The sequence below is a fragment of the Diospyros lotus genome, chromosome 15 (genome assembly GCF_014633365.1).
Source record: "Diospyros lotus cultivar Yz01 chromosome 15, ASM1463336v1, whole genome shotgun sequence".
Taxonomy (NCBI): Eukaryota; Viridiplantae; Streptophyta; class Magnoliopsida; order Ericales; family Ebenaceae; genus Diospyros; species Diospyros lotus.
Genome location: NC_068352.1, coordinates 26,702,710 through 26,763,657, shown reverse-complemented (window position 1 = coordinate 26,763,657; position 60,948 = coordinate 26,702,710). Strand labels below are relative to the sequence as shown.

The window sequence follows — 60,948 nt, the reverse complement described above, 5'->3', positions numbered from 1 at the left end:
TTGAATAATGAGAATAATCTGTATTAATTTCTGAGAATGGATTGCAAAGCCTAGTATGACTCAAAATCCAAAATTTAGGTCTACGACAAAACAGAGTCCAACAAATACATGGTTCATCTCTTGATTCTCTATCATCGTCTCTAATCTTAAGCAGATCTATAAATGGTATTCTAGACCATCTAATAGATTTCATTATTCAACTATCACATTGCCTTATTTAGACTACTTTTGTAGTACATGACAACTTGTATAAAAATACAGAGTCTAATGAATGAGATACTAATTTATTATACTCTAATTATATTATTACTATATCATTTTCAAGTAATAATTATCTTGAATACCGAAGAATATACTAGAAAAATGATATTCCACCATTCTTTTTTTTTTTTTTTCACAGGATTTTTGTGACATGTTTAGGGCTAAGAAATGCGAACGAGTAAAATCGAGGGGGGTAGGGGACTTTGCAAGCAACAAAACAGGCAAATTAGGAATTGGGTGATAATTAACTTTCTAATCCCATCAATATCAAACTTGATTATATTTTCTTTAATCTGTTTGAAAAAATTAAACAAAAATTATAAACAACCTAGTTTATAAGTTAAATGAGAAAATATCCACTATTAATTTTTTTATCCACTATTAATATTAAGGGAAATTCTATTCCTAGCTCACACATTTGGTCTTCACAGCTCACATCTTGTCAAATTTCATAATAATTTTAAAATTTCTATTTTACCCCTCTCATAGCCTATATCCCACAACCCACTTTCTCCTCCGATTGCTAGTCTCCGTCTCGCCTCTCTCTTTCTCTCTTGCACCATATATACACATACACATACATATATATATATATACACATACATGCGGTCCCCATGGTAGACCCAACCCATTGCTAGGTCGGCACACACACTTTCTTTCTGTATGTGTGGGCCGCGAGATGGGTCGGCGATGGCGGCCACTCACGCCAAAATTCTTTCTCTGTCTCACTCTCTTATACCCATCTCTTCTTCTTTCTTTCCCGAATACACCACACAAACACACACACACATATATATATATCCACACACTCACACACACATATATATATAGAGAGAGGGTTCGGCCATGGTGGCTGACCCAGCAATGGGTTGGGTCAGTTATAACAACTGCATGTGTGTGTATATATATATATGTATGTATTTGTGTATATATAGTGTGTGAGAGAAAGAGAGAGGCGAGGCGAAGGCTGGTGGTTGGAGTAGAAGTGAGATGCGGGTGGGGAAAATAGAAATTTGGCAGGGAATTTGGCGGGTTGTGGCTGTGAAGAGTAAATGTGTAGGCTGTAAATAGAAATTTGTTTTTATTAATTGAGAAAATATAGAATGGTAAAATGACATGGCGGTGACGACAGGCACCACGTGTTTGATGCCACGTTTTGGGGGGATGAAGGCAGCAACGGGTCGGATAGCGGTTGGGGCTGAATTAACTTTTACTTTGAGAAGCGAGGAAACATGTTTCCATCCGTGTCCGTTGCCGAAGACTCGCAGTCGACTATTTTCTCTCGATTTCACTTCTATCGAAGAAGCCGCCATTTGTCAGTGTCGCTTTGCCTCGAAGCCACCTTCTTCCTCGTCGCCCTGAAAGATGGTAATTGGCAGAGTCCTGAGAAGCCCGACTCGCCTCAAGGACCTCTGCCTAATCCTCTCCTCTCTTTTCATCTTCTACCTCCTCCTCCACCACCACCCCCCTCCGCCGCCGCCCACCACCCTCCCCTACTCCGCCACCACCTCCCCAACCTCTCTCCGCCACCTCCTCTTCTCCATCGCCGCCTCCTCCCGCTCGTTCCCCGCCCGCTGCCCCTACCTCCGCCTCTGGCACCGCCCGAACTCCACCCGTACCGTCGTCTTCCTCGACCGCCCAATCTCGCTCTCCCCCTCCCCGTCCGACACCCCCGTCCTCCTCTCCGCCCCCTTCCCCGGCGGCCCCGCCGCCCGCATCGCCCGTGTCGTCAAGGAGACCGTCCTCCTCAACCAGTCCGACGTCCGCTGGTTCGTCTTCGGCGACGACGACACTGTGTTTTTCACCGCTAATTTGGTCCGGACGCTCTCCAGATACGATCACGATCAGTGGTATTGTCAATATTAGACTCTGATTAAACTTGAATTGGGTTTAAATTTTGAAACAGCCTCTTGCAAATGAAGAGTAAACCCTAAACCCTAAACCTTTATAAGAACCTGCAATGCGGGAGTCTCGTGCACCGGGTTCACTAACTCTTTTTCTATAGATAGCTCTGGACGATGGACGACACTCGTTTAATTAATCTAAAGTAATACCGACTTTATTGTTTTGAATTCCGTGTTTCTTGGTTCTAATTACAGGTACTATGTGGGGAGTTGGTCGGAGAGTTATGGCCAGAACTTGAGGCACTCGTTTGAGATGGCGTATGGGGGCGGAGGCTTCGCCATCAGCCACTCTCTGGCTAGGGTTTTGGCCGGAGTTTTGGACTCGTGTCTGATTAGATACGCCCATTTGTACGGAAGCGATGCTAGGGTTTTCTCTTGCTTGGCGGAGCTTGGCGTGGGTTTGACTCATGAACCTGGCTTTCATCAGGTAAACTGAATGGTTCCTCTGTTTTGGGCTGATAAAAATTAAATCTTGCCATCAAAGTTGCGTATTTGATTTAAGTTCATTTGTCTTCTAATATTTACGTATTCAATCTTTTGACCAAATCATCATCCAATTTCACTGAAGAGAAGAAAATATGTACTTATTTCAGATGACACATATTGTCTCATCCAGAAATTTACCTCTTCACTGTTGTGCCAAAACGAACATTTACTTTTTAGTGTATTTCTTTTTTGGTTTGTGCCGTACACTTTATTGATTGATGATCTTCATATTAAGGTACTGATTTTCATTTTGGTTTTAAATCTAGAATTTGGAGATAAGCAAACTATGGCCGCCACATTGAGATAAATTGACAAAGGGTTATACTTCCCATTAAGTTTGTGAAATAATAAACGGCATTCCTTGTTCCATGACATTCAGATGCTCATTTTCCTTTAGTTTCTATTCAAACAGTCCATTTAACACCAGTAAAGTAAACCGCCTGTATAACCAGAAAACCAACTTTTACCTTGTGGGTGTTATGCTTCATTGCCTAACCCTCACTGACCTTCCAAGGCCCATCTTTGATGGCCATGAGGCCATTATTGTTAACCATCCACCACATTGATGCGCATACTAAATAACCCGAAAACACACACTATAACACTCATACAAAAAATCTATACGTGATCATATGGAATGCCTGCATATCTCATAGAGATTGTGGAAACTTTAACTTGGAAGTATAAAAACCATATGGGAGTCCAGTGTAGCAAATAGGTAAGGTAAAGAGGCTGAATATGGGTTGTTTGGTTTTGGGGTGAAAGCATAATTGTCAAGAGATATTGTAACATTATCTATTTCCATTATTCTTAGTTATGTTGTTCTACTTGTCTCTTCCAAGTTCCATCCAAATGACTTGCTTATAATTTACATGCCAGCAATCACCTTAAGTAACTATAAGTGCCAGTCTTATGGGGTTATGTGTGAGCCAGCGACATGCATTCATAATTTTTCCCTCTAGTGACTTGTTCGTAGGAAGATCCATTATTTTGACGGACCCTTTTTTAACAATTTAAGTTTTTAGACTAGTGGTGTCTTTGTAGATATTAAAGCTCTTGTTCTGAGATGTTCTGGTCATGCATTGTTACATATGTTTGTTTTCTATTTAGATGCATATTGATCACACTTTTTTTTTTGTGTGGCTATTAATCATCTTTGTTTTTTTAATAGGTTAAGTATTTTTGTAGTAAAGTTAGCTTAATAGAATTGAATTTGAATTAAGGCATGGTAAAGCTTTTACTGCAATACCTGCAAGCCATCACTATAAAGAAGCTCATGTCATCTTCTTTGCTCAGCTGATGGAATTCGTTGCTATGACCATCTAGAAGAACTCTTATGTTACCTCATTAATCATCTAGAAGAATGCTTAAGATATCTCATTAGCTCTATTCATGGACCTGTTTGTTTGAGGTCTTCTCCATGAAGCATATAAGGGTTGCTAGTGCGCAAGCTGCTCTAAGTACTTGGCCTTAATGTGGAGCCCTACACTTAGGATTTGAAAGCATGAGCTCCACAATCTTCAAATATTGGAGACTTAACCAACTATATTGACAAAGGTCTATGAATTTCCTTCTATGTGGGGCCTGCAGGACTTGTGGGTTGGCAATTAAAGTTAAGGGATTCCTTGGAGGCACTCAACTCTCCTCCATCAAGGGGAGAGAGAGATTGTCAATTGGTAGAAAGATATGTGGTTTGTCCCTAAACCCTAAACCCATACTAAAGATCAGATCTTCATATTTGGGCATGATAAGTGATATAGTCTTCTATCATGAATAGCAGAGACTTCAAATCATCATTTTCTCCTTTAGTAGTGGCAGTGACTCTCTCTTCATTGCCATGTTCTCTCTCTGTCTTGATTACTTTAGTTTCTAACTTTTCATCTTCAAAGGTCTGTTGCAACCTTATTAAGAACCTTTACCTCCCAGAGGGCCTACACTAGCCTGCTTACACTTAGACGATCCACGTTTGAATCCTAGTATCAACAACTATACTAGAAAGGATGCCAATTTAGGATTTTAAAACTTGAGGGTACTGTTTTCTGTTGTTAATTATGTCAGGACTTAGGAGAGGGAGGTGTGTGATATACCTTCATTCAGTCTTATGAACAAGAGTTATGATTTGAATGCGGTCTTTTTTAGTGACTATGCATGTTACTGAAAGATAACATGAGTTTGTTGTAAATGGTGAATTAACAAAGTTGCACTCTCTTCACTTCATTAATCTCTTGTATTCTGCACTAAATATCTTTATCTGGAAAATACCCTTAAAGGACACAAAATACACGATTGAATTCATTGATAATACCTCTGCCCTCTCTCTGTAGCAAAAAATTTTTGGACTGCAATTAGAGCATAAAATTCAGTGTTGAGCTTTTTTGGTTGGCAGCTTCCAGACCACATTAGCATGATAATCCATTGTTTGAAATATGCCATATGTACTACTTTGAGATGGCTTAGAAGTTTTCTTCTCATGATGCAATAATTGCGAGTATTCCATACTCCAAAAGCTTGTGAATTTTTCCTTTTAATCTTCAATGGACTTCAACTAGTAAATTAATTTAGTTCTTCATTTCCAAGACTCCAAAGAAACATACTTCTCCTCATCTTTGTGTAGAGGCATTAAAACTTCAGAATTGAATGTTGAACCTTTTACTTGGTTGAAGTATTTTTGATGCTTTTATTCGCATACAATTCTTTAGTCAGTGTTGGCCTAAACCTTTTGAATGGAATATTTATCATGTTGAACCAACTTTGGCTAGTCATTGAAGCCAAAATTCTTTCCCTGTTTTTTTCTTTTTTCATTTAACTAATTTTTCTATATATTATTTGCTATACTGGGGCAAATACTTATGTTAAACAACTACTGAGCCTTGATCCCACTTAAGAATGCTTATATTAACTTTTTCTTTTTGTTTTTGATTTAATACTACAGGTTGATATTCGAGGAGATATTTTTGGACTGCTTTCAGCACATCCACTTTCACCTTTGTTGTCTCTACATCATTTTGAAGCCCTGGAGCCAATCTTTCCTAACATGACCAGGAATCAAGCTTTTGAGCATCTCTTCAAAGCTGTGAATGTTGATCCTGGTAGAATATTGCAGCAAACTGTCTGTTATGACCCTTTAAACATTTTAACTGTTTCAGTTGCTTGGGGTTATGCCATTCAGGTCTTTGAAGGCAATTATCTCCTTCCAGAACTTCTTCAGTTGCAGAACACTTTTAGGCCATGGAGAAGAAAGAGGGATATTATCTCAAACCTTTATATGTTTAATTCAAGAGAGTACCCAAATGACCCGTGCAAAAGACCTCTTGTGTTTTTTATGGAAACTGTTGCTTCTGATTCTAAAAAAGTCTGGACTGACTACACCAGGCACATAATTGGAAATTGTTCAAGATCCCCGGAACTGCTTAATTTGGAAAATATCAAAGTGTTCTCACAAAAACCAGATTTTGAATATGGAGAGGTACTATTTCAGTGGTTTGGACATGTTTATATCTAAATTCTCAATCTAGTCCTTGTTTTCTTGTTTGAATGATGTCTTACCCTCTTGGTTTCAGGTAAAGGTTCTCCGTCGTCAATGCTGTGATATTTTACCATCTTTTAGTCGAACGATGGTAATTAGTATCAGACAATGTGGAGTTGGTGAACTGATTTCAATGCAGACATAGAAACTCCTGGAACTGCTGTTTCCAAGATTGTTATACAAGTTTATATGGAACTTGGAGTCGGTTGCATTTTAGTCTCTTGACAGATATTCTCTAACATGAGTTATTTGGTAACTGTTCACTTCTTTTGTTTGTTATTATTATAGTTGTGAAAGGTGTGCAGTGCGCAAGGGTCGCCAGCCCCTGCTCCTTAGATCCCCCAAGGCAAGGTGGCCTTAAAGAGGTGCATGCCTATCTGTTGAGGTGCACACCTCAACATAGGTGAGAGGCGCGTGTATCTTTAATATATTTTTTTAAAAAAGTAAAAAAAGGTGAAAAAACCCAACCACTCGAAGACAGACCCAACGACCTAGAAACCTCTCTTCCTTCTTGTGAGACCAGAGAGCCTCTCTTCCTTCTTGTGAGACCAGACAGCAGTTTACACTTCTCCTTCCAATAAGATTGGTGACAGAAAAGGACTAGATACCACTGAAATGGATATTTTTTTTCTTTTTCTCTCTCATCTCATCCTGCTTTCTTTTTTTCTTCTATTTCAGTTCGGAGAAAGATATGATTTTGAAGAAGAATATGAAGAAGAGGAAGACTTTGAAAGTGACCAGTATAATTTAGACGATGATGATCCAGAAAATCATCTTATGATTGATGATGATGGATATTGGATGTTATTATTGTCGTGTCTATTTTCTTGATTTTTTTTTGTTTGATTATGAATTGTTTATGTTTGAATTTGATGATGAATACTTGTTAATTTATTATATTTTGTTTTTATCCTTTTAATTTGCCTATATTTTATTAAATTATATTTTTTCTTCGGTGCCTCTCGCCTTTTTCGGGCACGTGCCTTGCCTCGCGTCTCGTGCCTCGGGCTCTAGGACCCTTTTGTGCCTTAGTGTACCTTGCGTCTTTAATAACTATGCTTATTATACTATTTTTTATTTGTTTTGCCTCTTTTTTTTATTTGGTTTATTGGTGGCACAAGGGTAATTTGATTTAAGTTTCTTAGCACAAGCGGAGTGCCAAAACATGATAAATCATCCTGTAGAGTTTATTCAAATATGAAAATTAAAAATCATGATATCATACCACATTTGTTGGCCATTTTAATACAAAAATTTGCCCTATCAGTGATCAAATTGAACTCTTTATTATTCCCTATAATTTTTTTTTCTTCTCTGAATTTGTGGTTTTTCTATTTGATTCTATTTATCAGGTTGTTATCAAGACTTTGGTCCTTACTAATGTTTTCTTTGAAGGTAGAATTGGAATTGAGGGAGAAAACTGACAGAAATGTGGGAGAATAGACCCAATAATAGGGAGAATAGACAGAAATGAGGAAGGAATTTGAAAGAAAGAAATAGAGAGAAATTGGGGGGGGGGGGGGGGGGGAATAGAGAGAATTGAGGGAGAACAGAGAGACTTAAGTAACCTTCTTGATAATTCATACATAAATTTGGTAGTGTGGGTTTAGCTTTATATATAAGCTATTCTCAGATTTTACAAGACAATTACTATTCTTCCATCCACTACTAGTAATTGCTCTTAAATCACCTTCGCTACTCTATTTTTGTTACTTAACTGTTCTTAGAATATAATTGTAAATAATGAATTAAATAAAGATATAATAATTGAAATAAAAAATAACTTTCTAATTTTAGGAGCCGTGACATTCCATCTCCCTTGAAAGATTTCTTGTCCCCAAGAAATCTTAGCATCTGGCCTCAATTCTTCATCCAATCCCTCTTTTCATTATATGATTCATCTTCTTAGACTGTAGGGTGCAAAATTCTTGACCTTCATGTAGTAATCATGCTAGTTAGTTTTAGCAGTGAATATTCTGGCATCAACCTTCTCTGCCAAAACTAGCACTAGAAACTGGTCTACACCATTTGAAATGATTGCAAAACTGTCATATTGTTCATGATAAAAAACGTTCAAAACAACAGTAAGATATTCTCCTGCTGGAATTATCTTAACTTGTTTGATGCTTGCTTTAACCAAAGCTATGGACTCCACAACCTTCTTTGGAGCCAAAGGCAAAGAAACAATATCTTAGAACCTTCTTTCTCAGAACCATTCCTCCCAAGATTCCGTTCTTGGACATTAGCTGGTCCTTCAGACATTCTTCCTTTGTCAATCCATTGAACAATTTCTCATTGTTCTCCTGCAATTTCTCAATAGTCATATCATGATTTATTAGTTGTTCTTTGGATTTCTTGGCAACTGCAACATAATTCTTTTCAACACTGTTTGAATTGATTGAGTCAATTTCTCATTGCAAAAGATTGGATCAATTTCAATTTCAAAAGAATCATTTCTCTTTTTCAATCTCAAGAACTTATTTGTTAACATGTTCAAATCTTGATGATTGATTGTCTGAATCAATCATCTCATGATCCGAACTTCTTAGATAGTTGTCTTGAGCATCTCCTTTTGAAACTTCTCTTTTTAAGGAATCAGAATATTCCTTAGAAAATAATACTGTTGGAATACTAACCTGATATCTTTTGGCTATCATGATCATGAGTTCGTGTAGCCTTTTATTGAATTTTGCCTTCAATACTTTCTCTAGCGATTGCATTGTCTCAAGAGTTCCTTTGGCCATCTGCACAGTTCAAATTCTTCAAAATACACTTTGGATCATTGCTACAATAAGCACCTTGTTTTGATCGAAATCTAGTGCTATGAACCCTAAATTATAGTCGAGAAATCACTACTCTGATACCAAATGTCAGGATCCTAGTCCTAATTAATGTTTTCTTTGAAGGTAGAATTGGAATTGAAGGAGAAAACTGATAGAAATGTGGGACAACAGACAAAATAATAGGGAGTGCATACAAAAATGAGGGAGGAATCTAATAGAAAGTAGGGAGAAACAGAGAGAAATGGGGGGAGAAAATAAACAGAATTGAGAAAGAACAAAGAGACTTCAATAATCTTCTTGATAATTTATACCTAATCTCGATAGTGTGGGTTTAGTTTTATATATAAAGCATCCTCAGATTTTACAAGACAATTACTACTTTTCCACTACCAGTAACTACTTCTAAATCACATCCGCTACCTCCATTTACAACCCACAGGGATTTTTCCTAATGGTAATTCTGTGATTTCCCAAGTCTCATTCTTTTCCAAGGCTTGAATTTCTTCAAGAACTATCTTTTTCCATGTTGGTTGTTTAAGGGCTTCCTGTATGTAATTTGGCACCTACACCTCATCCAAATTTGAAACAAAGGCACTAAAAACAGGTGAAAGACCCTTATACAAGATATAGTTTTTAATTGGGTGTTGTGTGCATGATCTAACACTCTTTCTCAATGCTATGAGCTGGCTGAGATCATCATCAATAGACTTATCTTGGGAATTACCTTCACTTATCCTCGGATTCAGGTCAGATTCTCGATCAGTTTCAAGACATGTTCGTTGTTCAATCTCGTCTTGATTGAATTTCCTCCGAGAGTAGACTTGAAGTTCATTGTTTGTTATTGGCTATTTGGTGAAAGGATGGGAAGGATGTTGACTGGTGGATGGATTTGACTAGGGTTGCTGTTGTTGTGGACTAGAAGTGGATGGATTTGACTCCGGTTGTTGCTGCTGTGGACTAGAAGTGGATGGAATGTTCCAAAAATGATATTCTTGAGTGTCATTTAGAGTTTCCTCTCCGTGAATATCAGTTGTGGAATAATAGGGTTGATTTTCAAAGAAGGTTACATCCATTGAAATATAGAATGACTTATGTTCTGGAGAATAACACTTGTAACCCTTTTGATGAGGAGAATAGCTAAGAAATATGCATTTGATGGATTTAGGATAAAGTTTACCTTGGAATTGGTGATGAACATGGACAAAAATAGAACAACCAAAGACTTTTAGGTGAATGTTTGAGAGAACCCGAGCGTGTGGAAAAGATTGGAGAAGAATTTGACTTGGTGTTTGATGATTGAGAGTTCGTGAGGGCATTCTATTGATTAGGTAGGTTGTCGTAAGAATGGCTTCCCCCTAGAAGTATTTAGGAACATTTGAGGAGAACAAAAGTGATCTTGCAACCTTCAGAAGATGCCTGTTTTTATGTTCAACAACCTCGTTTTGTTGGGGTTTATCAACACACAAAACTTTGATGAATTATGCCTTGACTTAAAAGATAGTTACCAAGGATAGAGTTAAAGTACTCACTTTTGAGGAGAACAAAAGTGATCTTGCAACCTTCAGAAGATGCCTGTTTTTATGTTCAACAACCTCGTTTTGTTGGGGTGTATCAACACATGAACTTTGATGAATTATGCCTTGACTTAAAAGATAGTCACCAAGGATAGAGTTAAAGTACTCATTTGCATTATCAATTCTCAAGGTTTGAATTTTGGTGTGAAACTGGTTTTGGATCATAGAATTGAAGTTTTGAAAAATTTGACTTGAAAAAAGATTTTTTTTTTCATAAGAAATACCCAAGTTAATCATGTATGATCATCAATAAATGATATAAACCAACAAGAGTCAGTGGCATTTTTTACTCTAGAAGGCTCCCCCACATCACTATGAATCATAGAAAGGGATGAGATGTTTTGTAAGGTTGACTAGGATAACTGTTTCGAATATGTTTAGAATATTGACAAATTTCTTATTGAAACGATTGTTGATCTTTATTCTTGAACAATGAAGGAAACAATTTGTTAAGATAAACAAAATTTGGATGAGCTAACCTGTAGTGTCATAACATGATTGCACTATTATTATTAGAAGGAAAAATAGAGGAATAAACAGAACTTTTAGAGGTTAAGCAGCTGGTGTGATGAACTTGTTTGCTCTGGAGGTCATTCTTCTTGAGGAGATATAGTCTCAAGCATATCTCAGCACTGCCAATTGTCCTTCCCAAATTCAAGTCTTGCAATTCACACAAATTTTTTGAGAACTTAGCAACACAATTTTGATCATTGGTAAATTTACTAATTGATGATAGATTGCAGTCCAAGTTAGGGACCAAGAGAACAGAATTTAGTGTGAGATCCTTTGAGAGAGCTATAGAACCTGTCTCTACTATCTTTGATAGGGATCCATTGGCAATCTCGACTGTCCAGTTCTCATAACAGGTATCAAACTTTGTCAATAACTTAATGTCTCCCAGTCATGTGATCTATGCTTTTGAGTCAACAATCCACACATTTGATTGTTCACGTGAAAGCACTTAGGAAATTACCTTTATGGGCTATGGATCCGGAGGCAACAACTGAAGGTTATGTCTGTCCAAACATTTTCTTCAGCAGTTCCAGTTGTTCCTTGCTGAAGAGATTTGATTTTGAAGCTATAGAAGTCTCCTCCATAGAAGCTATATTGCCTGACTTTTCCTCTCACGAGCAGGTTTCCAATCAGCGGGTTTACCATGCATCTCCTAGCAAGTGTCCCTTGTGTGACTCGCTTTATGGCAGTGATCACACCAAGGACGCCTTTTTTTTGTTTATTGGGTTGCTGGTTCCCTCGAGAGTTAGGGCTGAAGTTTCCAGATTTGGAGAGGCACTTTTCAGCATTATTTTCATCCCGCTCTCCTCTCTATGGACTTCGGAGAATGCTATCTTAACGCTTGGATGAGGTTTCGTGCCCATAATTCTCCCTCTCACTCCATCTGAGTTTTTATTTAAATTTATAAGAAACTTGTGTAGGCTCTTTTTATTTCCATCCTGCTCTCCTCTTTACGGACTTCAGAGAATGCTATCATACTTATCCAGTTGAAGTCAGTACTGAGTATTGAAGTACTGGGTAACACTGGAATCTGCTTGCCGCAGATCATCAAGCAGCTTCCCCGATCTCATGTGCCATATTATGCCATAAAAAATTCTCACCAATTTCTTTAGTCATGGAGTTAATAAACTAGGACATGACCATGTCGTTCTCAAATTTCCACATCTGGAACTTTGGTTCTTCCTCCATTGGTTGGCTTGTAACTCTGGTGAGGTAGTCATCCTTCCCTTTTTTGCAGATGAATATCATTACGGATTGAGACCATTGTAGGTAGTTTTCCCCGCTTAACTTGTGGCCGGTGATGGCAAACATGTTGTTATCTATGGCTCCCATGTTGTTTGTCGGACATGGGATGATCTCCGAAGATAAGTTACTTTTTTTGGCTATGTTGTGATTTATTGGTGTTTAGGGTTTTGGTTAGGGTGGCTCTGATACCATGCAAAAAGGTTTAGGAAGAAGAAATAATTTTATTCATCAATTTAATCAGAATATATACAGAATACATCCTTGCTAGTTTCCTATTATGTACACTTAATTAGAAAATTACGTCTACACTAGTTTAGAAACTTACAGCTAGTTTTGAGGGTGATTTATTCTCTACTCAAACTAAAGTTGACTCTACAAAATAAGGAAACTAAGAAATTAGGAAACAGATTAATTAACCAGCTAACAAAGCTAATTAGTCAGCTAACGACTTAATTAGTTGACTAACTAATTAGTTAGCTTACTGGTTAATTAGTCGACTAACAAGTTTTTTAGCCAGCTAATGCCGAGACAGCTAATGCTTGAAATCTCCACAAAATGAACCCCTCTCCAAATTGCCTTTTTACTGTATAGATAGATGCTAAGGAATGTTAAGTTGAGCATGGCAGTTACAATGGTTTGTTTGTCACTGTAAACAGGCGGTGCCTGCTTCACATGGTTAGTGTTCATTGTGTAACGGTTGTTTCACATTTTCCTCTTTTTCCTCCTCTTATTTATTCTTTTACTTCTCTTTTTTTTTTCCTGGGATTAAGGGGATGGGCAACAGCCCAGCAGATTGCTTTGGTATATAACCTGGACTGGATGGTTTTATCTTTTATCCTTGTAGGAATGGTTGAATAGAGGAAATGCCGTGGCTTTTGATCTTTATCACATACATATACTTCCTGTTTAATTGTAGACTGATGAACTTTAAATAGAAACAAGCCTCTGGTTTGTCAAGATGGTCTAATGGCTTCTTCTAAATCCTTCCAGGTGAGCTTGATTGGCATGGATGAAGATAGTTAAGAATCGATGGGATGAAGGATCCAGAGAACTTCTCTTGCAGTTGTTTCTCGATCAGCAGAAGTGGGTTTTTTTCTTTGATCACAGTTCCAAAAGCCTTACTATCTCTTTATTCCATTGATGAATTCAAAGAATGTTGTTATTGTCGTTGATTGATTGAGGAATTTGAAGTATGGATAAACACAAAAAGCTTCGATCCCATCTCAGCAAGCAGCCGATAACTTCTAACACAAAGTACAAAGGATTTGGTGTCGAGTGTAAACAGTTTGTGGCGGCATGCACTCATTTTCTCTTAGATTTAAATTTTTTTAGAACAGATGCTGAGCTGAATAACCTTGTAAATTTAGTCTGTAATGATAAACAAGGACCGGTTTTGCTGCAGGATTCTTAAGTCAACATGGATTCTCAATGTGTTGCTTCCATGTCTCTTGCTGTAAGATTTTCAAAGAAATACATGGATTGGCCGGAGTATGCCTTTATGCTTGTATGCTGCTCCTTGAAGTTCAATTTTGGTTATTGCCAGGTCAGATTCTCTGCAAATATTCACTTGTTTATTACTACTACTACCACTACATTGTCGAATGCTTTCGTGACTTCCCACCAGCTTACCATCTTATGAATAAATACACTGTTGACGCGGGCAAAGTTTTGGCGGTGACCCACATGAGGTGTTGGTTTCTTTGATCAGAGGCACATGAACTGTTGACGCGGGCAAAGTTTTGGTGGTGTCCCACATGGGGTGTTGTTTTCTCTGATCAGAGGCACAAGATAGAGGTCTGCATACTTTACCATAATATAATTATATATATATATATCATTTTATTTAATTATATATTATAATTTATATATTCATAATAAAACTCAAATAAGACATATTCTCACAAATTTAAAACCAAACTTAATTATAATTTCTCTCGTCTCTCACCCTTGTTATCGATAAGGTGGTATTTTTTTATTACTTAATATATTGAAACAATTTTAAATATTACAGTCATTGTCTGTTAGTTTTTTGCTTACACTAATGTTAGATTCTTTTGTTATCAAATTGTTATGAAGCTATTTAAATTGTAAATATAATTTTTTTTTATAATTATATATATCGAGTATATAAGTACTATTGGGTATTTTTTATTTTCCAAATAGAATGATGTGAAAAGCAAAGTATTCTAAAATATTATAGATTTAGGGACAAGAATAAGGATGTGAGCAAAAGAATGCAATCCCTAAGTCTCACGTGCGCATTGCGTGTGATCTATTTCATTAAAAACTGTTACTAATTTTCACAAGAATCGGTTATTATTTCTCAATAAATAAATGGATCTTTAAAAAGGCAACCCATATATCATTCATTCCAATAAATACACGAGCGTTTCCAAAGCATCTGGCATGGGCTGTTGATGATATTGAATTCCCAATTCTGCTCTAGTCTAAAGAAATCGTGTCCAAATCTGCCAATAAACCACGCATGAGTTTGATGGGATTCAGGCCAATTGCTCTTGGTTGAGTCTTGAAAAGGAAGGAATCCACGATCTTCTTCGTCTTCTTATTGGTCAACCAGACCGTGCACCTGGCCGAATAGACATTTTCCACCCTTAGCTTTTCTTGGTCGTCATCTCCACGGCTCATTGTAATCCCCGCTACCCCATTGACCAAAAACCAAGATTAAGAAAATATCTCAAAGCTGCCGCCCTGATTCTTCTCCACCTGTACACCAATTCTAAGGCCCAGATTGTTCGGATTCTTTCATGTTGTCCAATGGGAGATGTACCTAAAACCTCAAAAGTGTCAAAGTTTGGCACTTTGCTTTCGCCTAAGATTGCGCCTAATGAACTTAAAAGTGCCTCCTCCGATAAACTAAATACTACAGAAGCCTTGTGTTTTGAGTCTTCCAGCCATTGAATAATTCCAGTGGAAAGGGATGCAGCTTCCTCATCAAAGCTCTTCTTCTTCTTCTAGACTAATAAACTTGATTTTGATCTCATCTTCTCTCTGCATTGTCTACTTCTTCCTTTCTCTCGTCTTCCTCCATGGCTCCAACTCCAAGTTTGAAGATTCATCGTCGCCGGAGGCCGTGCTGCCTTCAACTTCCATCGAGCATGTCGTCTTCGGCATAGCTTCCAACCGGAATTCTTGGCATAAGAGGAAGGACTATGTCAAGCTCTGGTGGAGGCCGGACCAAATGCGGGGCTGCGTGTTCCTGGAAGGCATGGCTCCATCCGATAACGACACCGGACTGCTCCCCCCGGTGTGCGTGTCCGAGGACACGAGCCGGTTCCGGTACACGTATCGGGGCGGCCTCCGGTCGGCGATCCGGGTGGCTCGGGTGGTGGCGGAGACGGTGGCGCTCAACCACTCGAACGTCCGGTGGTTCGTTTTCGGCGACGACGACACATTCTTCTTCCCGGAGAACTTGGTGAAGACACTGTCCAAGTATGATCATGAGCTTTGGCACTACGTCGGGACCAATTCGGAGATCATCATGCAGAACAAGTTCTTCTCTTACGACATGGCGTTTGGAGGGGCTGGCTTTGCTCTAAGCTACCCGCTGGCCAAGGTTCTGGCCAAGGTCTTTGATTCGTGCTTGGACAGATACCCACATCTCTATGGAAGTGATGGCAGAGTCCATGCCTGCATTTCAGAGCTTGGCATTGGATTAAAACACGAGCCTGGTTTCCATCAGGTATCCAAGTTACTTCAATCTTTGGATTTTACCTCCAATTTAGGGATTTTAGAAGAAATGCAATAATCTTTCCTTAATCCTCGTCTATTGCATCGGAAATGTCTTATAGACTCTTCAATCTACTGTATAATCCACTCATAAATTTGAAGTTATGTCGTACACATGTACTGATTTTCTCACTGTTAGTATTGGAGACAGACCCTTTTGACTCTCTGTTACACTCTTCAACCTTTTGCATAAGATATTATTTTCTTTAGTTCAAAAGGTGCTTGTATTGTATAATGTTGTCTTTAAAAAAAATAATTAGGATAAGGGAAGTGATTCTCTTAATTATGACCCTACATCTTATAATCCAACACAATCATAAATTGAACCTCATAAAGACCCTTTAGGCTTTAGAGAGTGTCCACTTTCCTCCTTGATTTGTACCCCCCTTATTCGAATAAGTACCTGTGAATTGTTCGTTATTTCTTTGCGAGTTCGTTACTTTCTTTACAAATTTATTTGAACCGAACTCCATCTGCTTCTTCCTCTGTTCTCTTTTCATGGCTACTTGGAATCTGATCAGATGGACGTTCGAGGAAACATCTTTGGCTTGCTGGCGGCTCATCCGAACGCTCCACTGGTCTCTCTGCACCACTTAGATCACACCCATCCAATCTTCCCCAAGAAGACAACCGCCGAAGCTTTGGAGCACCTTCAAGAAGCTTCAATGGCGGATCCTCACAGGCTCTTACAGCAAACAGTCTGCTACGACCAGTGGTTCTCGTGGACGGTCTCCGTCTCGTGGGGCTACGCAGTCCAAGTCTACGACCGTCACATGTTCCTGCCGGACATTCTCCGCGCCGAGCAGACGTTCAGCTCGTGGAAGCGCGGCCAGGTCCTGGCTCAATCGTTCGCGTTCGACATCAGGGAGCCTCACCCGGACCCTTGCCGAAGGGCCACGGTCTTCTTCTTCGAGAAGGCGGATTCCGGCCGAGATGGAATACGGAGTAGTTACAGAAGGATGGTTTCCGACAACTGCACATTCGACATGACTTCGCCCAAGAGGCTTGAGGAAATCCGAGTGTTCTCGCATAGGCTGCATCTCGATATCAAACAGGTACTCTTCAATTGCTCATGCTTTGGGGTAGAATGAAATTCGAATCGAACTAACCCAATTGACTCAATTTGGTTGGAAGATTTTCTAGTTTGGTTGAGTTCTAGTTCAATTTTTCATCAAAATTTGATTGAATTGGGTTTAACTTACATAATTGGGTCTACTTGATTCGATATTTAAGGTAATCCAAATTCATTTTAGGACCCTAGTTCCCAGCATATATATACAAAGATGATTGTCATGTTGTTTCGTTTGGGCCCTTTTTGGGGAATGCAGTTGCAGGCACCGAGGCGGCATTGTTGCAACGTGCTGCCATCTTCAGCAGGGAAAGTGATGGAAATTAGCATCAGAGAGTGCGCAGAAGAGGAGCTCATTCACATGCATCCATAGCCACCCACCTCCATCTCCATCTCCATCTTCATCTGCTTCACAATTAGGTAGGAAGGAGAGAATGACACGCATTTGTGATCGTGAAGCCATATTTGATATTTGCGTAGAGATCATGATGAGGAGGATAGGAAGGATTCTCATCCTCGTACCAAACTATACCAACCAAATTAAACCAACCCAACCCCTTTGTAGAGCGTTAATGTAGATTGACAGATGCAACAAATATAGATGTAATCCATTTAATTGAAATTCACTATATGAGTAATCTTAGTTATAAAACGGATGGGAGCTTCTCTTTGGCTTCAGGTGCCTTGTTCTTGCAGATTGATCTGTGATCCAATCTTAAAAAGAACGATCATTGTATCGTTTGAGTCTTGTTTAATCCCTGACATGGATGTGTGATATGAGTTTAAGAGAAGGAAGAACTTACAATATTGTCATTGAAGCTTAATAGATGGTTTGACCAATCTCTTAGATGATATTTATATGGTAAGTTGAGCCATGGTGGTGTATTATAGGAATGTGTAAATTAACTTTTAAGAGTCATCATTGAACTAGTTCAAATTACCATAAAAAATGTCTCTTTAAATTGACCGTATCCTTATTTATCTAGCAAAAAGTAAATAAATAAATTATTTTACTACTCCCAACCTAAAATTCCAGTTCATCCTATCTCATCAATTTCATTTAAATTTATAATTTGTAAACCACACACTAATTAATGTCTTAGGGTTGCAAATAAGCTAAGTCATTCATGAACGGTTCAGTATTCGATAAAGACTCGTTTGAGTTCGTTTGTTAAGGTAAACAAGTTAAGTTTGAGCCTAAGTTTGAAACTTAATTTGTAAACGAGTTGAATTTGAACTCAATAAATCTCAGTTTGTTAAACTCGCAGCTTGGCTCTATTAAAAGATTGCGACCAAGCTCAATTAGAAATTTGTAAATAACTCGTAAATTGATTTGTTTATAAATATATTAATAAATTTATTCATAATTTTATAAATATATTATTTTATAGTTAGATAATATATGAATATATTAAATATATGTTTTATAAATATATTATTTAAGATAAATACATATCATTATATCAAGGTATCTATAGATTTAATGGGGGCAGGAGAGATCCAAGGAAACCCTAGCAGTCGCCTTTGCCTATTCCTCTCTACCTTTCATCTTTGCCTTTGCATTCACATGTTTCTCTTTTTCTCTAGACAGTAATCATCATTGGCTTCACCTTTGTCTTTGCCTTTTCCTCTCATGTTCTTCTCTTTTTGACACTACTAGGGATGAGAGTTAGATTTAGTGGGGGTGGGAGAGAAGCTAGTGATGATTGCCATTGTCCATCTTCTTCGACGACAGTGTGCAACTTCGTGCCTACGACCGTCTGCCTTCTTTGGTGAAGGTGACTGCTTGAGGTTGCGACCATTTGCTTTCTCCAATCGATTTGCCTTCTCTGATTGAAATGATACCTGTAACCATTCACCTTCTTCGCCATATGCGACCGCCTGCAACCATTCTTTGAGCCTAGTGAGCTTCCTGATGAGTTGAGCCCAAATTGAGCTTGAGCTCGAACCCATACATTGACTCAACGAAGCTTAGCTCAGCTTGACTTGGTTTGATTGCAACCCTATTTGCTATAGATATGCGATAAAACATTAATTAGTGTGCTCATATATATATATATATATAAATATGCAACAAGGTATTAATTATTGATCAATTTAGAGAGTGGTATATGTCTATGAATTTGTGAAATTATTGTGTATTAAGGTGACGATGGTTGAGGAAGTTGATCTTGATTAAGACTACACATGTCGACAATATTGATGACATTGACATACAAGGTCCCATATCATATAGTCAAAGGCCATGTCACTCTGTCAAGAGTGGTCAAGCAAATGTTGATGATAAATTGTGAAAAACTCAAATTAGGATAAATTCTATCAAAAATTAGGGTTACAAGAGCCAAATTATTCATGAGTGGTTTGGTTTTTGGCTTAATAAAATGTCGTTCATTTATTAAGGCAAACGAGCCGAGCTTGGTGTTCAACAAGTGACGACTGTGATGATCTTCTTTGATGATAGTGTGACTCCATGCTTGTGATTTTTCGCCTTCTTCGATGAGGGCGACCACTTTCGGCTGCGACCATTCACCTTCTTCATTCACCTGCAACCATTCATCTTCTTTGTTGCCTGCAACCATTTGCCTTCTTTGTTGTCTGCGATCACCTACAACCATTTGCCGAGCTCATGCCAAACTTTCAACAAGTTGAGCCCAAGTCGAGCTCAAGTTGGTTAGCATAAACTGAGCTCGAGTTTGAGCCGGGCTTTAAGGCTCGAGCTGAGCTTGAGCCTAGATATTAACTAACTTAATTGAGTCGAACCTGAGCTTAGTGAAATTCGGCTCGATTGCAATCTTATCGAGAATCCATTTATAAGCATCTATGAAAACTCCATCTAAGTTGAGGATAAGTGGGACTCCAAGCAACGAAGAAAGACAAGATAAGAGTTTCATCAATTTAACTAATTCCAGTAGATTACAACTAAAATATATTTATCTTAATGATTGGTGAAGCCGAGTTGATAGTAATGATCGACTTCACGATCCATGTCCCTCGGACTTTGCAAGATAAAAAACAAGAGGAATGATGATTGACATTCACGAAGAGGGGACGCAGGCCAACACGCCACTGCACCATAAAACAAATGTCGAGGGCGAGGACAAGGGCATGCAGGCTAAAGGCCCATACAATACAATTCTTTTAGCGCTCTTTTAACTTTTCAGTTCAATTCCTATATGTTCTCAATTAACTTAAACATCAGAGTGGCAATCCCAACAGGTCCCAGGCATCCCTCATTGTATTTTCGTTCACATAAGACATTTCATCTCACTCCAAATGCTAGCGACTGGACTCTTAAATCATCATAAAGTTTTAAAGTTTGAAAGTGAAAAATTTTATTCTCTTTATTTCTTATCACCAATAATTGAATTATATGAATTGAATATATATACAAATTTTATTGAGTTTATAATTGTTGTTGTCTGGATATAATAATAAATTTATTTGACTGAAAACGTCGTCGTCAAGTTAGCTAAATCTGTAAAAATAAGAAAATAATCAGAGGGCGTAGGGAAATCCTTGCACAAACACTCCGATGCTTAAATTAGACACTAAAGGTGTGTTTGATTGCATTAACTAGAATTAATATTGCTTAGAAAATAAAAACCATCATACCTCATTAGAAAATGAATTCCATGGAAAGAAACTTTAAATAGTTGTACCATACATATTTTTTCATGGAAAAATTAAGAGTGTTTGATTGTTTTTCATAGAAATTACATATTTTCCATAGAAAATGCGTGCAATCAAACATATTCTAAATATGATGAAAAAATTGTATTGAAACTAATATAAAAAACGTCATTGTAGTACATTTTTAGGAATGAGTGCCTGTTTAGAGAAATATGAAGTATTGTAAAGTATAATAGAATTAAAATTCTTGTAGATAACATTTATCTTGATTAATTATAGTTTGGCTGATACTATAATTATTATATATGACATCTATCTTTTATAGATAATATTTATTTTGATTAATTTTAATTTGACTGAGACTAAAATTGTTATGCATGACGTTTATCATTATATTTCAAAATTATTTTAGAATTAGAATTCTTTATGCATAATTGATTATCTTTTTAGAGAAGTTTTTGCATATCAAAGTTATCTAATTTATGCGTTTGTGTGAGATCTCGTATATGAAAAATATGGAAAGATATTTTAAACTTTTAGGCTTTTTAATAGGCCTTTAATTATGATACAACAATAATATTAAATCAACTAAATTTAAATTCAAACAGCACCTGAACCGCCGTGATTCTCGCTTGTTGGGTTGCTCAAGAAGACTATAATTCAAGCCAGAGGAATGCAAGTTTCAGAACATGAGAGGCTTTGAATCTGACAGGTAGAAAGAGGAAGAAGAAAAACTTGAATAAGCATTCATCTCTTTCTCTCTCTCTCTCTTTATATATATATATATATATATGTATATGTAAGATATAGAATATTATTGCTCCCACGAGTATAACTTGACGGTTGAGATCATACACGCATTAGTCCTAAGAAACCTTGAATTTAGTCGTTATATAGTCAATGTTAGTCTCGTGCTCGAATTTTGTCACTAAATTTTATGATTTAATTCTCCTAAAAAATATTGAGACTGAGCTGCTTGTGCCCTCGGTGAAAAATTTGACTTTTGGTCACAAGAATATTGTTTAATTATATCCAGAAACTTTTGACTAAATCAAGCAAAGTTTGGACGAAAGGCCCTCACATGGATCTTTTATCAGGTCTCATTTTTCATTGAATTTATAATATAAAAATTGCCAAACAGCAGTTAGGCCCTACCTAGCCTCTACCTTGTACCTACTCCAAACAAAGGTTGGATGTTTATGGATTTCTATACCACCTACCACACACCTTCTTGAATTAATTGATATCTACCTGTTAAGGACTTTTTTTTGTCTTTAATTAGTTGAACGGAGTTGAAATTATCTTGAAGTTGTCAAGATTCTACGAAAAAGAAGCCAATTAAAGGGCATAGAGTATTCCATCCACAAACGCTTTGATACTTAAATTAAACTCGTAGTTTAGTGTAATATTTTGTGTGTATATGAAAAAGAATGACCATCTCCTGTTTATAGAGGTGATGGATGATAGGTGGTAAGGCCTTTTGTAATATCAAAATTGTCTGTTCTCACTATCAAACAGAAGATTTTAAGCAATAGTTTATGTTTAATATCAGAGAATTGCCCTACAAAAAATTTCTTAAGAGAGTTTTTCAAGACCTCATTCGTGGATCTGTTAAAGGGGTCGATCTCACTAGCGCCTTTGTTCCCCGAGGGTCTCCCAAGTTCGTTTGTCGACAAACATGTTCATTTTTTGTTTTTAAACTTGGGTTCTTTCGAAAATGTGCCTCTTAGCCGATGTACACATAAAAAATATCTCAAAATATTTTAAAATTAAAATGGAAACTTAGAAACTTGAAGCAAGATGTTTTTTTTTTTCTTTTTTGTTATCTAAAAAATAATAAAAATATAAATACACTAAAAGGCATTAAAATATTCAAATGAACACATGAACCAGTCTTGTGTAGAAACATAATATTGTTTTGCTATGTCATTGAATATGTAACCCAAAACTAAATTGGCTAATACTAATAGGCAGCGCTGGGCCGACTTGGAGATTATTTTATATGGGCTTTTAGTGTTATTACAACTTTAGAAAATGGGTTGGGTTTTGTATTTGAAGAATGGTTTATACTTTTAAAATAAAAAAATTTGAGTTTTTCTATAAAATTTTAGCCCAAAAAAAATTAAGTAAAAAATTTATACCAAATAAGTCCCAAATAAATAAAGCTCAGACTGGTAAAAGGGCTTACATGTATACCAATTTGCAAATTGTAAATAAGCTAAAATTAGTATAATAAATAGTAAAAAGTATTATTAAAAAATTAATAATAATAATAATAATATAACTATTAACATTTTAATATTATCCTAGCTAGTACTTTTATTTGTTAATGTGCCAAAGCCAGCAGCGATGAAGCCCAGTATTTATTGTTCTAGAAACGTTTTACCTTTCTCTGGAATTGGAATAATTAAGTTTCAAACCAGCTAAGTATATTCAAAGTTGGTCAAGGCATGGGTGCTATCCACTATTTTTTTTTTTTAATTTTTTAATTGAAGTGAAGAAGGATAAGAACCAACTAAATTAAAAATTTGTTACCTTTTTGCACGACACGTAATTTTATTAATAATGTAATAGAACAAGTCAATTTAGTGATTTTATATTAAAATCATGAGGTGACATTAATTAGTGCAAGATTGCCTAATGTACTAGTACTAGTGCCACCAATTTAGTGTTGATGCATTAAGGAATTGTAATTATGATTAATAATATCTTTTTTTTGTTGTTGTAAAACATAATTAATTTTTCCTTCAATTTGTGCTAAAAGCATTGAATCATCTTCAGTTTTGCAAATGGTATTGTGGAACAAAATGAGAGAATGACTTCAATTTGATAGTGTCTTCCCTTTGAAACTAATTGGGATTCCACTCACTTAATGAATTTTGTTCTATTGTTTGTGTCGGGCAACACTTATGTTATTTGATGCAGACTTAATAAGGAGAGGGTGCCATGGCGAATGCATGTGGGATCTATACACCATTTCCTCCCTTAAAATTTATGTCGGGCAATATAAGAGTTAACCGACACGAATAACATAACAGAGCCTTTCATTCAACATTAGTTATTTCTTTACGGAATATGGTACAAAATTAAGACTAGAGCTCTAGAACCTTATTAGCAAAGAGCTCTAGAACCTTATTAGCAATAAGTTGATACACAAATTATTTTGTATTTTTCAGAAAAGTATTACACTCACATTTATTTGACAAATTCAGATTAATACGCAATTTTTAAGGGTAAAAAGTTTAAAATGTGTACTAAATGATTTTTTTTAAAAATTCGACTAAAAAATTTATTTAGGAAACCCAACTATCCTCATTCCATACAAAAAAAGCACAAAAACTTTTCATTTACCCTCTTTAAAGTCTGAACCGTGAGTCTCATTCCATTGAACAATAACATAATCTTTTCATTTTCTCTTTTTTTTTTATTTGCTTATTTATTATAAATTATACATATATATATATATATACATATCAAATTTATTCAGTTAAAACGTATTAAATATAAATTAATTCTAAGAATTTGAATATTTTTCATATAGCAAATGTTTGATCATATTTAAAATATATCAAGTAAAATTAGCAAATGTTTGAACGCGCCACTAAAACCAAAACAAAAACGTTAAATGCAAATAAGAGGGGGCAAAAAGAAAACAATGGGATGAAACTACAAGTTGTTAGACATTTGACAATTTCACTTATATGTAGCGCAGCCTAAACCATACAACCCCAAAAGAAGAAAAGTCAGCCTTTTGAACTTTAGCTTTCTCATCATCCAAATGCATATGATTTTCACACTCGCTCTCTCCCTAATCCCTATATAAACCCTGCAATATTCTGCCATGGACTTCATCCATCTCTCCCCATTACTTGCTCATTCATCACCATGTCTTCTTCTTCAACCTCTTCCTCTGCTCTCCTTCTCCTCTCCTTCTCTCTCCTCCTCCAAATCGCCATTGGAGCCTCCCCCCTCTTCCACATCTGCTCCACCTCTGAAACTTTCACTGCAGCCAGCACTTATGCCTCAAACCTGAACAAACTCATTGGCTCCCTCACCTTCAGAGCTCCATTTACTGGGTTCGGAGCCGCCTCTGTCGGGTTCAAGCACGACCGAGCCAACGGTATCGCTCTCTGTCGAGGTGACGCCAATGCCACCACTTGCAAAACCTGCGTCGCCGAGGCAGGCGGCGAGATTCGCCAGCGCTGCGCGCAGCAAAAACAGGCGATCATATGGTACGTACTGTTTGAAAAGAACACGAGGCTAGAAACGACGAATATTTTGTTTCGATCCATCTTTTAAAATAACAGAACAAATAATGTTGCATTATTTTTAGTGATTTATAGGTAATTATGGTAGTAGAGTTATAAATAAACTTAAATTTTGATTATCTAATCTTAACAGGTACGACAACTGTCTCTTGAAGTACTCGAACACAGATTTCTTCAGAAAGATTGACGAGCAAAACAAGTTCTACATGTGGAACTTGAGAAATGTGAGCCATCCAGCTTCGTTTAATCGGAAGGTTAAAGATCTGCTGGTTGAACTAGCGGAGAAAGCTCATGTTGAGCGGAGAATGTACGCTGCCGGGGATTCACAGCTCGGCGGGTCAAAGAAGCTGTACGGACTGGTTCAGTGCACTAGAGACCTTTCCTCCATTGATTGCAAGAAGTGTCTGGATGGCGCCATTGATGAGCTTCCCAGCTGCTGCAACGGGAAAGAAGGAGGGAGAGTTGTTGGTGGAAGCTGCAACATCCGCTATGAGATTTATCCGTTCGTCTCTAGTGCTTAGAATAATCATAAGTAATTAAGTTCTTCTTATATGGGGATCATATATAGTTAGTAGTAGTAAAGATTATGCATAAATAAGTGTTGGATATGAGCCACGTGGAAATGGATCCACTAATCTGTTACTTTGTCCAAGAAAAAGTATTTATATATAGTTTGTATGGTCCAATTAGTAATATCAAAATTTCTACAAGAAATTGGTATGTATGTATGTGTGTGTGTTTTATGTAGAATTTTGTTATAATTCTAACCCTAATATAGCCATATATAGATGCAAAATAAGTGCTAGTTTGGTATTCCGGTGAAATTTTTGTTTTTGAAAAGTAAGATACTTTTATAAGAGTCAATTTTAAGAAAAAAATAATTTAGTGTTAGATCACATCATCTAAGAAATATGCTTTGGTTTCATTTATTTTGTTAGTAATTGAAAAAATGTTTTTTAATTTTGGTCAAATACTTAAAAAGTCCTCGTGCCAAATCTTTTGTGTAATTTGTTTTCACTTCTCATCACATGGTCAAACATATTCTAAATTGATGATAGATATTTTTAAGATTTACAAAATTCGAACTCACCAAAATTACAAGTTATTTCATTAATAATTTGTTTTAAGATTAATTTTCTCAATTTATTTCATTAATATCGAGCCTGAAAAGTTATGATATATACGATATATAATTAAACTAGAGAATTCAGAAATCTAATAAACTAGAGACCTGAGAAATCTAACATGGTTAAATTTAGAGTCAAATACTGTTTTAGAAAATTGAGGTTTTTGAAATTACAAGAAAAATTAAAGGAACACAAACCTTAATTACTAGAAAGGCCAATATTTGAGTTTTGCTAAAACAAGAAAGACAAGTCCAATATCACTTGGGCTCATAGTAAGAGAAATAGATAATTTAAAATTTCTTAAATAATTGTATGAGCGATTAGTGAGGTTGTAAAAATGACTCAAACTTGCAGGAATCATCCTCTTCTAGAGATTGTTTAATTAAGATTCAGTTGAATTCGATAAATCTCTAATTAATATACAATATATATTAATGAATGGGATGACCACCAATATATATGTAACTAAGTGGAGATCGGTTCAACCCCACTGAGTCACATAAAGCTAGCTCCACTTGTATTTAGAAATTAAAATAGCCTCATTAGGTGGACCTGATCAAATTAAGAAACCTAGCTATATGTATTCTTTATGAGTTTTGCAGCCCCCATATGTGAGTTGTTGGGTCCACCATCTGTATAGGATTGGTTACATGTATATTTTCACTGCAAGAAATTCGATATTTAGTAATGAAAATTTTCATCGCTGTTTTGCGATGGTATTGAGACGGATTGCGAATTTTTTTTTTTTTTAAGGATTAGCAATCAAATTTAGTGATGAAAAAAAATTCCTTTGCTAAAAAATAAAAAAGAATATTTTTTTAGAGACAGAAAAAATAATAAATTAGCAACAAAAAAAAAATACATCACTAAATTTTAATAATTAAGAAATAAAAATTAAAATTTTATATAGCGATGAAATTTATTTTCTGTTGCTAATTTTAGCAACGAAATTTATATTTCGTTGCAAATATTTGCGACAGAATATAAATTCCATGGCTAAATTTTAAAATAAAAAAATTAATTTTAATATTAGTTTAAATAATAAAAAAATAAAATAAAACATTAGTTTTAGCAACAAGTTTAATATTTTGTAGCTAAAAAATAAAATTTTAATTTTAACTTTTTTATTATTAAAATCTAATGACGGAAATAATCCGTCGCTGACGTAGAGACGGAATATCCAATCCATTGCTAACTTTAATTTTTTTATTTTTTTATTTAATTAATTTATAAATATTTAAATTTAGGATGAATATTTAAATTTTAAAAAATTAAATATACATTTAAATATGAGATGAATATAAAAAATTAATTTATAAAATTTAAATAAATATATTAAATTTAAAAATCATAATATTATTAAATTCTGAATACATCAATTAATATATTTCATGTGCATAAAAATAAAAATAAAAATAAAATAATATCGAAAGATTACATTATATAAAAAGGAGTTTAGAAACTATCTTGTCAATCTCTTTCTCTTTATAAGTAGGAAAATTATATAGAAATAAAATAATTAAATGTACAATTAAGTCATTCATAATAAATAACTAGAGAAGTGACATATATTATTCTTGTTAAAAAATAAATAAATATATAAATAAATATTTATTTAATATATTTAGGTAAAGTTTGTTAAAATGAGTAGAATAAGAGAGTATTAAGATAAGTTCGAAATGCTTTTCGGACGAAAATATGGAATGGTTTTTCTCCTTAATAGTTATACTATAAAAAAATTATAAGGGTTAATTTTTATTTTTAAAGTTTTAAGTGTTATGTATAAAACACTAATGTTGACTAAGAAAAAAATAAATATATTTTATATAAATTTAAAAATTCTAAACCAGATCTCTCCCTCTTCTTTGCTAGTATTTGTTAGTCACTAACTATTATTTATTAACAACCAATTATCAATCACTTATCACCATCGCCATTATCTCTTTCCTCGAACCATTAGTTTGTGTCGCAACAAATTATCTCGTGTTATCATCTCTTTATTATTTGTCCTATCTTTTTTTCTCTTAGAGTTATAGATGAAATTCAGCAATCTGGAACCCACACTGTGTTGATCAGATGGGTTCTGCCATTAACTACGATATTTTCTCAATCAACAATGAAATCCATTAGTATTGTTCTACTTTGTAATTGGGAATCCAAAGTGCGGTGGAAGTTTTGAATTTTTATTTTTTAAAGTTTTTTTGTGAAACTCGAGATTTACCCTAGTAATTTGTAGATGTTTTGTAGGTTTCGTTTAATATAATTTTTATTTATAGAAAAAAATTAATTATTTGAGATAAAAATTTATTAATAAATAATTCAATATATCAAACTAATTTATTATAATTATTAAATTTATAATATAATTATACTTTTAAATAAATATTAATTTGAAATACAATAATTTAAATGATTATAATAAGATTTTATTTAAATTATATTATTTTTATCAATTAAATAATTATCAATATTATTTTTATAAATTATATTATTTTTATTTAGTTATTAAATATTAAAAAAATAAATAAATTCAAGAGCCAAGAACTCTTTCCTGGCCAAATCCTCCCCTCCCCCTTTTCTTCCTCCAAAAAATCGTTAAGTCCCCAAACCTCCCCCAAATCCCTAAGTCCCCATTCTTTGGCTCTCTTGCTCTCTCTGGCTTTCTCGCCCTCGCTTTCGCATCTCGCTCTCTGCCTCGCCCTTACTCTCACTCGCTGCCTTGCCCTCGCCTTCGTTGTCTCGCTCTCGCTCGCTGCTCGCCCTCGCCCTCGCTTTCTCGCCTTTATTTTTTTGGCTATATTTAAAGTTTAAAGTTTAAATATTTAAGTATTAATTAATTATCTTTTTTTAATAATTTTATGTTTGTTAGGATTGTAGTGTTCTTTTTTTATAATGTAGCTAAAATATTTTTTATTTTTTAATTATTTTTAATTTATTATTATTTATTATTTTTTTATTTTAATTTTTTTAATATGTTTTAGCGACAATATTTTCGTTGCTAAATAATTTTTTATTTTTTAATTTGTTTTATCGACGAAATATTCTAATCGCTAAATAATGTTTTTAATTTTTTATTTTTAATATATTTTAGCGATAAATTTTTTATTAAAAAATAAAAATATAAAAAAATTTAAAAAATAGCGATAAAATATTTCGTCACTAAAATATATATATATATTTTTATAATTTTTTTTAAAAAAATAGCGATGAAAACTTTTGTGCCTAAATTTAAAAAAAATACATTTAGCGATGAAAAATTTTCGTCACTAATTCGTCGCTAAATTGGCGATGGATTCGTCGCAAAAAAAAAAAATAGCGATGATGACTTCAATAACGGAAAAAGTCCGTCACTAATTCGTTGTTAAATTTATTTAGCGATGAAATATTTCCGTCGCTAAAACCCAAAATTCTTATAGTATTTGTTTCCCTCTATATTAAGGAGCTTGAGTTGCTTTGAAATGCCCAAAATGTAAGAACTAACAATCATAATACCGACACCCATATTCCATTCTTCCATCCAAGTATGTATTATTTCTCACCAAACGCATTCTTGATCATCCCCTTCTTTTTCCCCACTACTTTTGTTGTTTCTGCAGGCCCTCTCTTCCATTTTTGCTTTGGTAAAAACTTTACACGCCCCACTTATGAATCCAAATTTTCTCGTTACTCTTCACACTTGTGGCTAAAATTATGCCACTTGTCCTCTTAATGACCACATGTTTGGTCATTGGTTTCTATAAATACGCCCTCATCTCCTAGAGTTCAAGACAAACCAAAAATCTCTTCCTCCCTAGTTTTCAAAATAGAGACGTTTTGAGAGATCCAAGTGAGAGTGTATTTGGGTGTAATAGAGTTTTGGGTATTGAGTGATACTTTGACTGAGGTTGTAAAGATTCCTTCACTCATAGTGGAAATTTTCTTACTGCTCTTTAGTTGTGTACATAGGCAAAATTATCAAATCACGTTATATCTTAGTGTCATTTATTTTTCTTACTATATTATTTTTCTCAACATCGATATTTTCGGCAGAACAATGTGTATATACTGTCGATGAAGATTAGAATATGATCAAATCAGAATTGGGTTTATCTTCCTTCAGAAACTTGAGTTAAGCTCTTGATTATGTTATGTTGCCCCCCCCCTAAAAGGTACGATAACTGCCTCTAAACCTTGAATTCACTTGATTTAAAAACATTAGTCCAAACCCACATCTGTACATGTCCAACATGTGGAGTTTTCTCTTTTCCTCTCTAAACGTTGAATTCACTTTAATTTAAACACACACACACACACGCACAATGTGTCAATTGCCTAAATATAAAGCCAACAATTGAAGATTAAAGACCGTTAGACTCTGTATATTTTCAAGCATTATTGCATTAACTTAGAAATACATTAGTAAAAGTTATTTTTTCAAAGCATTAAACTTTTGGTTAATAATATTATTATTTGAAATATGATGTTGCTATAGAGTGAGACCCACATCAAAATCAACCGATTTTTTGAAATTTTGGGACCTTTTTTTTTCATTACACGTTTTGACGATTAAGTTAATTAATACTTAATTTATAGAAAACGTGCAGATTGACAAGTAAATTGAGTTAATGCATATTTGCACTAGCAGAGCTAAGAGCTTTTATGGTTCACTCTGGCATAACCAAATGCATGATTTTTTAGGCGCCCCCTCTGAGATGTAACCAAACGTGGGCTCAAGGACTTAGGTCATTTCCACTGAACCGTGTTATAATTTATTAATTGCATGCAAAGACAGTTGTGTTTGCCACGTGACGAGTCCAAAGATACTGCAAGTGGTGATTATGCCTTTCGATTGGTTTCCTTCCACTTGTTTGAGTCCAAAGACACTGCAAGTGGTGATTATGCCTTTCGATTGGTTTCATTCCACTTGTTTTCCATCTAGTGGTCCGTCTTTCTTGCTCACTTAAAGCCATGTGGTACCTTAGGGTTGACTAGAAAGGTTAATTATTTATTTCCCTTACACCACCATATCTATGATGGCCCAGACTTTCCCATGATTGATCTCATTACCTTCATGATGGATGATGACCCAAGGAATTTACCTGCTGTCACACCAAAAGCACATTTTGTTGAGTTTAGCATCATATTTATTTTTTGTTTTAGAACTCATGAGCCTAAGGCCCTATTTTTTTTGCTGTTTTTAATTTTTTAGAATAGTAAAAATGTGTTTATTTATTTATTTTTAAAAATAACTTTTTTAAAACACAAAAAAAATTATACACAAAACTAAAAATAAGAAAATCTCGTTTTGGCTATTTTTATCACAAACATGTTCAAAATCTCCAAAACGCGAAAAACGCTACAAACTCTAGGCTTCGCAATGGCAACCTCACGCCATAACTTCATGATATTTTACTCTTGTATTGGTTTTGATAATAAAAAATGAATGGTTTATATCTTAAATCAAATATATAGTTTTCATATTTTCAAACAAAAAATCAATTTCAAGTACTTTTGTAAAAATGAAAACCAAATGAATTATATGTATGGAGATTTGCAAAAACAAGTATTAAGATTTAAAAGAATATCCTAAATAATTTTCACAAATTAGTTTTGAATCATTGAATAAATGAAACTAAAATTTTTAAAGACAAAAGAGTTTTCTACCGACTAATCATAAATGATCTATCAACTGATTGCTTGAAAAAGGTTGATCTATCGATTAAATGCTTTCAATCTATTGACTAACTCATTTCATCTGTCGACTAACCCCTGCATCTGTCAGCTAATGCCTTCAATAATATGTCAACTAACAAAATCCTTAAACTTAATTTGTCGACCCATTTAAGTCATATGTCGATTGATTAATTTGTAGAAAACTTTCAATAGCTAGTTTTTCAAATTCTAACATCTTAAAATGGCTAGTTTTCATTTGAAACTTGTGGGATACCTATAAATACAAATCAAGAATGATCTTGAAGAAGGATGATGGATGGAAATGAGTTGATCAAAGATTGCAAATCATTGTAAGGCTCTGTGCTTACAAAAGTTTGTGGTTTAATTTCTTTTAAGGCTCTGTGCTTAATTTATTTCATTTGATTCCAAACATTGTATTTGATTTTAAGAGATACTGTAATTAAGAATGTCTACTCTTAGAACCTCTCATTTGTATCATTCTTGTATTTCCTAATTTGTAGCTAGAGGGTTTGTTTGTTTAAGTAAGAGATTTGTATTGCCTAGCTTGTTGCTAAAGAGTCTATCTGGAGAGATATGATATTTTTAGTGAATTGATTGAAAAGTTCTTAGTGAGGAGATAAGATAGTGGATTTGATTTGGTTTAAGCCTAACCACTATAAGTTATTTATGTTCTTTATCTTTTTTCTTTTTATCATTTAAGCATTGCATTTGACATTCTATACATATTTTATGTTTTAACTCATTAAAACCTTATTTGTATAAAAAGATTTTAAGTTCTATCATATTTTTTAAATTACCCAATTCACTCCCTTCTTGGGTGTGTGCCATAGCATTTTAAACTTATCATTTCCTTTTTATCCTCTAATCTTGAGCGGAAATCTCGCAACATCTCTATGGCAGTAACGTCTCTCTTCTCGTGGGTTTATATCTTCTACTATCTCGCACTCTCTCTCTCTCTCTCTCGCAATCCCTCACCAATTCTGCTATCTCTTTCTCACTCTCTTTCATTCTTTCTCAAGAACACCTTTGTAAATCACTTATTTTGTAAAATCCAACCGCTTGATCTTGGATCTGACCAAATTTTTATTGTAAAAGTGGTCTTGGTCTAAAAAGAGGTAATGTTTTTAGTCTTATTAGCAATTATTTTCAATGCAAATCCATGATATATATGTACGCATGATTTGTGTCTAGTCAAAGGTTTAAGCTTAGATCTACGAAGATTTGATGGTTAGAGCTTGCTAATTTTTCGGTATGTTGGTCGATCACTACAAGAAAAATCAGTTTTAGTGACGGGTTTTGTGACCGGGATGCTCCCGTCACTAATTTGTGACGGGTTTAGTGATGGAAAGCCGTCACTAAAGTGGTTTAGTGACGGGCAAAAATTACCGTCACTATTTTGTGACGGGATATGTATCCCGTCACAAAATAGTGACGGAAAATAATCTCCCGTCGCAAATCAGCGACGGGAGCGAGATGTCCCGTCGCAAAACTGCGACGGAACATCAATCCCGTCGCAGATTGCGACGGGACGCGTCAGTCCCGTCGCAGAACTGCGACGGGACTGACTCGTCCCGTCGCAATCTTGCCTTTAAAAATCCCCCCTTCTTTCCCCCTCCACACTTAACGCCCCCCCTCCCTCCCTCCCATTCTCTCAGTGTCTCGCCCCCCCCCGCTCCCTCCCTCCCTCCCGTTCTCTCACTGTGCCATTTTCATCCTCTTCACATTCCTTGGTTCTTCTTCTTCTCCAGTTAATTTCGTTGCTCTCAAGTAAGTATTTTATGTTTTTTTATTTTATTTTAGTTTTTATTATATTCTGTTAGTTTAATTATAATTTATTTGTGTTAGTTTAGTTGTAGTTATTTTATTTTTGTGTTAGTTTAGTTGTAGTTATTTTATTTTAATTTATATTAATTAGTTTAGTTTAGTTTAGTTTTAGTTTAATTGTTTATATTATTTGTAATGCTTAAAAATTAAAATGTAAATAACTATAATTAAATAATTAAACTACAACTAATTAATTATTTAGTTATTTAGATATGTGACTAGCAAACCCGTCATGTGTAAATAATGTTTATTTTTTTTTTTAAGTTTAGATATATTTTTAATGAAAAATATTGTAATTTTAAATAAAATACATAAAAAATTATATACTAAAAATAAATTTACTATTTAAGAAAGTATATATTTTATTGTCATAAGAAAATATTTAAGTGTATACATTAAAAAATTAAAAAAATTCTATTAAAAATATAAAAGAATTCTATTTAAAATATAAAAAATAAAAAATAATAAATAAAATTTTAATTAAAAATTTTAAAACTAACATATGAAATAAATTAGATAATTATTTTTAAAATTAAAAAGGTATAGATTAAGATTATTATTTAAAATAAAACACTAAAATTGAAAAATAATATGAGAAATTAATTAGATAAATATTTAAATTAAAATATATAAGAAATGCAATATTAAAAATAAAATACAATAAAAAAATAAACACTAAAAATACCCTACCGAATATATTTTCTTAAAAATTAAGGACTAAAAATACAAAATAAAATTTTACCATGAAAAGTTATTAATTTTTATATCAATAAATTTAACCTTAATATTTTTAATAACTCAACGAAAATAAAATAAAAAATGTAACAAATCAAAATTTGAATAATTGTTTAAGTAGTAAAGGAAATAAAAGTTTAAATTGCGTTAGTTTTATTTAATAGGTAATTTATTTTTGTTTTTAGTATGTATGTTGAGTTTAATGATTATTTTATTTAAATTAGTTTAGGTTTTATTTTAATTGTTTATATTATTTGTAATGTTTAGAAATTAAAATGTGAATTTTATTAATTGTTTATAAATTATTTCTATAGTTATTTTGTTATGTAATTATATTAATAATATTTATTTTTTTGTTTTTAATTTAAAACAGATTTTTAATTTAAAATATTGTAATTTTAAATAAAATACGTTAAAAATAAAATACTAAAAGTAAATACAATATTTATGAAAACATATATTTTGTTGCCATAAGATTAAGTATAGACATTAAAATTAATTTTTTTTTGTTTAAAACATTAAAAATAATAAATAAAAGTAAAATTAGAATATTTAAAATAATGTACGAAATAAATTAGATAATTATTTTAAAAATTAAAATGACTTTAAAAAGGTATACAATTTAATTTTTTATTTAAATTAAACACTAAAAATTAAAAATTACATGAGAAATAAATTAGATAAATATTTAAATTGAAATATTTATTTATTACAATATTAAAAATAAAATATTATTAATGAGTAATATAATTTGTTGTTATAAAATAAAATAAGTATACTAATGGATTTTAAATTTTAAAGTGAGACATTTATAGCTAACTTAGAAAATATATTAGATACATTATTTTAACCATATTGTTCTTAATTACTCAAATCAAAATAAAATAAAAAATGTAACAATTAAAAATTATAATAATTGTTTAAGTATTAAAGGAAATACAAATTTAAATAAATATTTAAAAAAAATTCAATTCAAACATGTAGAGTTAAGTAAAAATATTAAAATTTATCTTAATTATTTATTATCTTAATTTATAAAAAAGATGCAAAATTTATCTCAATAAATTATTTATTATTATATTTATTTTTTGTTCATATTTATCAATTACTTATGACAGTCTGAAATGATGAAATATAATTTGGTTAGTTTTCAGGATAAAATATCTATTAGGAATCGTGCTTGTTATACAATTTTTTGAATTGAAAATGGAAGCTCCGTTGCATCGTCGATGGATTGATAATCGGTGTATGCCAAGAAGGGGTGGGATCACTCCTGAATTTTATGCTGGTGTTGATGAATTTATTCAACTTGCATCTTCTCAAGAAAGTTTCATAAGGCTAGGAGTGTTGAAATGTCCTTGTATGAAATGTGAGTGTTTGAAGTTTAAACCAGTTAATGAGGTGAAAAGGGATCTTTGTAAGCATGGGTTTATGAAAGGATATTATTATTGGACGAACCATGGGGAAGAAATACCAATAATGCCTCAAAATGTTATTGTAAATGAATATTATAGAGAAGATAATTTTAGAGATCAGTTTAATCTGTATGAGCAAATGGTAATGGATGCAGCAGGACCGTCACATGTGCCTGCTACAATGCAAGGAGCGTTTAACGAAAGTGGTCATCAGTCGTACAATATTGAGGAACCACCTAATGAAAATGCAAAAGCATTTTATGAGATGTTATCTGCTGCACAATCCCCATTATACTCGGGTTGTGATGCAGAGAGTGAACTTTCTGCTGCAGTTAGGATGTTGAGCATTAAATCTGATTACAACATGCCTGAAGGTTGTTATAATGAAATCATGCAGTTTATGCAACATACAATGCCAACTGGTAATCGTGTGCCCGATGACTTTTATCATACTAAAAAGTTGGTTTCTAAGCTTGGACTTGGTTGTCAGAAGATTGATTGTTGTCCAAATAGTTGTATGTTATATTATAAGGATGATCAATTTGAGAGGAGTTGTAAGTTTTGTAGTCATCCTCGTTTTAAGTCTGCAAGAAGTGGCACAGGAAAATTTAAAGAAATTCCTTTTAAGAGAATGTGGTATTTGCCCCTCATACCAAGATTGCAAAGAATCTATGCTTCAACCATTACTGCTTCGAACATGAGGTGGCACTATGAAAATCGGAGAGTTTGGGGTATTGTCTCACCCGTCTGACGGTGAAGCATGGAAATATTTTGATCGGACACATCCTGACTTCTCTACTGATCCTAGAAATGTAAGGCTTGGTTTGTGTGCAGATGGGTTCACTCCATATGGTCAATCGGGTCGCCCGTACTCTTGTTGGCCAGTAATTGTGACTCCATATAATTTGCCTCCTGGATTATGTTTGAAAAGAGAGTTTATGTTTTTAACGGTTATTATTCCGGGTCCTTCAAATCCCAAAAGTAAGATAGACGTATTTTTACAGCCTTTAATTGATGAATTGAAATTGCTTTGGCACGAAGGAGTGTTGACTTATGACATATCTACAAAGCAAAACTTTATGATGAAAGCAGCTCTGTTGTGGACTATCAATGATTTTCCTGCATATGGAATGTTATCTGGTTGGATGACATCAGGTAGATTAGCATGCCCGTATTGTATGGAAAACACAAAAGCTTTTAATCTCAAGTACGGTGGGAAAACATCATATTTTGATTGTCACCGACAATTTTTGCCAATGGATCACCCTTTTCGAAGGAATATAACTGCATTTCGAAAAAATAAAGTTGATAATTCTTGTCCACCTCCTCGTTTAAGTGGAGAAAACGTATTTGGTAGAGTATATAATGTCCCGTCTATCTTAGAACAACAAAATTGTGTTATGATCGGATATGGTGTGCAACACAATTGGACAAAAAGAAGTATTTTTTAGGATTTGCCATATTGGAAAGATAATCTTATCCGACACAATTTAGATGTCATGCACATCGAGAAGAATATTTTTGATAATCTTTTCAATACAATCATGGATGTGAAAGGTAAAACTAAAGATAATAGCAAAGCTAGAATGGACCTGAAAGAATATTGCAGGCGGAAGGAGTTGGAATTAGTAGAACGTGGTGGGGGTAAATATTGGAAACCTAAAGCTCAATATACTTTCACAAGAGAACAAAAGTTAAGTATTTTGAAATGGATAAAAGAACTTAAACTCCCTGACGGGTATGCATCTAGATTGGGCAGATGTGTTGATATGAAGAATGGAAAATTGTTTGGCTTGAAGAGTCATGATTGTCATGTTCTTATGGAGCGGTTACTTCCAACGGCATTTTCAGGATTACCAGATCGAATTTGGAGTCCAATAACTGAATTATGCCAGTTTTTCAAAGAAATATGCTCAACAATATTAAGAACTGAACATTTGGAAGTTATGGAACAGAACATCCCAATCATTCTATGCAAAATAGAGCGTGTATTTCCGCCTGGATGGTTTAACTCAATGGAACATCTCCCGGTACATTTGGTTTACGAAGCAAAGGTCGGAGGGCCAATCCAATACAGATGGATGTATCCATTTGAACGGTAATAAATTTTATATTCATATAATTTATTGATTTTGTCGTATAATTTATTATGTTCTTTTTCATAAATTAAGATAACTTTAAAATGATTTAGGTTTCTCAATACTTTAAAGAAGAAAGTTCGGAATAAGGCTCGCATTGAAGAATCTATTTGTGAGGCATATTTAATTGAGGAGACAGCCACATTTGGTTCATATTATTTTGAATCAAATATTCAATCAAGGAGGACGAGAGCCCCTCGAAATGATGATGGGGGAGAATCTACGCATCCACAAATTTCTATCTTCAATTATCCGGGTCGTGCAGCTGGTCCAATGAAAAAAAGATGGTTGGATGTGAATGAGTTCCAAACAGCAAAGTTATATGTCTTGCTAAATACGCCAGAGGTCGAACCTTATATTGAGTAAGAACCCAAACTTAACTATATTAATATATTTATGACTTCATATTAATAATTTTGTTCATATTATGTTGATATATATATTTTAATGTTTCAGCATGTACACAAACATATTACGTGAATTATCGCCAGTAATCAGTGACGAAGAATTAAACAAACAAATCGAGGAGCATTTTTGTGTTTGGTTCCATAATCATGTAAGTTTGTAAAGTTTAAGATATTTCTTAATTTAATATTAATTATGTATACATAAATTGATGAAAATATTTGGTTAGGTGAATTTGAGTGGCGAAGTTATTGCAGACCCACTAATTCAGAGCATAGGGTGGGGGCCAACTCCCAACGTGAAACATTGGCCAATGTATTTCGTCAATGGATACAAATTTCATACTGTTGAATGGTGTCAGAGTAGGTTGACAGAAAATTATGGTGTTTGCGTGTCTGCGTCAGGAGGTGGAGCTTCACATATGAATTATTATGGAAAACTTATAGACATACTTGAGTTAGAATATGCAGGCTTACCAATAAAAAGAGTAATTTTGTTCAAATGTGAATGGTATGATCCAAGTCCACGAGGAACTAAAATTCATGATAAATATGGAATTGTAGACATTCGATCATCAAGAAGATATAGTAAATATGATCCATTCATATTTGCCCAACAAGCTGAACAAGTGTATTACGCGTCTTATCCTGATTACTGTCGTGAAAAAAATGGTTGGATGGTTGTAATTAAAACAAAGGCACGAGGTACAATAAATGCTCCTGAAGCTAACATGGAAGAGCCTTTTTAAGAGGATGAAATATTGCAACGGCCTGTAATTGATGTAAATATTGACCTTGGAGGCACTTTACAAGATGATAATGGGCTAGTAGAGGAAGTTGATGTCTCCAATATTGTTGAGGAAGAAGAAAATGATATGTATGAAGAATCTGTTTCAGAAGAAGACGAGGAAGATATATTATCTGATGACAGAGATAGTGACCAGGAAGACATTGATGAATATATAGAAGAAGATGACTGATAGTTTTATGGTTTTTTTTTTTTTTTTTTGTGCATGCTAATTAATAACCTTTGTATTTTTAAAATATGAATATTTATAATTTGTGTACCTGTACTTTTAGTATGATGACTTTGATGTTAATGTAATTTTTTTTCATACATATATAATTATCGAAATAGATGTCAGAACATTCAACACCTTCGGGTAGGGGAAGAGGTAGAAGTAGAACATCTTATAGGACCACACCTTCTCCAGATGCCAATTCTGGTTCGCAATATTCTTCTCCTGACTCTACACCTGTTGTTCAATCCACACAATTCAATCTCCAGTCACCACCCCCCACCACCACCCTCACAACCTTTTGCTCCCATGCCTCATCAATTTCCATATCCTGGAACCACGATGCCGCCATGGGGTTATTATGGTGTTCCACCAACTTTCTACCCACCAGATGTTGTACCACCGAGTGGCCAATATGTTGGGGGAACTTCTCATATGCCAGACAGACATTCCCCATACACATTCATGCCGACACCGCAAGGACTCAATTCATCATCTGCTTCTGCACAACACTCTGAGCCCATTCCAACTGACCCGGTTGGCATCAGCCAAGGAGACGGTCGAAAATACTTATCTTGCGATGAACAGTGTAATCAGTGAGTATCGTATTTATTATTTTAAACTTATTACTTGCAAATGAATATATATATATATATATTTTGTGTTTGACAGTTTTATCCCTGAGAGTGGCCCACCAAGCAAATTAGGAAAGATTTGGAGGGCACGATACACCGAACCGTGGATTCATTGGGATGAAGTGCCAGAAATAATACGAAGGATGTGGCTTGAAGAATTTAACGTAAGTTAATTTATAATTCTTTATTAATATAAGTTTGTATTTAAATTCTTATATATATATATGTTTCTTAACTTAATGTAGAAGACGTATTTCTGGCAAGCCGATGAGAATGATCGCATATGGCTCACATGGAATAAGTCTGGTAGACGAAGTTTTAGGAGCCATTTGCATCGAATTAGAAATGGGGAAGACGAAGCAATGTGGATGGATCCCGACGTGCGTAAGGCACTTGATGCAAAGTGGGCAGAAGAAAGCAACAAAAAAATTGCCACACAAAATAAAAAAAATCGTGCTTCCGAGACCGGTGGGTCGCTCCACACTGGCGGGTCCATTCCATTCTCCTTGACTAGAAGAAGGCTGGTAATTACTTATGCTAAGTTATATATATTTTTTAATTTATTTAAATTATAAGTTTACTATATTATTTACTATATTATTTATTAATTTCTTATACAGGCAACTGAATTGAATCGTGAGCCCAATGAGTTTGAATTCTTCAGGAGAACCCACACCAGGAAAGATAATCAAGGAGAAGAAGTGTGGGTCGATGACAGATCTAGGGCCATCGCTGTAAGTGTGTTTTATAAATTAAATTAAAATTTTTATTCTAAAATAATTTTTTAATTCATTTACATGAATGTTTTAATTTTATAGGAAAAATATGAAAGATTGAGTGCGGAGGCATCTTCATCATCCACAAGTACTGGAGAGTCCTCATCGCCTACAGTTAATGAACACGACATCTTCTATCAAGCTGTTAGTGGTCGGAATAGAAAGGGTCGAATATACGGGCTGGGCTCCCAAGCTAATTTGTTATATCCATCTACCACCAATCGATCTAGCCAATCATCTTCACATATGTCACCAGAGTTTCAACAAATGAAACTTAAAGTCACCCAATTAACTGATGAGTTGCTTGAATCCCGGGCTGAGAATCGACAATTACGACAGTGGCAAGAACAAGTGACAGCGTGGCAGTCAGAAATGAATATAGTAATAAGTAGATTGACAAAACAATCTACTGCAGATGCTGGACCGTCGACTGTTCCAGGTGGATCTGACCCGGTAGCTGATCAAGATGAGAGTGACAATCATGAAGATGAAAATGCTAATAATAATGACGATTGATTGTAGTGGAATGTTGTAAACATTGAAGTAAACTTGGGTAATCTTAATATTAATATTAAATTTTAATTTTCTTTTTAATGTTAAATTTGTTATATTTTTAATGTGAATGTGGGTAATATTAATTTTATTTAATGTTATTTTTAATATTTTATTTAAATTTTTAAAAAAATTGTTGTTATTTTCAATTTTTTTATTCTTATAAAAGAAAATATTAATTTTAATTTTAATAAATATAAATTTTAATTTTATAAATTTAAAAATTAAAAATATATTTTTTGAAATTAAAAATATATTAATTTCATAAAAATATATTATGATTTAAAATAATATTAATTTTCTTTTTAATGTTAAATTTCTTTTATTTTTAATGTGAATGTGAGTAATATTAATTTTATTTAATGTTATTTTTAATATTTTATTTAAATTTTTAAAAAAATTGTTGTTATTTTAAATTTTTTTATTCTTATAAAAGAAAATATTAATTTTAATTTTAATAAATATAAATTTTAATTTTATGAATTTAAAAATTAAAAATATATTTTTTGAAATTAAAAATATATTATTGATTTAAAATATTAATATTAATTTAATTTTTTTCCAAAATTATTTTTTTATTTATATTAATTTTATAAAATATTAATTATTTATTTAATATTATTTTTTTTATATTTAAAAATATCTGTGACGGGTGCTCCGTCGCAGATCTGTGACGGGTAGTATCCCGTCACAGATTGCTCGTTTTTATTTTTTATTTTAAGAATTTTTGTGACGGGTAGAGCCCGTCACAGATCTGTGACGGGGCAGTACTTCCCGTCACAGATCTGTGACGGGTCGTACTTTCCCGTCACAGATCTGTGACGGGAAGTACTTCCCCGTCACAGATTTGTGACGGGATGAACTTCACCCGTCACAAATCTGTGACGGGCAGAACTTCCCCGTCACAGATCTGTGACGGGTAGTACTGCCCCGTCACAGATCTGTGACGGGACACCTGTCACAAATCTGTGACGGAACTGCTATCCCGTCACAGATCTGCGACGGGTAGCACTCACCCCGTCACTAAAATTCTGTCACGCCCGCTTTAGTGACGGATTTTACCCCGTCACTAAACCCGTCACAGAAAAATTTAGTGACGGATTTTATGTTTTTAGTGACGGATTTTTCCGTCACTAAAACTGATTTTTCTTGTAGTGGATGGGGATAAGGGTGTTAGGTGGTTGTCTCTAATTGCTGGAAACCACCGACCACGGTGGTCGATGGCGACTACTAGTGCATTTTTTAGTTTTGGCCAAAAATTAAAAATAAGATCTATAAAAATTTAGCTGTTAAATTAGGCCTATTTTTGTATATGTTAACCCCTTAACTTGGCGTTTCTAATGATAGACTCTGATTGTAGGAATCTTTGACCGACGATGGTCATTTCTCAAAATTTCAAAGTAAATGTATTTTTTAGTTTTCTGTTTTGAAAAATATTTTTTAGAATAATAAAAAAAATGTATTTTTAATAATGTTCAGACAGACACTTAAAAAATAAAAAATTTAAAATGAATTCAAAATTAAAAATTAAAAATTAAAAATTAAAATATGGAGACAACAACCTCTAAATTTACTAATAGGCAGTGCTTGGGTGACTCGGAGATTATTTTATATGGCTGGACTAAATTATTCTCTTAGTGTTATTACAACGATAGAAAATGGGTTGTGTTTTGCATTTGAAGAATAGTTTATAATTTAAAAAAAATTAAGTTTTTCTATAAAATTTTAGCCAAAAAAATTAAGTAAAAATTTATTTATACCAAATAAGTCCTAAATAAATAAAAGCTCAGACGGGTAAAAGGGCTTACATACCCATTTGCAAATTGTAAATAAGCTAAAATTAGTATTATAAATAGTAAAAAGTACAACAACAACAACATATTCGGCCATTATCCATTATATGGGGTTGACTATATGAATTCTAGATTTTTATGTGGGTTATATCCCAACAGATAGTTTGTTTAGAATTCATATTTGAATCCGACTAGGTTTTACGTTGGCTGTCAGCTACCTAACACAACGCTCATCCTTTATCCGGGTTTGGGATCGGTAGTGGATAATATCTCCTGACGGAATAATGATGAAATAAAGTTTCAATACCATTTTCATATGGAGAAGTTTCATGAGATGGTGAATGAAAATAATTGATATTATTGTGTTCCATCACTTAGTTGACATGGTGAAACCAACAAGTACAATATGGAAACACACCATTATAAATAGTAAAAAATATCATTAAAAAATTAATAATAATAATATAACTATTAAATTTTAATATTATCCTAGCTAGTGCTTTTATTGGTTAATTAAGTTTCAAACCAGCCAAATATATTCCCAGTTGGTCAAGGCATGGGTGTTATCCACTATTTTTTTTTAATTGAAGTAAAGAAGGGTAAGAACCAACTAAATTGAAAATTTGCAACCTTGTTCCACGGCACGTAATTTTATTAATAATGTATAGAACAAGTCAATTTGGTGATTTTATATTAAAATCCTGAGTGACATTAATTAGTGCAAGATTGCCTAATGTACTAATGCCACCAATTTAGTGTTCATCCATTATTATGGAATTGTAATTATGATTAATAATTTTTTTTTGTAAAACATAATTAATTTTTCCTTCAATGGGTGCTAAAAGTACTGGATCATCTTCAGTTTTGCAAATAATATTGTGGAATAAAATGAGAGAATGACTTCTATTTGATGGTATCTCCCCTTTAAAACTAATTGGGATTCCACTTATTCAACGAATTTTGTTTTATTATTTGTGTCAAGCAACTTTTATATTATTTGACATGAATAAAATAAAGAAAAGGGGGATATAGGGGATGTGAGACCTACACACCCCCTCTCACTTACAAGTTTCATCGGACAACATAAGAATTGTTTGATACGAATAACATAACCCTTCATTTAACACTATTTATCTTTGAACATAGTACAAAATTGAGATTTGAGCTCTAGAACCTTGTTAGCAATAAGCCGGTTAGCAAATTATTATGTATTTTTAAAAAAATATTATATTTTTGTTTATTTAAAAGATTCAGATTAATGTGATTTTTAAGGCTAAAAAATTTAAAACAAAATTTTCTAAAAATTTGACTAAAAAATTTGTCTAGGAAACCCACCTGTCCTCCTTCTATTGAAAAAAATACAAAATTTTTTTATTTGCCCTATTTGAAGGGCGAGTCTCCTTCAATTGAACAATACACATCATCTTTTCATTTTCTCTTTCTTTTGTTTGCATGTTTATCATAAATATATTTATATACATATATATAATATGACAAATTTATCTAGTTGAAATGTATTAAACACAAATTAATTCTATCCTGAATCTTTTTGTATGATGAATATTTAATAAAAATTTTAATTATATTTAAAATATATCAAGCCAAATAATATTTGTATTGTTATCTTCCTAAGTTTTCTTCGTATGTAAAATTGCAAACAAGGCTCTAGAACGCGCCACTAATACCAAAACAAAAAGGTTAAATGCAAAAAGAAAACAATGAGATGAAACTACAAGTTGTTGACATTTGACAATTTCACTTCTATGTAGCGCAGCTTAAACCATACATACATCTTCAAAAGAAGAAAAGTCAGCCTTTTGAACTTTAGCTTCTCATCATCCAAATGCATATGATTTCCACTCTCGCTCTCTCCCTATATAAACCCTGCAATATTCTGCCATGGACTTCATCCATCTCGATCGCCCCATTATTATTTGCTCATTCATCGCCATGACTTCTTCTTCAACCTCTTCCTCTGCTCTCCTTCTCCTCTCCTTCTCTCTCCTCCTCCAAATCGCCTTTGGAGCCTCCCCCCTCTTCCACATCTGCTCCACCTCTGAAACTTTCACAGCAGCCAGCACTTATGCCTCAAACCTGAACAAACTCATTGGCTCCCTCACCTTCAGAGCTCCACTTACTGGGTTCGGAGCCGCCTCCGTCGGGTTCAACCCCGACCGAGCCAACGGTATCGCTCTCTGTCGAGGTGACGCCAATGCCACCACTTGCAAAACCTGCGTCGCCCAGGCAGGCGGCGAGATTCACCAGCGCTGCCCGCAGCAAAAAGAGGCGATCATATGGTACGTACTATTTGAAAGAACACGAGGCTAGAAACGACAAATATTTTGTTTCGATCCATCTTTTAAAATAACAGAACAAATAATGTTGCATTATTTTTAGTGATTTATATGTAATTATGGTAGTAAAGTTATAAATAAACTTAAATTTTGATTATCTAATCTTAACAGGTACGACAACTGTCTCTTGAAGTACTCGAACACAGATTTCTTCAGAAAGATTGACGAGCAAAACAAGTTTTACATGTGGAACTTGAGAAATGTGAGCCATCCAGCTTCGTTTAATCGGAAGGTTAAAGATCTGCTGGTTGAACTAGCGGAGAAAGCTCATGTTGAGCGGAGAATGTACGCTGCCGGGGTTTCACAGCTCGGCGGATCAAAGAAGCTGTACGGACTGGTTCAGTGCACTAGGGACCTTTCCTCCATTGATTGCAAGAAGTGTCTGGATGGCGCCATTGATGAGCTTCCCAGCTGCTACAACGGGAAAGAAGGAGGGAGAGTTGTTGGTGGAAGCTGCAACATCCGCTATGAGATTTATCCGTTCGTCTCAAGTGCTTAGAATAATCATAACTGATTAAGTTCTTCTTATATGGGGATCATATATAGTTAGTAGTAGTAAAGATTATGCATAAATAAGTGTTGGATATGAGCCATGTGGAAATGGATCCACTAATCTGTTACTTTATCCAAGAAAAAGTGTAATCTGTTACTTTATCCAATAAAAAATATTTATAGTTTGTATGGCCCAATTAATAATATTGAAATTTCTACAATAAATTGGTATGTGTGTGTGTGTGTGTTTTATGTAGAATTTTGTTATAATTCTAACCCTAATATAGCCATATATGAATGCAAAATAAATGCTAGTTTGGTATTCCGTTGAAATTTTTGTTTTTGAAAAGTAAGATACTTTTGTAAGACTCAATTTTAAGAAAAAAATAATTTAGTGTTTGATCACATCATCTAAGGAATATGCTTTGGTTACATTTATTTTGTTCGTAATTAAAAAAACTATTTTTTAATTTTGATCAAATAGTTAAAAAGACCTTGCGCGAAAGCTTTTGTAATTTTTTTTAACTTCACACACCACGGTGAAACATATTCTAAATTGATAATAGATATTTTTAAGATTTTCAAAATTCGAACTTACCAAAATTGCAACTTATAACTAGATTATAATTATTATTTTTTAATTTATTTCATTAATATCGAGGCCTGAAAAATTATGATAGATACAACATATAATTAAACAGGAGACTTGGAGAAATCTAATATATATATATATATAATTAAAGTCAAATAGATAATATAGATAATTAAAGTTAAATTTAGAGTCAAATACTGTTTTAGGAAATTGAGATTTTTGAAATTACTAGGAAAATTAAAGGAACACAAACCTTATATATATATATATATATAATTATTAGAAATGCCAAGATTTGAGTTTGCTAAAACAAAAAAGACAAGTCTAAGATCACTTGGTCTACCAGTAAGAGAAATAGATAATTTCAAATTTCTTAAATAATTATATAAGCGATTAGTGGAGTTGACAAAAATGACTCAAACTTGCGAGAATCATCCCTCTTAGAGATTGTTTAATTGGGATTCGGTTGAGTTTGGTAAATCTTTTTTTTTTTTTTTGGTCAATTGAGCTCAAGATGGGAATCCTAATTAGCATCCTCACCTCATTCCCGACTTGCCTTAATTTTTTCAGCTATTAATTTTGAATATTGTATTATAAATAAGTTGCTTTTGATGGCCAAATTAAAAAAAAATTAGTTTGTCAAGCTGCCTACAGGATTCTCCTCTCGTCTTTCTCTTCTCTTTCATCACTCTCACCAGTCACCATTCGAACTTTCTAGAAGCTTTTTCCTTTTGGCTTCTTTTATTTGTTAAAGTTAGCCAATAACAACTAATTACATATAAACATTAATACTGATGAGCTTTCAAGTTACAACAAAAGAAAAATAAAAAAAAAATCCTAAAAATAATAAGCGTACATGCTCAACCATTTGTTAGGGAAACTTAAACAAAAAAAAGGAGCAAATCCAGCCTTATTATTATCGAAGATTGAACAAAAACCAAACGCTAACAATGTTCGAGATCGATCCTTGACCTCTGATGCGGCGAATTAATAAGGTGGGCAATAACGATATCTTAAAATGACAAAAAAAGTATATAATTATTTGATATTTTTAAAGGTGCAAAGCATAAACAATGTACAATATTAATGAATGGGATGACCGCCAATATATATGTAGCTAAGTGGAGATTGTTTCAACCCCACTGTGTCACATAAAGCTAGCTATTTGTGTTTTTCTGAGTTTTGCAGCCGCCATATGTACATTGTTGGTTCCACTACAATGAGATTCATTTGAAGTGGGCAAATTACAATAAAAAGTTTGAGAAGATTATCACCACTGGTTAATTGAAATGAAGTATCGGCAAATTGCAAAACTTTGCCACATTCAGCCAAAGTAATTTTGCAAAACTACGATTGGATAGTAATATAAACATCGCCATCTGTATGGGATTGGATACATATTTTGTTTCCCTATATATTAAGGAGCTTGAGTTGCTTAGAAATGGGCAAAATGTAAGAACTAACCATCATAATACAATACAGACACCCATGTTCCATTCTTCCATCCAAATATGCATTATTTCTCATCAAACCCGTTCCTGATCATTCCCTTCTTGCTCTTCTTCCCCACTACTTGTGTTATTTCTGCAGGCCCTCGTCATTTATGTTTTGGCAAAAACTCTACAAGCCCCACTTATGAATCCAACTTGAATGACCTGGCGGACCTCCTCCAAGCCAAGGTTTCCCGTACCGGCTTCGGAGTTGGCTCAGTCTGCCAGGGCCAAACCCGAGCCAACGGCCTAGCCCTGTGCCGGGGCGACACCTTGCGCTCAGCCTGCAAAGCCTGTGTCGTGGAGGCGAGCAGAGCGATCGAAGACGGCTGCCCCTCCAACCAAGCAGCCATCATATGGTGCGTGTGTGTACATATACATATATACAGTCAATATTAGAATCAGATCAAATTTGAATCGGTTTTATCTTCCTTCAGAATCTTGAGTTTAGCTCTTGATTATGTTACATGTTTTTTTTTTTTTTCTTTTCTTGAAAGGTACGATCACTGCCTCTACAAGTACTCGAACGAGGAGTTCTTCGGGGAGATCGACAACAAGAACAAGTTCTATATGTTCAGCATAAAAAATGTGGAAGATCCGGACAGTTTCAACAAAAAAACGAACTATTTGCTAAGCCAGTTAGCAAATGGCTTAGCAACAAATAAAGCTTATGTTAATCCAGTTTTGTATGGCACTGGGGAGCTGGAGCTTGAGGGATCAAGGAAACTGTATGGACTGGTGCAATGCACCCGAGATCTTTCTAGCAGTGACTGTAAGAAGTGCCTTGATGATGCCATAAGTGAGCTTTTAGACTGCTGTGATGGAAAAGAAGGAGGGAGAGTGGTTGGCGGCAGCTGCAACTTCAGATATGAGATCTACCCCTTTGTTAACACTTGACATTAATCAAAAAAGACTATGGAAAGCAAGCGTAGCTTAATGATAAATAATACTGTTTGTGAATCCAAAATCTCAACTTTGAAGTTGATTACTGTACTCCCTTATTAGGTTTCCAATGCTAACGTGATGTAACATATATAATAATGTCTAAGTGGACATTAATGTTTGACGTTATGTGGTTGATGATGGTATCATTAGCGCTTCCTCGTTAGAGGAGAATGAAAAGACCATGTGTCATTGTTTTCTCTACGTAACACCTTCTTCAATGAGAATGCGATACATGACTAATTATATGGTTATGAATTATAACTCCTAGCGCTCTTAGTCCAAACTCACGTATGTTATTACAAATTTTATATTAAAAGTAAAACAGAATATATTTAAGACCAGCCCTGCATACAGCCGCCCACCATCCCCTCACTGGCTTGCGTTCTGTGACAGGAAATTAATTTCTAGGAGTCGCAAACTTTGGTATATATTATTGAAATTTTGTTAACTTATGGTTGCTTTTGTTTTTTATGCCAACACTTGGAAATATTGAATGAATTTTACTCAAAATATAAAAAGGAGAATGGAGTAACAGTCATCTTAATTAATGAAATAAATTTTTGTTCAAAAAATATTTATACGTTTACAGAAAAGATAAATAATTAGAATATTCTAGTCTAGTGACAAAAAATTAAAGCACGTGTCCTATATATAGTAAATGCCATGGCATGAAGTAATAAGCACTTCCAATGTCTACAATTTTGCCTTTACAATTTACTCCTTGTCTCCATCACGTGGAGTTTTCTCTTTTCCTCTCTAAACGTTGAATTCAGTTTAATTTAAACACACACACACACACACACACACACACACAGTGTCAATTGTCGAAATATAAACCCAACAATTCAAGATTAAAGACCATTAAACTTTGTATATTTTCAAGAATTATTGCATTAACTTAGAAATAAATTAGTTCGTAAAAGTTATTTTGTCAAAGCATTAAACATTTGGTTAATTATAATATTATTAATTAATTGAAATATGAAGTTGCTACAGAGTGAGACCCACGTCAAAATCAACTGATTTTTTGAAATTTCGGGACTATTTTTTTTTAATGTACATTTTGATGATTAAGTTAATATTCAGTTTATAAAAAACACACAAATTTATGAGTAAATTGAGTTAATGCATATTTGCCATAGGAGTGCTAAGGGATTTTATAGTTGGGTCAGGCATAGCCTATGCATGATTTTCCAAGCGCCCCCTCTGACATGTGACCAAGCACATGGGCTCAAGGGTTTTGGTCATTCCTGCTAAACTATTGTAGGGGTTTAGGTCATTTGTGCTAAACTATGTTATAATTTATTAATTGCAAAGACAGTCATGTTTGCCACATGGCGAGAGTCTAGAGATACTTCAGTGGTGATTATGTCTTTCAGTTGGTTTCCCTGCACGTGTTTTCCGTCTAGTGGTCCATTTTTCTTGCTCACTGTAGCCTTGTGGTACCTTAAGGTTGATTGGAAAGGTTAATTATTTATTTCCCTCGACAACGCCATATCCATGATGGCCCGGACTTTCTCACGATTGATCTCAATACCTCAATTATGGATGATGACCCAAGGAATTTACTTGCTGTCACACCAAAAGCACAAGCACATTTGGTCGAGTTTAGCGTCATGTGCATTTCCTTGAGATGGTGAAGCATTTCTGGAGGTTGTGCACATGCTGAGTCAAGTGGCTCTTGACAAGCATATCATCAACGTACGCCTGCATGTTATCCAACTAATTTTGGAAGAGCTTGTTAACAAGGAATTGATAGGTTGCCTCAACATTCTTGAGCGTTCTTGAGGCTGAATGATATGAACTTATAGTAGTATATATAATTAATATGTGACATCAGAACGAATTACGAAAAGGCGTAAGGTTCATAAAATAAAAAAAGATCGCAAAGATAAAGGGAGTTTGCTTCTATTTAGCTATTTATAACGTTTTTACGCTCATACTACCAAATTAATACATGCTGCAAATTAACATAAACTCTCAAAATTAATAAAATCAGACCCAAAATAAAATTCTAACTGTATAAAATGATTAATATATATTTCTTTACTTACCTGACTAATTTAAACCTTAATTAAGCCTTGATTAATCTTTATTTTTTCCCAAAAATGACCCCAGCGCGCTGTTTCTTTTTCTCTGATTTTCCTTCTCTCGGTTGTTGCTTAAATCATGTCATTTACACACTGATATGAGCCTTAAAAAGCGAAAAGAAGAAGGCAATTAGAAGCTGCCGCGTGGCAGTGCAGCCCCCCCCACTTGTAACACCTTTTTTTTTTTTTTCGAGTGTTATAACTTAGGACAGTTTTGGGATTATATTTTTTTTTCTATTTAAACTACGACTAAACCATATCATTGCTCTTATTCGTCCCAAAATTTTCGTACATTTATCTCAAAAGAGAAATCAATATAAACATTAAAGGCAGAAGTTAGAATCGAACCTAACATCTTAACATTAATAATAAATCAATTCTTACATTCTCATTAACCATAAATAAGGTTATACATTATCATTTCTCAAAATGTTCAGAATTCGAAGTAATAGAATTTAAATACATGGGCTACATATCATACATTCAATTCATCATGTACTTTGTTAAGTGCAATTTTATGCCTCATTCATTCTCGTTTCTGCTACAATCTCCATCTGGAACGTTTGAATATTTCAAGAACAAAATCCAAGTTAGATGATGAATCATCTAAGTAAGGGAACAATAAACATATTTCGTGCATGGATACAAAATGTCATTTTTCATATCATTTCAGTTTGAGCCGACCGTACCTTATTACTACTCCCCATTTTCACAGTCTCTTTACCAGGTCGATGTGTATGGGTGCACCCTTGGTAGAGCAGTGGTTTCGACCTGTACTCTTAAACTCTTATACGAATGCATGATCAATAATATCATCGTGTACATATGCATATTTCATCATCAATACATGCAAATGCAATCTACATGAACATATTCACATCAAAACATGACAACATGATAAAATCATTTATTTAAAATTAGGTTTTAGGTAGAACCACTTGCAAACCAAGCATTTTCATAAAACTAAATCCAATTGGAAAGTACTACTTACCTTGCAAAAAGATAATTTTGCCCTTAGCGTAATTTTGCCTCAAAATTCGCGTCGGACTTCTAATCGTACTCAATTATAAACCTTGACATACCTTGAGCATCATAATTATTTAAGAAAATCAGATTTCTAATTTTCTCTAATTTTTTTAATTTCTCTCGTTTCATCATATTATTTCCTCAAGATTATGAAATAAATACTTTCTCATAAAATTTTCTCAATTTCTCTTCACAATAATTCCTAAAACAATATTCCTAAGCCCTATAAATTTCCTCATAATTTTCATAATCCATATTCTATTTATTTCTCATTTTCTCTTTGATTTTCAAGCATATATTGCTTCAAAAAATCCATAATAAATACCAATCATGCATTTCTCTTCCAATTTCATCATAAAAAATTCTAAAATATCATTCTCATATTTTTGAAATTCTTGAAGAAATTTTTAAAGATAACTCACCTTCCCACAGAGGGATTCAGTATTCTTTTATACTGAGACGAATTCTCGATTTGTATATTCAACAACGCCTTCTGTTGCAAATTTTCACACGAACTATTAAACTCTGTAATACCCTAAGTCATTATAAATAAATAGTATATTGGTTTAATTAAATTATGTTTATATGATATGTAATTAAATTATTTAAAATAAGATGATACTAGAAATAAAATAAGCATGTGACCCTAAAGAAATTATAGAATGTTAAGATAAATAATTATTTAGTGGTTAAATGGGATTTTGTATGTATATATATTTAAGTATATATGTATATAGCATGTATATATATAATTTAGTATGTATGTATATAGCTATACATGTACGTATACAATTTAGTATGTATGTATGTATGTTGTAAGCACCCCCGCTCGAATATCCCAACCACCCAGACTATCCAAACGGGAGTGCCTACGGAAGGGAAAGAATGAAACACAAGACCAAAAACTACCCTAGCATGCATACACAAGAATAAGAACAGCGGAAACAAAGCTAAACACATGCATGCACTACGGGTACCCCGCTATCACAGCGGTCACATGATAAATAAATACACACAGACTCCTGTGCCAACATACACAAAACTCGAGGAAAGACCTGACACAGTACAAAATAATAGAGTAAATCATACTCAAACATCAGAGTTGACAGGGACATGACGGGACTGCCTGTACACCATATCGACTCTACCGCTAAAAGCTGACTTTCTTGCCCATGGCCCACGCTGCTACTAGCTGGAATGATGGAAAGCAAAGTGAGTCGAGAGACTCAGCAAGCATAAGAAAAGAAAGGCTGAAGGCTGCACAAAACCAATAAACTTCTCCTAGAACACTAACCCCCAAATACGCACAAGCCATGAGACGCTACAATACAATAGTATAGCATAATCAAAACACATACTGGTCCTTGGGGCCCACATAAGACACCTGGCACCCAAGTCCCATACCAACCTGTCGCTGCCCTAGACGGTAATAAATACCTCCAGCATCCTATGCGCGTTGTCCCGGGTCGGTAGTCCCGCCACCCGTATGTCCGTGTCGGTACTCCCGACACCCATCCGTGTCGGTACTCCCGACATCCGTCCATGTCGGTATTCCCGACACCCGAGCCAGAGGCTCTCTCAGAACGGTACTCCCGTTCGAGAACTAAATACTACCAGTAACCATGCAATGCACATAACAATGCAATGGCGCCCATACATCTAGGCATCAGGCCATGCTCCGCCCACATAGTAAACCACACGCGATGCATATGCCCGTGCTGGATGCAACCTGACCATGCTAGAATGTTCGTGTCCAAGCATACTCAATAAATGAATATCCCAACATGCAACCCGTACCCATGTGCATATCAAATCATGAACAATAATATAATGAATCTAAACACGCAGTAAATCACAAACTGGTAGAGCTAGTCAGCGGTGCCCGGCACCGGCCAACGGCCAATGACAATGAGTGTCCACCCGACGGTCCACTTCAGGGCCTTACAATAATATACCCCAACATCACCAACAACCGACCCCTGCCCTACTGCTTGATAACTCTAGTCGAACCATAAATAAATCCGAGAAAAACTGTAAATAAACCTGATAAAATCAAAAATAATCCTGCACGTCTAGGAACCTAGTTCCCAGACTGGTTCAACATCATTCCCAAAGGGAGTGGGGGCGGTACAAACCCCCATAGGCTCACGACGAATAAAATTCTATAAGTCTCAGATTTAATTTAAATTAAAATAAATGAGTAATGATTCAACAAATAAGGTTATGTGCCGAATTAAAGTAAGGGAGATGATAAAATATGAGAAATCACGGGGTCTTTCACGGGAATTGAAGAACACGAGGAGAGGGTTAGGAGCTTGCCTTTACACGGTCGTTTCTTGTATTTCTTGCACTCCCCGCTGTGAAGTAAAACGTTTAATAACGACTAATAAAACTTGTGGCTCGCATTAATTAAATCTAACCGTTTAAAATCCCACGTAGTCACACCATAAATAAAATCTCAATAAATCTCATATTTATTTTAAATTAAATCATGCCTATTACGATTATTATTTATTTAGATAACTCAAATTATACTTATAATCTTTAAGCAACATTTACATAAATGTATATATATATATATGTATAAGCACTTCAAGCTCCAAGTGCACAAAGACGTGCTGCTGCCTCCAAACAAATGCTGTTGGGAATGTTCTCCAACTAATAATAATAATAATAATATTATCTATATTTACAATAATAGTAATAAAGAAATTTGGGATATTACATATGTATATATGTATATATGTATGAATGTATATATGTAGTATATGTATGTATATATATAATAAAAAAATCCAAAAAATTCGGATTTTGCAGAGCAGCGCGTGGCCAGAGCATGGCCGCGCCTGCGATCGGATCTCAGGGTAGGGGGGTCATTAAATGGCCGAAGTAACGCCGGAGTGGCCTCTAGGACGTGTGGCCGTCCATGATAAGACGAGTCGCGTCGGATTTGGGTTATAAATAGCCATGTTCGAGTGAAGCAAATCATTTGAAAATTTCAAAGCTTAAATCGGGCTTTTGAGGCAGTGTTTGAGAGGTTTGAGAGCGGGGTTTTAGTCTTTGTTTCGTGGGCAACGTTTCTGGAGCATTTGGTGGCCAACGGAGCAGAGGAAGAGGCGAATCGAAGCTTTGCCAGAAAACGCGCAGCTCGCTGGAGCCGAAGCTTCGACCGACGATTTGAGGTATTTGTTGTTATTTTTTTTAATTTTTGAGGCTGAAATCGGGTTCAGGGGATCGGATATGAGGGATTGGGAGTGGTTTTTTCAAGCTTGGAGCAGCCGAGGCGTCGCCGGCAGCGAAATGGCCGCCGGAGAAGATGACTGCAATCGGGCGCGTGGTTGCACGTGCCCGTGAGTGGGAAGAAGGCGCGTGTCTTCCACGCGCCCGCAAGAAAAAATAAAAAAAAAGAAAAGAAAAGAAATAAAAGAAAAATAAAAATAAAAGAAATAAAATTTTGCAAAAATCTTATTTAAATCTGGAATGTTGTTTATGACTTATTTTATGATTTTTTTTTCTGGAAAATGCTAGTTTTATTAATTATTTAAGTGATTTTTCTATTATGGAAATAAAGAAAAATAGGATTTTAATTTTGAAAATTTCAAGAAAAATTTTAGAATGATAGAAGTATTAATTAAGAAATATTAGTGAAGGGAAATTGAATAATATGAAATTCTAGATAATTATAGTTATTTATTTAAGGAATTTGATTATTATGGAAATAAGGAAAATAGGAATTTAGGTTGGAAAATTTCAAGAAAATTCCAGAAACTTAGAAATATTAGTTAAAGAATTATAGTGAAGAGAAATTAGGCTTTATGGAAGTCTAGATAATTTTTATGAAATTTGTGGAGAAATAAGGCTTAAAAATATATATACATAGAAATTATGGAAAATAGTGAACTGATATTCAAAAAAAATAAATTGATGTTTTTAGGAGCTCTTGAGGGCAAGAAAATTAAGAAATAGCCGCTCGGCACAATTTTCGAGATCGACACGTCTTTCGAGGCAACTTAACTGTAAGTGTACTGTTTTGAATCTAGTACGGTTATAAATGTTTACTTTCAAGAATGTTTACATCATATTGACATGTTATGATATGTAACCAACACGTAGACTGCATCCATGTCACGATTATGAAATGCATAAATACACGTTGAGGTCATTGATCATCCGCATATGAGGTCGTAGGGAGTACGAACTGACACCGCTGCCTTACCAAGGGTGCACCTATATACCCCGACTTCAATAGAGGTGGCCGCTAAAATGGTAGGTAACTTGAGGGTGCAGTTGACATCTACGAGGTAAGACATTGCATACATACATGATATAGCATTATGTACCCTTACTTAGATGGTTTATCATCTAACTCGGGTTTGCCCCTGGAACATTCAACGTTCCAGTTGGGACTTGCAGAGATGATTCCGAGATTGGTGATGGGTAGTGACGCGAGGCGTCAAGATACGAGTAAATGTACCATGTTATGTTGTAATATAGATAGTTTAAGAATTGTGTACATTATATTTATCATCTGACGCTTATGTATTTGCTTTGTAATAAATGCCATGTCCAATTATTATCATATGCATTGCCATGAGCAGGTTCGATTCAACTTCTGCTTGTATTTATTTTTTTGTGTAGATATCTCATCTAGCACTAGATACGGTCTTAGGGAATTTCAGGATAATGTAATAATAATAAAAAAAAAATATGGACCAAATTTCCAAAGGCATAACACGCCCAAAAAGGCAGGCTATTACAAACTCAGCTTATAGGATTTTTCTAGGAATTTTTTGGTATTTTTCTCTATATATTTTTTCTATATTTTTTCTTTCTCTTTTTCAAATCTCTCTCTCACTCTCAAATCTTTCATTCTTACAACATTTCTCTTTCTAATCTAAATACTCAAACCTTTCAAGTTTTCTTTATTTATAGAAGGTTGGGTTAAGTTTATCATAATTGTAGTGACCCACTATCTTTAATTATTTTGTCACATTTCTTAATTATTTTCCACTAAATCTCACTCATAATCTTTAATTATTTATCCACACCCTACTTTGTCTCCCACATTTCTCAATTATTTTACCCATTATCTTTGATTATTTGTCTACACCTTACTTTGTCTCCCACATTTCTCAATTATTTTACCCATTATCTTTGATTATTTGTCCACACCTTACTTTGTCTCCCACATTTTTCAATTATTTCACCCATCATCTTTAATTATTTTATCACATTTCTTAATTATTTCCTACTAAATTTCACTCATAATCTTTAATTATTTGTCCACACCCTACTTTGTTTCTCACATTTCTCAATTATTTCACCCATTATCTTTGATTATTTATCCACACCCTACTTTGTCTCCCACATTTCTCAATTATTTCACCCATTATCTTTAATTATTTTGTCACATTTCTTAATTATTTTCCACTAAATCTCACCCATAATATTTAATTATTTGTCCACACCCTACTTTGTCCCCCACATTTCTCAATTATTTCACCCACTATTTTTAATTATTTTGTCACCTTAATTATTTTTCATTAAATCTTCTTTTGAATAGATTATTGTTTCATTTAATTTATTAATTTTAAGCCTACTTTCTTAGCCTACTAACTCTAAGCCCATTTACTTAGTTTTTTTTTTTTTTTAACTTAGCCTACTAACTCTAAGCCTATTTACTTAACCTTTCATTTTTCAACTTAACCCACTAACTCTAAGTCCATTAGTTTTTTCAATTATAATTTCTAATGGATGTTAAAAATATTTTAAATATAAAAATTTAATTATTATTATTCTCAAAATACTAGGATATTACACCACCGCCTTGCTCAAAACGATGTCGTTTGCCGTTTTGGGCAAGGCATGGTTGGAAAAATCTAGCTAATTTTCCTCCAACGCACGCAAGCTCCCAGGCTTGAACCCACGACCCCCAATTGCTCCCTCGCGCACGCGACCGTCTGTGCTAGCTACCCTCACTCAACATATATGCACACATCTTTATACTTAAAGTGATTCTCTACCACTTTCAGAATTTACATTTTAACACCCACAATTTCAATTAATCACACACACACCCTAACCTCTATTTTTTCTTATTCCACTAACACCCCAAATTTTCATAAATTTACCCAATTAATTCCATCATTATTTCGAAATAATTTAATTAATTACCCTTAATTTTTCATTTCCTCGAAACAACATAAACTATTATTAATAACTCCAAGACCCCAAATTTACAATAATTACTTACCATTTCTACAACACACATGATCATTAATATTTCTCTTAAACCCAAAAATATTTGATAATCACCTTATACGTCATAATTAATAATTATCAACTATCTACTAAATTATTCAATTCCAATAAATAAAAAATTACTCAAAATGCAAAATTTAATAATTATTAACTACCCCCAAATTATCAGGATATTACAATTTCACCCGTCAGATGGGGAAGCACAGAAATATTTTGATCAGAAATATCTTAACTTCTCCGCCGATTCTAGAAATGTGAGACTAGGTTTTTGTGCAGATGGGTTCACTTTGTATAGTAAATCAGGTCGCCTGTATTCTTGTTAACCGGTAATTGTGACGCCATATAACTTGCCTCCTGGATTGTGTTTGAGAAGAGAGTTTCTTTTTCTAACTGCTATTATTCCAGGTCCATCAAATCCGAAAACAAGATAAATTTGTTTTTACAGACTCTAATTGATGAACTTAAATTGTTAGGGTATGAAGGTGTTCTGACTTATAATATATCAACAAAGAATAATTTTTTTGATAAAAACTGCTATATTGTGGACCGTCAATGATTTTCTTGGATATGGAATGTTATCTGGTTGGATGACATCGGGTAGATTAGCTTACCCATATTGTATGGAGAATACTAAAGCTTTCAACCTTAAGTATGGTGGAAAAACATCATTTTTTAACTGTTACATGCAATTCTTGTCAATGGATCACGCCATTCGGAGAAATACAAGTGTATTTAGAAAAAACAGAATTGAGAATTCTTCTCCACCACCACGATTAATTGGAGATAACATTTTTCAAAGAGTCTATAATTTTTTATCTATCTTGCAGTTACAAGACTGTGCGATGCCTGGGTACGATGTGGAGCACAATTGGAAGAAACAGAGCATTTTTTGGGAATTGCCATACTGGATAGATAATATGATCTGGCACAATTTAGATGTCATGTATATTGAGAAAAATATTTTTGACAACCTTTTCAATACAATAATGGATTTGAAGGGTAAAAGTAAAGATAATACCAAGACTAGAATAGACCTTAAAGAATATTGTAGGCAGAAAGAACTTGAACTAATAGACCGTGGCGGTGCCAAGTATTGGAAACCCAAAGCTCAATACACGTTCACAAGAAAACAAAAGTTAAGTGTTTTGACGTGGATAAAAGAACTTAAACTCCCTAATGGATATGTTTCAAGATTGGGTAAATGCGTTAATATGAGACACGCAAAGTTATTTGGATTGAAAAGTCATAATTGTCATGTTCTCATGGAGCGATTACTTTCAACGACATTTGCAGTATTGCCAGATAGAATTTGGAATCCAGTTACTGAGTTATGCCAAATTTTTAAGGATATTTGCTCAATAGTGTTGAGACTTGAACATCTCGATGTCATGGAACAAAACATATCCATCATTTTATGCAAATTAGAGCGTGTATTTCCTCTGGAATGGTTTAACCCAATGGAGCATCTTCTATTACACTTAGTTTATGAAGCAAAGGTGGGGGGATCAGTACAATACAGATGGATGTATCCCTTCGAATAGTACATCCGATATAATTTGAATTGTTTAATTTTTTAAAAAAATAAAATTTCCCTATATTGAGGAAATTTTTGAATGATTTAGGTTTCTCAACACTTTAAATAAGAATGTTCGTAATAAAACTCATGTAGAAGGATCTATATATAAGGCATATTTAATTGATGAGACGTCCACATTTGATTTATATTATTTTACACCAAATATTTCATCAAGAAGGACGAGAGTCCCTCAAAATGATGGGAGAGATTCTTCATATACACAAATTTCGATCTTCAATTATCCAAGTCATGCGGCAGGAGTAATGAAAATTAGGTGGATAGATGCGAAAGAGTTTGAAGCCGCCAAATTATATGTGTTGTTGAATACTCCGGAGGTCGAATCTTATATCAAGTAAGAATTAAAATTTAAATAATTATATTTATAAGTTCATACTTGCTTCATATTATTTGGTTTATATATCATTTTAATTTTTCAGCATATACACTAATCTATTGCGTTAGCTATCTTCAAATATCATAGATACAGAAATAGACAAACAAATTGAGGAATATTTTCCTAAGTGGTTCCATCATCAAGTATGTTATTTCATACTAGATTATTTTTAAATTCAATTTTAGTTATACATTAAGTGATTCAAACATTTTATCAGGTTAATTTGAGTACTCAAATTGTTACAGATCCATTAATTCAGAACATAGGATGGGGACCAACTCCAAACGTGCGGTATTGACTAATGTATTTCGTGAACGGATATAAATTTCATACGTTCGAATGGAGTAATAGTAGATCTATTGAAAATTTTGATGTTTGCGAGCCTAGGATAGGGGTTGGATCTTCAAAAACCTATTATTACAAAAAAATTATAGACATTATTGAGTTGGAATATGTAGGATTACCAATCAAAAGGGTAGTTATATTCAAATGTGAATGGTACGATCCAAATTCTCGGAGAACCAAAATACACAATAAGTATGGAATTGTGGAGGCTTGATCGTCAAGAAGGTATAGGAAATATGATCTTTTCATATTTGCCCAATAAGCTGAACAAGTGTATTACGCGTCG

At 34.0% G+C, this 60,948-nt stretch overlaps 6 protein-coding genes across 11 annotated transcripts in view; all 6 read left to right on the top strand.

Moving 5' to 3' along the window:
• The first annotated feature begins 1,484 nt into the window (after positions 1 to 1,484).
• On the top strand, positions 1,485 to 13,795 carry LOC127791834 (uncharacterized). 4 transcript variants are annotated; one of them, XR_008020997.1, is made up of 5 exons: positions 1,486 to 2,111; positions 2,361 to 2,592; positions 5,584 to 6,117; positions 13,283 to 13,375; positions 13,695 to 13,795. XR_008020997.1 is itself a non-coding variant. In XM_052321961.1 (4 exons), the coding sequence occupies exons 1-4, from the start codon at positions 1,627 to 1,629 to the stop codon at positions 5,826 to 5,828; spliced, it is 882 nt and encodes a 293-aa protein (XP_052177921.1). In that variant the 5' UTR covers positions 1,485 to 1,626; the 3' UTR covers positions 5,829 to 5,967. The 4 variants fall into 4 exon arrangements, 2 of the variants coding, with proteins under 2 accessions (XP_052177921.1, XP_052177919.1); XR_008020996.1 differs by adding an exon at positions 6,212 to 6,429 and having other exon boundaries at positions 1,487 to 2,111; positions 13,283 to 13,795; XM_052321961.1 differs by lacking the exons at positions 13,283 to 13,375; positions 13,695 to 13,795 and having other exon boundaries at positions 1,485 to 2,111; positions 5,584 to 5,740; positions 5,821 to 5,967.
• A 301-nt stretch (positions 13,796 to 14,096) lies between these two features.
• Positions 14,097 to 17,786, top strand: LOC127791833 (uncharacterized). The gene is made up of 3 exons (XM_052321958.1): positions 14,097 to 15,992; positions 16,561 to 17,094; positions 17,368 to 17,786. Exons 1-3 carry the CDS (start codon positions 15,231 to 15,233, stop codon positions 17,479 to 17,481), a joined length of 1,410 nt encoding a protein of 469 aa, XP_052177918.1. The 5' UTR covers positions 14,097 to 15,230; the 3' UTR covers positions 17,482 to 17,786.
• Positions 17,787 to 24,579: 6,793 nt separating this feature from the next.
• On the top strand, positions 24,580 to 25,730 carry LOC127792203 (cysteine-rich repeat secretory protein 38-like). The gene is made up of 2 exons (XM_052322627.1): positions 24,580 to 24,970; positions 25,140 to 25,730. Exons 1-2 carry the CDS (start codon positions 24,624 to 24,626, stop codon positions 25,525 to 25,527), a joined length of 735 nt encoding a protein of 244 aa, XP_052178587.1. The 5' UTR covers positions 24,580 to 24,623; the 3' UTR covers positions 25,528 to 25,730.
• A 13,953-nt stretch (positions 25,731 to 39,683) lies between these two features.
• On the top strand, positions 39,684 to 41,268 carry LOC127791679 (uncharacterized). The gene is made up of 4 exons (XM_052321658.1): positions 39,684 to 39,878; positions 40,222 to 40,500; positions 40,597 to 40,710; positions 40,795 to 41,268. Exons 1-4 carry the CDS (start codon positions 39,684 to 39,686, stop codon positions 41,266 to 41,268), a joined length of 1,062 nt encoding a protein of 353 aa, XP_052177618.1.
• Positions 41,269 to 45,020: 3,752 nt separating this feature from the next.
• LOC127792551 (cysteine-rich repeat secretory protein 38-like) lies at positions 45,021 to 46,156 on the top strand. Its single transcript, XM_052323080.1, has 2 exons — positions 45,021 to 45,394; positions 45,563 to 46,156. Exons 1-2 carry the CDS (start codon positions 45,048 to 45,050, stop codon positions 45,948 to 45,950), a joined length of 735 nt encoding a protein of 244 aa, XP_052179040.1. The 5' UTR covers positions 45,021 to 45,047; the 3' UTR covers positions 45,951 to 46,156.
• A 1,758-nt stretch (positions 46,157 to 47,914) lies between these two features.
• The window catches only part of LOC127792549 (cysteine-rich repeat secretory protein 38-like), a 102,735-nt gene continuing 89,701 nt past the window's right edge, over positions 47,915 to 60,948 (top strand). The window contains exons 1-2 of one of the 3 annotated variants that reach the window (XM_052323078.1): positions 47,915 to 48,384; positions 48,523 to 49,161. In XM_052323078.1, the coding sequence (XP_052179038.1) occupies positions 48,047 to 48,384; positions 48,523 to 48,922 (738 nt within the window). In that variant the 5' untranslated portion in view covers positions 47,915 to 48,046 and the 3' untranslated portion in view covers positions 48,923 to 49,161. Of the gene's footprint in view, positions 48,385 to 48,522; positions 49,162 to 60,948 lie in introns of those variants that run through there. The other 2 variants (XM_052323076.1, XM_052323075.1) reach the window with 2 other exon arrangements.

What these genes read in the sequence shown, in the direction of transcription:
- LOC127792551 (XM_052323080.1), top strand. Translation starts at nt 45,048, where the DNA reads ATGACTTCTTCTTCAACCTCTTCCTCTGCTCTCCTTCTCCTCTCCTTC. An exon ending in CAAAAAGAGGCGATCATATG is followed by an intron (nt 45,395 to 45,562) that starts GTACGTACTATT and finishes TAATCTTAACAG; the next exon opens with GTACGACAACTGTCTCTTGA.
- LOC127791834 (XM_052321959.1), top strand. Translation starts at nt 1,627, where the DNA reads ATGGTAATTGGCAGAGTCCTGAGAAGCCCGACTCGCCTCAAGGACCTC. An exon ending in AGATACGATCACGATCAGTG is followed by an intron (nt 2,112 to 2,360) that starts GTATTGTCAATA and finishes TTCTAATTACAG; the next exon opens with GTACTATGTGGGGAGTTGGT. An exon ending in CAGATTTTGAATATGGAGAG is followed by an intron (nt 6,118 to 13,282) that starts GTACTATTTCAG and finishes AAATCCTTCCAG; the next exon opens with GTGAGCTTGATTGGCATGGA.
- LOC127791679 (XM_052321658.1), top strand. Translation starts at nt 39,684, where the DNA reads ATGCCGCCATGGGGTTATTATGGTGTTCCACCAACTTTCTACCCACCA. An exon ending in AGCCCATTCCAACTGACCCG is followed by an intron (nt 39,879 to 40,221) that starts GTTGGCATCAGC and finishes AACTTAATGTAG; the next exon opens with AAGACGTATTTCTGGCAAGC. An exon ending in ACAGATCTAGGGCCATCGCT is followed by an intron (nt 40,711 to 40,794) that starts GTAAGTGTGTTT and finishes TTAATTTTATAG; the next exon opens with GAAAAATATGAAAGATTGAG.
- LOC127791833 (XM_052321958.1), top strand. Translation starts at nt 15,231, where the DNA reads ATGCAGCTTCCTCATCAAAGCTCTTCTTCTTCTTCTAGACTAATAAAC. An exon ending in ACGAGCCTGGTTTCCATCAG is followed by an intron (nt 15,993 to 16,560) that starts GTATCCAAGTTA and finishes GAATCTGATCAG; the next exon opens with ATGGACGTTCGAGGAAACAT. An exon ending in TGCATCTCGATATCAAACAG is followed by an intron (nt 17,095 to 17,367) that starts GTACTCTTCAAT and finishes TGGGGAATGCAG; the next exon opens with TTGCAGGCACCGAGGCGGCA.
- LOC127792203 (XM_052322627.1), top strand. Translation starts at nt 24,624, where the DNA reads ATGTCTTCTTCTTCAACCTCTTCCTCTGCTCTCCTTCTCCTCTCCTTC. An exon ending in CAAAAACAGGCGATCATATG is followed by an intron (nt 24,971 to 25,139) that starts GTACGTACTGTT and finishes TAATCTTAACAG; the next exon opens with GTACGACAACTGTCTCTTGA.